This window comes from Arachis hypogaea, chromosome 3 (genome assembly GCF_003086295.3).
Source record: "Arachis hypogaea cultivar Tifrunner chromosome 3, arahy.Tifrunner.gnm2.J5K5, whole genome shotgun sequence".
Classification (NCBI taxonomy): Eukaryota; Viridiplantae; Streptophyta; class Magnoliopsida; order Fabales; family Fabaceae; genus Arachis; species Arachis hypogaea.
In genome coordinates this window covers 22,890,554-22,962,642 of record NC_092038.1, presented here as the reverse complement: position 1 = coordinate 22,962,642, position 72,089 = coordinate 22,890,554, and the positions used below count along the sequence as shown (strand labels likewise).

The following is a 72,089-nucleotide window of genomic DNA, read 5'->3' as shown; positions in this document are numbered from 1 at the left end:
GCAATTACTAGCCGTCCAGGAAGTGCCATGGTTTGCAGACATTGCGAACTACAAGGCAGTGAGATTCATACCCAAAGAGTACAGTAAAGTGCAATCAAAGAAATTAATCACAGATGCAAAATACTATCTCTGGGATGAACCATATCTCTTTAAGAGATGTGCAGACGGAGTAATCCGTAGATGTGTGCCTAAAGAAGAAGCACAGAAGATCCTTTGGCATTGCCATGGATCACAGTATGGAGGACATTTTGGAAGTGAACGAACAGCCACAAGAGTCCTCCAGAGTGGCTTCTACTGGCCTACTCTCTATAAAGATTCCCGAGCATTTGTGCTTAATTATGATAGTTGCCAGAGATCAGGCAACCTGCCTCACAGCTATGCTATGCCTCAACAAGGAATCTTGGAGATTGAGTTGTTTGATGTATGGGGCATTGATTTCATGGGACCTTTCCCACCATCATACTCAAACACCTATATTCTGGTGGCAGTGGATTATGTATCCAAATGGGTGGAGGCTATTGCAACACCCACTAATGACACTAAAACAGTGTTAAAATTCCTCCAGAAACATATCTTCAGCAGATTTGGTATCCCTAGAGTGTTAATCAGTGATGGAGGTACTCATTTCTGTAATAAACAGCTCTACTCTGCCCTAGTATGTTATGGAGTCAACCACAGGGTGGCTACTCCATATCACCCACAAACTAATGGGCAGGCTGAAGTCTCAAATAGAGAACTTAAAAGAATCCTGGAACGGACTGTAATTAACCGTAGAAAGGATTGGGCAAGAAGCTTGGATGATGCTCTGTGGGCATACAGAACAGCATTTAAGACCCCTATAGGGACCTCTCCATACCAGCTTGTGTATGGAAAGGCATGTCACTTGCCAGTGGAACTGGAACACAAGGCCTACTGGGCAACCAGATTCCTGAATCTTGATGCCAAATTGGCTGGAGAAAAACGATTGCTCCAGTTAAATGAGCTAGAGGAATTTAGACTCGATGCTTTCGAAAATGCAAAAATTTACAAAGAGAAAGCAAAAAGATGGCATGATAAGAAATTGTCATCCAGAGTGTTTGAACCAGGACAGAAAGTTCTGCTATTTAATTCAAGGCTCAAATTATTCCCTGGGAAATTAAAATCCCAGTGGAGAGGTCCATATGTGATCACAAGTGTATCACCATATGGATACATAGAACTTCAGGATAGTGACTCTAACAAAAAGTTCATTGTCAATGGACAAAGAGTTAAACACTATCTTGAAGATAATTTCGAGCAAGAATGCTCAAGACTGAGATTACATTGAATATCAGTGTCAGTCCAGCTAATGACATTAAAGAAGCGCTTGCTGGGAGGCAACCCAGCCATTTACAAAGTTTATTTACTGATTAAATAAATTTTCTTTTCTTTACAGGTTTAAGTCCAAGTATCTTCAAAGGTGAATTAGTAATTAATTGAAGTCCCAAGAGTTACAGAGAAATTTGGAAGCTCACTGGCATGAAAAAGCCAGTAAGAAATACTTTGGGCGTTAAACGCCCAAAAGAAGCACCCACTGGGCGTTTAACGCCAGTAAGGGTAGCCTTCTGGGCGTTAAACGCCAAGAAGAAGCATCTTCTGGGCGTTAAACGCCAGAAAGATGCACCTTCTGGGCGTTTAACGCCAATCTGCTAGCATTCTGGGCGTTTAGAAAAACGCCCAGTAAAGAAGGACCTCCTGGCGTTCAACGCCAGGAAGAAGCACCACATGGGCGTTGAACGCCCAGGAGAAGCAACATGTGGGCGTTAAACGCCCAAACCATGCACCATGTGGGCGTTTAACGCCAGGATGGTGGGAGGAGGTACAATTTCGTTTTTCTTTGCAATTTTTCAAAATTTTTATGTTTCAATTCATGATTTCTTGCATAAACATATTTTAAATTATCACTTTCAATTCCAAAAGTTTTTATCCTAATTTCTAAAATCCAATGATTGCAAATTTTTTAGATTTATCTTAACCCAAAAGCCAAATGGCTTTCCAATTCAAGCCATCAGCTTTTCAAATTTGTTTCCAACACATCTTTAACTCCTTTTAAAAATCCTTTTTAAAATTAAATTTCAAAATTATCTTTTAAATCATGATTCATATCTTTTCCTTTTTAAAATTATATCTTTTTCTGATCATATCTTTTAAATTATATCTTTTATCTTATCTCTTTCTTAATTTTTTTTCGAAAATTACCCACCCCCTCCCTATATCTTGTGTTTGGCGCCCTCCTCATCATCACCATTCCACATTGCTCTCCTCCTATCCCTCTTCTTTCCTTTCTTTTGCTTGGGGACAAGCAAAGCTCTAAGTTTGGTGTGTTTTTCCCGTGATCACAAAAACTATTGTGTCTCTTGATCATGGCTCCTAAAGGGAAACAAACCGCCCCAAGAGGAAAGAAAGAAAGCGTTCCAAAGCCACTTTGGAACCAAGGGAAGTTCTTAACTAAAGAACACTCAGACCATTACTACAAGATAATGAGTCACAGATCAGTGATCCCGGAAGTCAGATTTGATCTGAAAGAAGATGAATATCCGGAGATCCAAGAGCAAATTCGAAACAGGAATTGGGAAATTCTGGCCAATTCTGAAACGAAAGTGGGGAAGAATATGGTTCAGGAATTCTATGCTAATCTATGGCAGACAGAAAGGCAAAGAATCATTGGAGCTGCTGTCTTTGACCATAAGACAGTGGTCAGAGGAAAAATCATTCATACCAATGCTGACAGGATTAGGGAGATATTCAAGATCCCTCAACTGAAAGATGACCCAGACTCCTTTAATAGGAGAATGATGAGGGTCAATAAAGGGATGGACAAGATTCTGGAGGACATATGCATCCCTGGAGCCAAGTGGACTACCAGTACAACTGGCATCCCAGTCCAACTCAAAAGAGAAGATCTAAAACCAGTAGCCAGAGGCTGGCTGGACTTTATTTGTCGTTCCATCTTGCCCACCAGCAACCATTCTGAAGTTACCATCAAAAGAGCTGTCATGATTCACTGCATCATGTTGGGAAAAGAAGTGGAAGTCCATCAGCTGATCTCCTGTGAGCTATATAAAATAGCAAACAGGAATTCTAAGGATGCCAAATTGGCTTATCCAAGCCTAGTTTCTATGCTTTGCAAAGAGGCTGGAGTAAAGATGGGAATAACTGAATATATCCCAATTGAAAAGCCCATTACTGGAATATCAATGGTCAGGCAACAGCAACACGAGGATCCTGTCAGAAGGAGAGCACAAGAAGCCCTCCCAGAACTGCCCCAATATGAATATTGGGAACAACTTGAGGCTTCTGTTTCCAGATTGCAAGAAGCTATGGATCAAATAAAGGAAGAACAGAATAATCAAGGTAGCATGATTTGCAAACTGCTCAAGGAACAAGAGGAGCAAGGGCGTGATCTAAGGGAGCTGAAGCGCCAAAAATTAATCCTTGAACCACACCCCAAAGAGCCAGAGGAGCATCCACTCCTCAAAACAACAGGTTGCTGAGTTCCAATTTCTCTGTTCCAACTTAGTAGAGATTATTCCTTTTAGAAATTAACCTTAGAAGATATTTAGTAGTAATTAGGATGTCTATTTTGATTTTATTTCCAATTAAGTTATAATTTATTTTTCTCATCATCATTAGGCATGAATAAAGTAGTAGATTTTCTTTTAGAATAAAGAAGTAATTTATGTTTTTCGAGTTCTTAATAAATAAAATTTTAATTAATTATATGTGGTGGCAATACTTTTTGTTCTCTGAATGAATGCTTGAACAGTGCATAATATGTACTTTGAATTTGATGGATATTGGCTCCTGAAAGGACAAAGAACACGAAAAATATTGTTGAGGATCTGAAAAATCATGAAATTGATTCTTGAAGCAAGAAAAAGCAGTTCAAAAAAAAAAAAAAAGAAAGTGGCGAAAATTTTAGCAAAGATCCAAGGCTTTGAGCATTAATGGATAGGAGGGCCCAAGGAAATTAAAATCCAGGCCTAAGCGGCTAAATCAAGCTGTCCCTAACCATGTGCTTGTGTCATGAAGGTCCAAGTGAAAAGCTTGAGACTGAATGGTTAAAGTCGTGATCCAAAGCTAAAGAGTGTGCTTAAGAGCTCTGGACACCACTAACTGGGGACTTTAGCAAAGCTAAGTCACAATCTGAAAAGGTTCACCCAGTTATGTGTTTGTGGCATTTGTGTATCCGGTGGTAATACTGGAAGACAAAGTGCTTAGGGCCACAGCCAAGACTCATAAAATGACTGTGTTCAAGAATCAACATACTACACTAGGAGAATCAACAATACTATCTGAATTCCGAGTTCCTAAGGATGCCAATCATTCTGAAAATTTAAAGATACAGGGAGATGCCAAAACTGTTCAGAGACAAAAAGCTACAAGCCCCGCTCATCTAATAAGAATCTGAGCCTCATTTAGAACTCGAGAATATTATTATTTCTTTATCTCTATTAGAACCTACTTTATTCATCTAGTTGCTTGAGGACAAGCAACAGTTTAAGTTTGGTGTTGTGATGAGCGGATATTTTGTACGCTTTTTGGGGGTAATTTCATGTAGATTTTAGCATGTTTTAGTTAGTTTTTAGTAGAATAATATTAGTTTTTAGGCAAAAATCATATTTCTGGACTTTACTATGAGTTTGTGTGTTTTTCTGTGATTTCAGGTATTTTCTGGCTGAAATTGAGGGAGCTGAGCAAAAATCTGACTTAGGCTGAAAAAGGACTGCTGATGCTGTTGGATCCTGACCTCCCTGCACTCGAAATGGATTTTCTGGAGCTACAGGAGTCCAATTGGCGCGCTCTCAACGGCGTTGGAAAGTAGACATCCAGGGCTTTCCAGCAATATATAATAGTCCATACTTTGCGCGAGGATAGACGACGTAACTTGGCGTTAAACGCCACGTTCATGCTGCTGTCTGGAGTTAAACGCCAGAAAAACGTCATTATCCGGAGTTGAACGCCCAAAACACGTCATAACCTGAAGTTTGACGCCAAGAAAGGCCTTTGCACGTGGAAAGCTTTAGTCTCAGCCCCAGCACACATCAAGTGGGCCCCAGAAGTGGATTTCTGCACCAATTATCTTAGTCTATTCATTTTTTGTAAACCTAGGTTATTAGTTTACTATTTAAACAACTTTTACAGACATTTCTTGTACCTCATGACATTTTCAGATCTGAATTACATACTCTTTGACGGCATGAGTCTCTAAACCCCATTGTTGGGGGTGAGGAGCTCTGCAGCGTCTCGATGATTTAATACAATTCCTTTGTTTTCCATTCAAACACGCTTGTTCTTATCTAAGATGTTTATTTGCGCTTAACTGTGGAGAAGGTGATGATCCGTGACACTCATCACCTTCCTCAACCCATGAACGTGTGCCTGACAACCACCTCCGTTCTACATCAGATTGAATGAATATCTCTTAGATTCCCCAACAGAATCTTCGTGGTATAAGCCGGATTGATGGCAGCATTCATGAGAATCCGGAAAGTCTAAACCTTGTCTGTGGTATTCCGAGTAGGATTCCGGGATTGAATGAATGTGACGTGCTTCAAACTTTAACCTGCTGGGCGTTAGTGACAGATGCAAAAGAGTGATTCTATTCCAGTAGGAGCGGGAACCAACCGGTGATTAGCCGTACTGTGACAGAGTGCGTGCATAGTTTTCACTGCGAGGATGGGAAGTAGCCATTGACAACGGTGACACCCTACATAGAGCTTGCCATGGAAGGAACCTGCGTGTGAGAAGAGGATTTCAAGGAAGAGTTGAAGTCAGAGGACAAAGCATCTCCTAAACTCCAACATGTTTCCCATTACTGCAAATCAAAGTAACATTGTTCCCTCTTTTATCAATTCCAATAATTTCACTTTTAATCCAAATAATCCTATTAACATCCTGACTAAGATCAATAAAATAAATATTGATTGCTTCAAACCAATAATCTCTGTGGATTCGACCCTTACTCACGTAAGGTATTACTTGGACGACCCAGTACACTTGCTGGTCAGTTGAACGGAATTGTGCCCACTCATACCAAAAATCCTAAGTTCCACAATCATACAATAAATATATTGATGCTATATTGATGTGATCACAATTTCGTCCACCAATGTCAAAGGCAATAAACTAACAACTATGAAAGCTCTTGGCAAGGTTATGAGAATTGGAAGTCATATCCTCATTATCCTCCTTAATTGTGATGAGAATTGTCCATTGCTACCACTTGGTTAACCTCTAACCATGGAAGAAAGTCAAGTAGATGAATTAACTTGATTCCACAAGTCCTAGCCAACTCCCAAGGGAAAGACTAGCTTTAGTGGTATCCAAATCAATTAGCAACTTATAAATGTCAATCAACAAAGGAATTAGATAATTCAAGAGTCACTAATTACTCAACCAAAGCCAAGAGGAGCAAAATTTATACTAAAATCCAACTAAGCATTTCATCAAACACATAGAAGGCATAAAAGAAAAGCATAGTAAATTGACAACAAGAATAGAATCTAACAACAATTATTGCAAGGAATTAATTAACAACAATCAAAAGGAACATAATTATTATGAATTACCTCAAATTGAATTAAAAGAAAATAAAAGGAACAAGAGTAGATCTACAACAAGGCATAGAAACAACATAAAGGAAATTACAACAAAAGAATAGAAGAATGATGAATGTAATAACAAAGAATTGAGAGGAAGAAGAAGATGAAAGCATGAATTGAAATCTAGATCTAAGAACTAAACCTAATCCTAATCCTAGAAAGAAGTGAGAGCTTCTCTCTCTAAAACTAACTAATCCTAATCCTAATGTGAATGAATGAGCAAAAATGATGATCAAAGATGTGTAAATGATGCATTTCCCTTCAATCCTTGGTCCTTTTATGCATTTTGGCGCTAAAGTTGGTTGTAAACTGGGCCCCACAGCTCTCAGAATTCGCTAGTCACGTTTTCTATTTAAAAATCACATGTGGCCACCGCCGCATACGCGTACAGTACGCGTGCGCGTCCCTTGCAATTTTTTGGATCCACGCGTGTGCGTCCAGTGCACGTGCGCGTGGATGGATTAAGTTTATCCTTATGCATACACAGATCTTTTAGAAACTTAGCATATTTAGGTACTTGTTGGATAGCATCAAAAAGGGGAATAGTTACCTCAACCTTTTTTAAGATTTCTACCATTTTGGGGTCTAGCTCCACCTGTTTCTTAGTCCTCCTAGCAAGGTGTGGGAAAGGGATGGGGATGGTGTCTTGCACAGCACTATCTTCCTTAGGCACTCCATTCCTTGGTTGAGCAATTCCTTCTTTACCCGCATCTTGTATCTCATTCTCTTTGTCAACCTCTTCTACCTCAACAACATCTTCAAGTTGGACATCTTCTCTTGAGCTTGGCTCTTCGAGACTCCTCTCTTAATTCCACCCTTGGGGTTGGGTAAAGGTTGAGAGAGAAGAGCACTAGAGCTTGAAGGTTAGTTGTTGGGGGGTAGATGGAGGTTTCATTCGAGATATAAGAGCTTGTAAAGTAGAAGTAAGACCGATAAGGCTAGCGGTAAGTGAATTTTGAAGCTTTTTTTGTCCTTGAAGGATAGAACGGAGTGTTTCATCTTGGTTAGAGGAAGGGGGGTAGGTGATTTGAGGGGCTTGTGGTTGGTTGAATTGAGGTGCTTGGGCTTGTCTTTAGTGAGGTGCTCTGTATGGAGGGTTCTGTTGATTCTGGTTCTGCTGATAGTTGTTGTTATTCCATCTTTGATTTCCATCGTTGTCTCTGCCTCCTTGGTTGTAGTTGTTCCTACATCCTTGGTTGGAATTATCTCTCCAAACTTGGTTGGAGTTGTCTTGCCAACCCTGATTGTAGTGACAACCTTGGTTAAAATTACCGCCTTGTTGATAGTACCCTTGATTCGGACGATTGTAGAAATTATGGGTAGCTGGTGTTGTCTTCTTGTTGGAGTTGATGACATTCATCAGTGTAGTGAGAATAGCAAGCGCATATTCCACACACTCTCTGGGGGACTAACTGTTGACATTGTTGTTGTGGAGGAGGAGGAGGTTATTATTGATTCAGTTAGAGCTGCTTTAGTATACTGGTCATCTCTCCCAAAGTCTTAGTGAGAGCAGCGGTCTTACCACTAGAAGAAGCTTCTGCAATAGCCTTGGGTCGATGAGTCCTTTGGTTTGCATTTTGGGTAGACTCAGCTAGATCGGTGATCAGTTGCCATGCTTTTGTCGCCATCTTGTACTTAGTCAGAGAGCCATTACTTGCAGCATCTAATAAGGTCTTGTCTCCAGGCTTCATGCCTTGACTGAAATAGCTAATCAACACCAACTGTTCAATCTTGTGGTGGGGACATGAGTCCAGAAGATTCCTGAAGCGTTCCCAATACTCGTAGAGGGTCTCTGATTCACCTTGAATGACACAGGAAATCTCCTTCCTCAATCTATGTGTAACTTCTGCTGGAAAGTACTTGTCCAGGAACTCCCTTCTTAGCAAGTCCCAATTAGTAACAACAGCTTTCGGTTGAGTGTAGAACCACTCCTTTGCCTTTCCCTCAAGAGAGAATGGGAAGGCGTATAGCCAGACGGCAATCTCATCAGCACCATGCCGCCTAGTAGTTGAGCAAGCTGTCTAAAAATCCCTAAGGTGCATGATAGGCTCTTGAGCAGGTAAGTCATGGAACTTGGGCAGTAAATTAATCAGAGCGGTCTTCAGTTCGAAGTCTGCACCCAAGTTCGGATGACGCGCTTGATATGGTTACAGTTTAAAATCTGGAGCTCCCGCTTCCTTAAGCGTGATTCTCCTAGGCTCTGCCATAGTAACTGCACTCAAATCAATAGAAGAGACGTCAATATAATTAACAAGAGAGGAACTAGTTTCTTCCTCGAATGATTCGTTAGACCCGTCCTCAGATAAAAATGGTGAATTGGGTAAAACCCCTTTACCACCCTCGGAGAATAACCGACACCGAGCTCGCTTAATACGTGAAATAGTTCTTTCGATCTCAGGATCAAATGCGGCTAAGCTCGGATCCGGTAATGATCGTGTCATTCAATGAAAGAAAAGTATAGCTCATGGTAATAAAATATAAAAAGAAAAAATGCAATTATGTAAATAAAATAAATATTTATACCAACCAATAATTTAGCACACTGTTGCAACTCTCCGGCAATGGCGCCAAAAATTGACGGGCGAAAAAATGCTGGTTAAGAAATTTCAGTAAAATTTAGCGTTGCAAGTACAATTCTCAACCGACGAAGATTCCGCTTATCAATTTAGAAAGGGTTGTCACAAATTAGAATTAATGAAATAGGAGTAGAATTCCTAGGTCGTCTCCCAAAGAGTTGACAAAAGAGTACAATTTATTGGTTAGGGTTTTTCTGAGAAATTTTTAGAGTTGAAAATGAAAAAATAAATAACTAAAAATTATGCAAGGAGCAATTAATAAGAGATGTTGTGTATTTAAAATAAAATGCCTTCGCTAGGAGATAATTAATTGGAGTTTCTATCCTCGTTAAATTTCTCAAGGGTATTAGTAAAAAGGTTGTTGCTCTTACTTTGTTATCCTCTGACGAATAGAGGAAAGTCAAGTAAGTAATGCCAACTTCACTTTACAAGTCCTAATCACCTTCCAAAAAGGGATTAGAGTTAGTAAAAATCCAATTGACAACAATTTCCAATTACTTGTTACACTTGAGTATTCCAACTCAAGATTTTCCTATTAATTAACTCCAAAGCCAAGTTGGGACTCTACTCCATTGACATGAATACCATTTTCACAAACATGTAAAGGGAGTAGATAGAAAACATGGTAATTGAGACTAAATTAATAAAATTAAAATTGACTCTGATGATTAATTGAAAGAAACTTAGAGTTAAACATAAGAATAATTCATTGCATTAATAAACTCAGAATTTAACAAAATACAAATATGAGTACCAATAACTAAATGGAAAACAAAAGAGATGAGTAATAGAGAAGCAAACTAAAGTGATGACTTCAACTAAAGATAGTAGCAGCTCTCCCAAAAATCCAATCCAAAAGCAAAGCTAAGAAAATACTAAAAACCCTAGGAGAAGTAATGTGTTTTTTTTCTAGAATTCAAGAACTAAAACTAAAAATTAAGTGAGAATGAAAAGTGTTTAAGTCTCAGCTACACCCCTGCCTCTAATCTGGACTTTTGGACCTGAAACTGGGTCAAAAAAGGGCCCAGAAATCGCCCCCGGCGAATTCTAATATGCAGCACGTGACGGCCTGTGATAAACCCCATTTGTAGGGTTTATCTTGTGTTGAATTTAGAGCATTTTGTTAACCTTTTCTCACATTTATTCAATGAAATATCATGGTTTTGTGATTGTCTCCGTATTTGTGCTTAAGTGTGAAAACATGTTTTTTAGGTCCTTAATTTGATAGTTTTAATCTCCCTTTGATTCCACTAGATGCCTTGATGTGTTTGTTAGTGATTTCAGATTGAAAAGGGATAGGAATGGATCAAAGGAGTGAGGGGAAAGCATACAAAGTGGAGAAATCATGAAAAGCCAGAGATTTGGAAAATGCCCATGGACGCGCGCGCGCACTGGACGCTCCCACGTGGATTGCGAAAAGCTCCATGGGCGCGTACGCGTGCTGTGCGCGTACGCACTGATACTGCACGTGACCACCACTTTAAGTGAAAACGTGTCCGGCGATTTCTGAGGAGCTTCTGGCCAAAATTGGAGTTGAATCTTGGTGCCAAAATGCTTAAAAAGAGCCAAGGATTGAAGGGGGAAGGCAATGTTGGATCATTACACACTTTAGATCTAGGTTGAGTTTAGTTTTAGAGAGAGAAGCTCTCACTTCTCTCTAGAATTAGGATTAGGTTTAGGTAGAATTTCTAGATCTAGGTCTTAATCTTTGCTTTCATCTACTTTTCCCATTCAATTCCTTGTTGTTACATCTTGCTCCTCTACTCTTTTGTTGTGATCTTTTCTATTTTGTTCTTATACTTTGTTGTGGATCTACTTTTGTTCTTCTATTTTTCTTTTAATGCAATTTGAGGTAATTCATGTTAATTGTGATTTCCTTGATTATTGTTGTTAATTCCTTGCATTCAATTGTTGTTAGAATTCATTCTTGTTGTGATTTTACTATGCTTTTCTTTTGTACCTTCCAAGTGTTTGATAGAATGCTTGGTTGGGTTTTAGAGTAGAATTTTATGTTCTTGGCTTGGGAAGGTAACTTAGGAATTCTTGAATTACTAATGTCCAAGTGATTGATAATTGGGAGCCATTGACTCTAGTTCTCATTAATTGAATTAGTGGGAAGCTAGGACTTATGGACTTGGATTGATATAGCTCACTTGACTTTCTTTTACTATTAGTTAGAGGATGACTTAGTGGGATTGATCCTTGCAATTATCATGTTGTGGTTAGTAATAAGGATAGAGATCCTTGATCACCAAATCCTTGCCAAGACCGCTTTATCATTAGAATTTCATTGTCATTTACTTTTCATGCCTCTTATCAAAACCCCAAAATATACAAGCTCATAATCAATAACAAGGACACTACCCTGCAATTCCTTTGAGAGACGACCCGAGGTTTAAATACTTCTGTTATTAGGATTATTAGGGGTTTGTACTTGTGACAAACAAATTTTTGTATGAAAGGATTATTGTTGGTTTGGAAACTATACTTTACAACGAGATTTCATTAGTGAAATTCTATACCATCAATTTTCTATTCATCAAAATTCATTTTTCTATTTTTCATGGGTGTTATGAGGAGAGATTTCTTTTACATTGGTGGGTTAGTTTGTTATGTTTGATTTCCATGAAAATGTGGTGCTCTATGATGATTGATAACGCTTTGTGGGATGCTACGTTGCTCCATTCCTTCCACTTGTTCATTGCTTAAAGAGTGCACACCAAGTGTTTGATGAAAGGCACACATGACTTTTTGAGCCTATTTTGACTTAATGCTTTCCAATTAGTGTTCTTTCTCACTCACTTGCTTATTCTTATGTGCATTGGGCATACCACTATTCATGTTTCACATTTTACATGCCCCCCTATGACTTGCTTCTTATTATTGATGTTTGGGTGTATGCTTCTCATGCCTCTTACTTGCATGCTTAAACCACCCTTGCATTACATGCTAGTGACTTGCCATTGTGTCCATTGTTGTCTTAGCCACATGTTGCAGCTGTCATGTAGTAAGGACACTTATACTCTTATGGCCCTCTTTCTCACTTGCATGCTTACCATTTATGAATGTTTTTTTGGGTTTAATGTCTCTTCGTTTCCCACTTTCATAGGATGGTCATCAAGAAGGATAAAGGAAAGGCCCCGAAGAAGCCAACCACCAATAGAGCGCACCTAGAGCCTAAGGCCAAGCCCCTCCTCAAGAAGGCAAGGAGCATCGCCAACATTGATGCATTAGAGAAGGATAACCCTCCAAGGGACCCAAACAAGTTTCCTAACCGTTACTGCGAGCTTGTCTCCCCCATGATAATTGAAAGGAATTATCACCCGGAGTCTCTTCTGGCCCCTCCGGCTCATGTTGCTCCGTTTGTGATGCCCCGCATTGAGCAGAGGCAATGGAGGTTTCTCATGAGACAACCAAAGGAGGCCAACCTATCTTCGGTGGTGGAGTTTTACTCCAACTACCACTCACCTTCTCTCACATCGATTTTTGTGCGCCGAAAGCAAGTCTTTATCATGGAGGAAGCCATCTAAAGAGTGCTCAAGACCGGGCCATTAGCGGATAGGTTTGACGCTTATCAAGAGGTTTTGTCAGCACGTTGCGAATATGAGTTTGATTGGGATGCCATTCTTCAAGTCATAGCCCTACCTGAATCATTTTGGATTCAAGGGAGAATAAGACTGAGGCCCAAAGGCATTGACGCACGTTTTCTCACTCAAGAAGCTGGGGCATGGGCCTAAATCTTAGCCCACTATGTGCTTCCGAGCACCCATGGGTCATCCATTACCGCCGAGCTTGCCTTATTGGTTTGGTGCATCCTAACCGAGAAGCCGGTCAAGATCCCATTTATCATCCAACAAGCCATGGGGCGTATTCATGCTAAAGGAAACCTACCCTACCCCGCTTTAGTAACCGAGTTAGTTGCGGCGGCCGGTGTTCACCGTGAGACTAAGGATCGGAAGGCCATAATCCCGGTTGATGGTAATGTTGTTCCAACCGAAAAATATCTCAAGCCACCGGTGGACACCGAGGACCTTGGCATGGCCATTCCCACAAGCATTCTCGCTACTTCATCTGCACCACCCAAGACATTCCACCAATGCCTTGAAGATCTTCACAAGAAGGTGGATCGTTATGAGCGGCGAAACCAACGCCGGTATGCTTATGTGAAGAAACTTCTAAGTGTTGTCACCCCACCTATAGACGAACCGGACATCACCACATCTGCCGCAACCTCAAGTGACGATGGCAATGATGAGGAAGATGATGGACATTCTGGAGCCGGTCTCCCATTGCGCATCACTCATAGCACAGAGGACCGTGCTAAGTTTTAAGTGTGGGGAGGTCGGTCAATCGATCTCCATAGGTAACATCCGAATAAATTTTGAACCTTTTTTTGTTAATTAGTATAGGTTGCATGGTTAGGTTTTTGTTCTTTTTGACACCATTTGCATGATAGTTATCTCTTGATAATTCTACTTGGTTAGAGTAATGACTTCCTTCCTAAGAAACTAGAATTTTAGGGCAACACTACCAATTTTGAAAAATTTTTAGATGCAAAGCTTGTTTGAAGATTGTAATTTGGAACATGAATTTTGAGTTGAGAACACAAGCAAGTGAGTTTTGAGCCTAATTATGTGTCTACATCTTATAGCCACTTATCTTCCTTCTTGTGTGCATTGCTCTCTCCCTATAATTGTGATCCTTACTTTGTTTGACTCTATATGTCCATTGTTGTATGTATGAAGGCATGTATATGATTGAGGCCATCAATTCACTTAGCCACTTACCCAAATGGCCTTACCTTATAAACAACCTTTGTAACCAATTTTGAGCATACGCTTAACCCACTTGTTCTTAATTTTAGCACATTACAAGACAAGAGTAGAAAATTATGAATGTCCATATTTGAATCTTTGATTAACTTAGGCCAGTGTGTATGTGTCATTCAAGTGTGGGAAAAACGGTGGGACATTGGTTGAGGTAAGAGCATTGGTGGACGAAATTGTGATCCTTAATTAATGGCCCCTTGGCATGTGCCAAGGAGAACTAATTTAACTAACTGATTACTTGCACAATTCCGTTCAACTGACCAGCAAGTGTACTGGGTCGTCCAAGTAATACCTTACGTGAGTAAGGGTCGAATCCACAGAGATTATTGGTTTGAAGCAATCAATATTTATTTTATTAATCTTAGTCAGGATATCAATAGGATTATTTGGATTAAAAGTGAAATTACTGGAATTGATAAAAGAGGGAACAATGTTACTTTGATTTGCAGCACTGGGAAATATGTTGGAGTTTTGGAGATGCTTTGTCCTCTGACTTCAACTCTTCCTTGAAATCCTCTTCTCACACGCAGGTCCCTTCCATGGCAAGCTCTATGTAGGGTGTCACCGTTGTCAGTGGCTACTTCCCATCCTCGCAGTGAAAACTATGCTCACGCACTCTGTCACAGTACGGCTAATCACCGGTTGGTTCCCGCTCCTACTGGAATAGAATCCCTCTTTTGCGTCTGTCACTAACGCCCAGCAGGTTAACGTTTGAAGCACGTCACAGTCATTCAATCCCGGAATCCTACTCGGAATACCACAGACAAGGTTTAGACTTTCCGGATTCTCATGAATGCTGCCATCAATCCGGCTTATACCACGAAGATTCTGTTGGGGAATCTAAGAGATATTCATTCAATCTGATGTAGAATAGAGGTGGTTGTCAGGCACACGTTCATGGGTTGAGGAAGGTGATGAGTGTCACGGATCATCACCTTCTCCACAGTTAAGCGCGAATAAACATCTTAGATGAGAACAAGCGTGTTTGAATGGAAAACAAAGGAATTGTATTAAATCATCGAGACGCTGCAGAGCTCCTCACCCCCAACAATGGAGTTTAGAGACTCATGCCGTCACAAAGTATGTAATTCAGATCTGAAAATGTCATGAGGTACAAGAAATGTCTGTAAAAGTTGTTTAAATAGTAAACTAGTACCCTAGGTTTACAGAAAATGAATAGACTAAGATAATTGGTGCAGAAATCCACTTCTGGGGCCCACTTGGTGTGTGCTGGGACTGAGACTAAAGCTTTCCACGTGTGGGGGCCCTTCTTGGCGTCAAACTTTAGGTTATGACGTGTTTTGGGCGTTCAACTCCGGATAATGACGTTTTTCTGGCGTTTAACTCCAGACAGCAGTATGAACTTGGCGTTTAACGCCAAGTTACGTCGTCTATCCTCGCGTAAAGTATGAACTATTATATATTGCTGGAAAGCCCTGGATGTCTACTTTCCAACGCCGTTGAGAGCGCGCCAATTGGACTCCTGTAGCTCCAGAAAATCCATTTCGAGTGCAGGGAGGTCAGGATCCAACAGCATCAGCAGTCCTTTTTCAGCCTAAGTCAGATTTTTGCTCAGCTCCCTCAATTTCAGCCAGAAAATACCTGAAATCACAGAAAAACACACAAACTCATAGTAAAGTCCAGAAATATGATTTTTGCCTAAAAACTAATAATATTCTACTAAAAACTAACTGAAACATGCTAAAATCTACATGAAATTACCCCCAAAAAGCGTATAAAATATCCGCTCATCACAACACCAAACTTAAACTGTTGCTTGTCCTCAAGCAACTAGATGAATAAAATAGGTTCTAACAGAAATAAAGAAATAATAATATTTTCGAGTTCTAAATGAGGCTCAGATTCTTATTAGATGAGCGGGGCTTGTAGCTTTTTGTCTCTGAATAGTTTTGGCATCTCCCTGTATCTTTAAATTTTCAGAATGATTGGCATCCTTAGGAACTCAGAATTCAGATAGTATTGTTGACTCTCCTAGTGTAGTATGTTGATTCTTGAACACAGTCATTTTATGAGTCTTGGCTGTGGCCCTAAGCACTTTGTCTTCCAGTATTACCACCGGATACATAAATGCCACAAACACATAACTGGGTGAACCTTTTCAGATTATGACTCAGCTTTGCTAGAGTCCCCAGTCAGTGGTGTCCAGAGCTCTTAAGCACACTCTTTTGCTTTGGATCACGACTTTAACCATTCAGTCTCAAGCTTTTCACTTGGACCTTCATGGCACAAGCACATGGTTAGGGACAGCTTGGTTTAGCCGCTTAGGCCTGGATTTTATTTCCTTGGGCCCTCCTATCCATTGATGCTCAAAGCCTTGGATCCCTTTTTTACTCTTGGCTAGTGCCCATGGCTTGTGGATATTGTGTTATTTATTTATTTATTTTTTTTTGACTGCTTTTTCTTGCTTCAAGAATCAATTTCATGATTTTTCAGATCATCAACAAGATTTTTCGTGTTCCTCATTCTTTCAGGAGCCAATATTCATCAAATTCAAAGTACATATTATGCACTGTTCAAGCATTCATTCAGAGAACAAAAAGTATTGCCACCACATATAATTAATTATAATTTTATTTATTAAGAACTCGAAAAATATAAATTACTTCTTTATTCTAAAAGAAAATCTACTACTTTATTCATGCCTAATGATGATGAGAAAAATAAATTATAACTTAATTGGAAATAAAATCAAAATAGACATCCTAATTACTACTAAATATCTTCTAAGGTCAATTTCTAAAGGGAATAATCATCACTAAATTAAAACAGAGAAATTGGAACTCAGCAACCTGTTGTTTTGAGGAGTGGATGCTCCTCTAATTCTTTGGGGTGTGGTTCAAGGATTAATTTTTGGCGCTTCAGCTCCCTTAGATCACGCCCTTGCTCCTCCTATTCCTTGAGCAGTTTGCAAATCATGCTACCTTGATTATTCTGTTCTTCCTTTATTTGATCCATAGCTTCTTGCAATCTGGAAACAGAAGCCTCAAGCTGTTCCCAATATTCGAATTGGGGCAATTCTGGGAGGGCTTCTTGTGCTCTCCTTCTGGCAGGATCCTCTTGTTGCTGTTGCCTGATCATTGATGTTCCAGTAATGGGCTTTTCAATTGGGATATATTCAGTTATTCCCATCTTTACTCCAGCATCTTTGCAAAGCATAGAAACTAGGCTTGGATAAGCCAATTTGGCGTCCTTAGAATTCCTGTTTGCTATTTTATATAGCTCACAGGAGATCAGCTGATGGACTTCCACTTCTTTTCCCAACATGATGCAGTGAATCATGACAGCTCTTTTGATGGTAACTTCAGAATGGTTGCTGGTGGGCAATATGGAACGACAAATAAAGTCCAGCCAGCCTCTGGCTACTGGTTTTAGATCTTCTCTTTTGAGTTGAACTGGGATGCCAGTTGTACTGGTAGTCCACTTGGCTCCAGGGATGCATATGTCCTCCAGAACCTTATCTAGCCCTTTATTGACCCTTATCATTCTCCTATTAAAGGAGTCTGGGTCATCTTTCAGTTGAGGGATCTTGAATATCTCCCTGATCCTGTCAGAATTGGTATGAATGATTTTTCCTCTGACCACTGTCTTATGGTCAAAGATAGCAGCTCCAATGATTCTTTGCCTTTCTGTCTGCCATAGATTAGCATAAAATTCCTGAACCATGTTCTTCCCCACTTTCGTTTCAGGATTGGCCAGAACTTCCCAATTCCTGTTTCGAATTTGCTCTTGGATCTCCGGATATTCATCTTCTTTCAGATCAAATCTGACTTCCGGGATCACTGATCTGTGACTCATTATCTTGTAGTAATGGTCTGAATGTTCTTTAGTTAAGAACTTCCCTTGATTCCAAAGTGGCTTTGGAGCGCTTTCTTTCTTCCCTCTTGGGGCGGTTTGCTTTCCTTTAGGAGCCATGATCTTAGTTGAGTATGTTTATGTGATCACGGATAAGTACACCAAACTTAGAGTTTTGCTTGTCCTCAAGCAAAGGAGAAGAAAGAAGAGGGATAGAAGGAGAGCAAGTGTGGGATGAAGAGGATGAAGAGGAGGCCGAATACAATATAAAGGGATGGGGGGTGGGAAATTTTCGAAAAAGAAAATCAGAAAGAGATAAGATAAAAGATATGATTTTAAAAGGTATGATCAGAAAAAGATATAATTTTAAAAAAGAAAAGATGTGAATCAAAATTTAAAAGATAGATTTGAATTTTAATTTTGAAAAGGATTTTTAAAAGGAGTTAAAGATGTGTTGGAAACAAATTTGAAAAGATGATGGATTGAATTGGAAAGCCATTTGTTCTTTTGGGTTAAGATAAATCTAAAAAATTTGCAATCATTGAATTTAGAAATTAGGATAAACTTTTGGAATTGAAAGTGATAATTTAAAATATGTTTATGCAAGAAATCATGAATTGAAACATAAAAATTTTGAAAAAATGCAAAGAAAAACGAAATTGTACCTCCTCCCACCATCCTGGCGTTAAACGCCCACATGGTGCATGGTTTGGGCGTTTAACGCCCACATGTTGCTTCTCCTGGGCGTTCAACGCCCATGTGATGCTTCTTCCTGGCGTTGAACGCCAGGAGGTCCTTCTTTACTGGGCGTTTTTCTAAACGCCCAGAATGCTAGCAGATTGGCGTTAAACGCCCAGAAGGTGCATCTTTCTGGCGTTTAACGCCCAGAAGATGCTTCTTCTTGGCGTTTAACGCCCAGAAGGCTACCCTTACTGGCGTTGAACGCCCAGAAGGTGCTTCTTTTGGGCGTTTAACGCCCAAAGTATTTCTTACTGGCTTTTTCATGCCAGTGAGCTCCCAAATTTCTCTGTAGCTCTGTGACTTCAATCAATTGCTAATTTACTTTTGAAGATACTTGGACTTAAACCTGTAAAGAAAAGAAAATTTATTTAATCAGTAAATAAACTTTATAAATGGCTGGGTTGCCTCCCAGCAAGCGCTTCTTTAATGTCATTAGCTGGACTGTCACTGATCTTCAATGTAATCTCAGTCTTGAGCACTCTTGCTCGAAATTATCTTCAAGATAGTGTTTAACTCTTTGTCCATTGACAATGAACTTTTTGTTAGAGTCACTATCCTGAAGTTCTATGTATCCATATGGTGATACACTTGTGATCACATATGGACCTCTCCACCGGGATTTTAACTTCCCAGGGAATAATCTGAGCCTAGAGTTGAATAGCAGAACCTTTTGCCCTGGTTTAAAGACTCTGGATGACAATTTCTTATCATGCCATCTTTTTGCTTTTTCCTTGTAGATTTTCGCATTTTCAAAAGCATTGAGTCTAAACTCCTCTAGCTCATTTAACTGGAGCAATCGTTTTTCTCCAGCTAATTTGGCATCAAGATTCAGGAATCTGGTTGCCCAGTAGGCCTTGTGTTCCAGTTCCACTGGCAAGTGACATGCCTTTCCATACACAAGCTGGTATGGAGAGGTCCCTATAGGGGTCTTAAATGCTGTTCTGTATGCCCACAGAGCATCATCCAAGCTTCTTGCCCAATCCTTTCTCGGTTAATTACAGTCCGTTCCAGGATTCTTTTAAGTTCTCTATTTGAGACTTCAGCCTGCCCATTAGTTTGTGGGTGATATGGAGTAGCCACCCTGTGGTTGACTCCATAACGTACTAGAGCAGAGTAGAGCTGCTTATTACAGAAATGAGTACCCCCATCACTGATTAACACTCTAGGGATACCAAATCTGCTGAAGATATGTTTCTGGAGGAATTTTAACACTGTTTTAGTGTCATTAATGGGTGTTGCAATAGCCTCCACCCATTTGGATACATAATCCACTGCCACCAGAATATAAGTGTTTGAGTATGATGGTGGGAAAGGTCCCATGAAGTCAATGCCCCATACATCAAACAACTCAATTTCCAAGATTCCTTGTTGAGGCATAGCATAACTGTGAGGCAGGTTGCCTGATCTCTGGCAACTATCACAGTTAAGCACAAATGCTCGGGAATCTTTGTAGAGAGTAGGCCAGTAGAAGCCACTCTGGAGGACTCTTGTGGCTGTTCGTTCACTTCCAAAATGTCCTCCATACTGTGATCCATGGCAATGCCAAAGGATCTTCTGTGCTTCTTCTTTAGGCACACATCTACGGATTACTCCGTCTGCACATCTCTTAAAGAGATATGGTTCATCCCAAAGATAGTATTTTGCATCTGAGATTAATTTCTTTGATTGCACCCTACTGTACTCTTTGGGTATGAATCTCACTGCCTTGTAGTTTGCAATGTCTGCAAACCATGGCACTTCCTGGACGGCTAGTAATTGCTCATCCGGAAAGGTTTCAGAAATTTCAGTGAGAGGGAGGGACGCCCCTTCCACTGGTTCTATTCGGGACAGGTGATCTGCTACTTGATTTTCTGTCCCTTTTCTGTCTCTTATTTCTATATCAAACTCTTGCAGAAGCAGCACCCATCTGATGAGTCTGGGTTTTGAATCTTGCTTTGTGAGTAGATATTTAAGAGCAGCATGATCAGTGTACACAATCACTTTTGATCCTACTAAGTAGGATCTGAATTTGTCAATGGCGTAAACCACTGCAAGTAGCTCTTTTTCTGTAGTTGTGTAATTCTTCTGTGCATCATTTAACACACGGCTGGCATAGTAAATGACATGCAGAAGCTTGTCATGCCTTTGTCCCAACACTGCACCAATGGCATGGTCACTGGCATCACACATTAGTTCAAATGGTAATGTCCAGTCTGGTGCAGAGATGATTGGTGCTGTAACCAATTTAGCTTTCAGAGTTTCAAATGCCTGCAGACATTCTTCATTAAAGATGAATGGCATGTCTGCAGCTAGCAGGTTGCTCAGAGGTTTGGCGATTTTTGAAAAATCCTTTATAAACCTCCTATAGAACCCTGCATGTCCCAGAAAGCTTCTGATTGCCTTAACATTAGCAGGTGGTGGTAATTTTTCAATTACTTCTACCTTAGCTTGGTCCACCTCTATCCCCTTGTTCGAAATTTTGTGCCCAAGGACAATTCCTTCAGTCACCATAAAGTGACATTTTTCCCAGTTTAAAACCAGGTTAGTCTCTTGGCATCTTTTCAGAACAAGTGCTAAATGGTTAAGGCAGGAGCTGAATGAGTCTCCAAATACTGAAAAGTCATCCATGAAGACTTCCAGAAATTTCTCCACCATATCAGAGAAAATAGAGAGCATGCACCTTTGAAAGGTTGCAGGTGCATTGCACAGGCCAAATGGCATCCTTCTGTATGCAAATACTCCAGATGGACATGTGAAGGCCGTTTTCTCCTGATCCTGGGGATCCACTGCAATTTGATTATAACCTGAATATCCATCCAGGAAGCAGTAGTATTCATGACCTGCTAGTCTTTCTAGCATCTGGTCTATGAATGGTAAAGGAAAATGATCCTTTCTGGTGGCTGTATTGAGTCTTCTGTAATCAATGCACATACGCCACCCTGTAACTGTCCTTGTAGGAACCAGTTCATTTTTTTTCATTATGAACCACTGTCATGCCACCCTTCTTAGGGACAACTTGGACAGGGCTCACCCAGGGGCTGTCAGAAATAGGATAAATAATCCCAGCCTCTAGTAATTTAGTGACCTCTTTTTGCACCACTTCTTTCATAGCTGGGTTCAGCCGCCTTTGTGGTTGAACCACTGGCTTGGTGTCATCCTCCAACAAGATTTTGTGCATGCATCTGGCTGGGCTAATGCCCTTAAGATCACTAATGGACCACCCAAGAGCTGTCTTGTGCGTCCGTAGCACTTGGATTAGTGCTTCCTCTTCCTGTGGCTCTAAGGTAGAGCTTATGATTACAGGAAAGGTTTCACCTTCTCCCAGAAATGCATATTTCAGGGATGGTGGTAATGGTTTGAGCTCGGGTTTTGGAGGTTTCTCCTCTTCTTGAGGGATTTTCAGAGGTTCTATTATCTTCTCTGATTCCTCCAAATCAGGCTGAACATCTTTAAAGATGTCCTCCAGCTCTGATTCGAGACTCTCAGCCATATTGACCTCTCTTACCAGAGAGTCAATAATATCAACACTCATGCAGTCATTTGGGTTATCTGGATGTTGCATGGCTTTAGCAACATTCAACTTGAACTCCTCCTCATTGACTCTCAAGGTCACTTCCCCTTTTTGGACATCAATGAGGGTTCGGCCAGTTGCTAGGAAAGGTCTTCCTAGAATGAGAGTTGCACTCTTGTGCTCCTCCATTTCCAGCACCACAAAGTCAGTAGGAAAGGCAAATGGCCCAACCTTGACAATCATGTCTTCAATCACGCCTGATGGGTATTTAATGGAGCCATCAGCAAGTTGAAGACATATCCTGGTTGGTTTGATTTCTTCAGTCAAACCAAGCTTTCTGATAGTAGATGCAGGTATTAGGTTGATACTTGCCCCAAGATCGCATAAAGCTTGCTTGGTACAAACACCTTCTAATGTGCATGGTATCATAAAGCTCCCAGGATCTTTAAGCTTCTCAGGTAAGCTTTTCAGAATGACTGCACTGCATTCTTCAGTGAGGTAAACTTTTTCAGTTTCCCTCCAATCCTTCTTATGACTTAAGATCTCTTTCATGAACTTAGCATAAGAAGGTATTTGCTCAAGTGCTTCTGCAAACGGAATCTTTATTTCAAGAGTCCTGAGATAGTCTGCAAAGCGGGCAAATTGCTTATCCTGTTCCGCTTGGCGGAGTTTTTGAGGATAAGGCATTTTGGCTTTGTATTCCTCAACCTTAATTGCTGCCGGTTTATTACCTACAGAAGTGGGTTGGGAAGCCTTTTTAGAAGGGTTGTTATCAGCACTTGTATGTGACTGATCACCCACTGGCGTTTGAGTACCAGGGGTGGAAGCTGGGGTGGCGTTAAATGCCACCTCCTTGCTTGTTTCTGGCGTTTGAACGCCAGAACCATGTTCCTTTTGGGCGTTCAGCGCCAGATCCATGCTTGTTTCTGGCGTTGAACGCCAGGAATGAGCATGGTTTGGGCGTTCAGCGCCAGCTTTATCCCTTTCTGGGCTCTGCTTGTCCTCAGAGGGATTTTGAGTAGCCATTTGTTCATTTCCTGTCTTTTTGCTGCTTTGAAGTGAGGTATTTAATGTTTTCCCACTTCTTAATTGAACTGCTTGGCATTCTTCTGTTATTTGTTTTGACAGTTGCTTTTCTGTCTGCTTTAATTGTACTTCCATGTTCCTGTTAGCCATTCTTGTTTCCTGTAACATTTCCTTGAATTCGGTTAGCTGCTGAGTCAGAAAGTCTAATTGCTGATTAAATTCATTAGCCTGATCCATCGGACTGAGTTCTGCAGTTACTGTTTTAGCTTCTTCTTTCATGGAAGATTCACTGTTTAGATACAGATGCTGATTTCTGGCAACTGTATCAATAAGCTCTTGAGCTTCTTCAATTGTTTTTCTCATATGTATAGATCCACCAGCTGAGTGGTCTAGAGAAATCTGAGCTTTTTCTGTAAGCCCATAGTAGAAGATGTCTAATTGTACCCATTCTGAAAACATTTCAGAGGGGCATTTTCTTAGCATCTCTCCCAAGCATCATAAAGGGATTCATTATCTCCTTGTTTGAAGCCTTGGATGCTTAGCCTTAGCTGTGTCATCCATTTTGGAGGGAAATAGTGATTCAGGAATTTTTCTGACAGCTGTTTCCATGTTTTTATGCTGTTCTTAGGCTGGTTGTTTAACCACCTCTTAGCTTGATCTTTTACAGCAAATGGAAACAGTAGTAATCTATAGACATCCTGATCCACTTCCTTATCATGTACTGTATCAGTAATTTGCAGAAATTGTGCCAGAAACTCTGTAGGTTCTTCATGTGGAAGACCAGAATACTGGCAGTTTTGCTGCACCATGATAATGAGCTGAGGATTCAGCTCAAAGCTACTAACTCCAATGGAGGGTATACAGATACTACTCCCATATGAAGCAGTAGTGGGGTTAGCATATGACCCCAGAGTCCTCTTGGACTGTTCATTCCCACTTGCTTCCATGATTGAATACAAGTTGAGAATTTATATGTTGAGAATTATTTATTTTATAGTAATGGAATAAATAAAAATGGAATAAATAAAAAGAAGTTAAAAATATTTTTTTTTTCGAGAAAATGAAATTAAAATCTAGAAATTTTTTTTTAAAAAAAAATTCGAAAAAGTAGTTGGAAAATATAAAATTTTTGAAATTTGAATTTTGTGATGAAAGAGAAAAACACGCAAAAGACACAAGACTTAAAATTTTTAGATCTAATGCTCCTTATTTTCGAAAATTTTTGGAGGGAAAACACCAAGGAACACCAAACTTAAAAATTTTAAGATCAAGACCCAAGAAAAACTCAAGAACACCTTGAAGATTCACAAGAACACCAAGAACAAAAGAAAGAACACCAAACTTAAAATTTTTAGAAAACTTTTAAGAAAATTTTCGAAAATTATAAAAAAAAGATTAACAAGAAAACACCAAACTTAAAGTTTGGCACAAGATTCAATCCAAGAAAAATTATTTTTGAAAAAGGTTCCAAAGGGTATAACCAATTATCAAGAACAACTTAAAGATCAAGGAGGAACACAGAACACTCACACGAAAATTTCCAAGAAAAATATAAAAGATGCAATTGACACCAAACTTAGAACAAGACACTAAACTCACGAAAATTAACAATAAATTAAGAAAAATAATTTTTGAAAAGAAATTTTTTTTTGAAAAGAAACTATCCTATCAAAATTTAATGACTCTATAAAAACAAATTATTCCTAATCTAAGAAATAAAATAAACCTTCAATTGTCCAAACTCAATAATCCCCGGCAACGGCGCCAAAAACTTGGTGGACGAAATTGTGATCCTTAATTAATGGCCCCTTGGCATGTGCCAAGGAGAACTAATTTAACTAACTGATTACTTGCACAATTCCGTTCAACTGACCAGCAAGTGTACTGGGTCGTCCAAGTAATACTTTACGTGAGTAAGGGTCGAATCCACAGAGATTATTGGTTTGAAGCAATCAATATTTATTTTATTAATCTTAGTCAGGATATCAATAGGATTATTTGGATTAAAAGTGAAATTACTGGAATTGATAAAAGAGGGAACAATGTTACTTTGATTTGCAGCACTGGGAAATATGTTGGAGTTTTGGAGATGCTTTGTCCTCTGACTTCAACTCTTCCTTGAAATCCTCTTCTCACACGCAGGTCCCTTCCATGGCAAGCTCTATGTAGGGTGTCACCGTTGTCAGTGGCTACTTCCCATCCTCGCAGTGAAAACTATGCTCACGCACTCTGTCACAGTACGGCTAATCACCGGTTGGTTCCCGCTCCTACTGGAATAGAATCCCTCTTTTGCGTCTGTCACTAACGCCCAGCAGGTTAAAGTTTGAAGCACGTCACAGTCATTCAATCCCGGAATCCTACTCGGAATACCACAGACAAGGTTTAGACTTTCCGGATTCTCATGAATGCTGCCATCAATCCGGCTTATACCACGAAGATTCTGTTGGGGAATCTAAGAGATATTCATTCAATCTGATGTAGAACAGAGGTGGTTGTCAGGCACACGTTCATGGGTTGAGGAAGGTGATGAGTGTCACGGATCATCACCTTCTCCACAGTTAAGCGCGAATAAACATCTTAGATGAGAACAAGCGTGTTTGAATGGAAAACAAAGGAATTGTATTAAATCATCGAGACGCTGCAGAGCTCCTCACCCCCAACAATGGAGTTTAGAGACTCATGCCGTCACAAAGTATGTAATTCAGATCTGAAAATGTCATGAGGTACAAGAAATGTCTGTAAAAGTTGTTTAAATAGTAAACTAGTACCCTAGGTTTACAGAAAATGAATAGACTAAGATAATTGGTGCAGAAATCCACTTCTGGGGCCCACTTGGTGTGTGCTGGGACTGAGACTAAAGCTTTCCACGTGTGGGGGCCCTTCTTGGCGTCAAACTTTAGGTTATGACGTGTTTTGGGCGTTCAACTCCGGATAATGACGTTTTTCTGGCGTTTAACTCCAGACAGCAGTATGAACTTGGCGTTTAACGCCAAGTTACGTCGTCTATCCTCGCGTAAAGTATGAACTATTATATATTGCTGGAAAGCCCTGGATGTCTACTTTCCAACGCCGTTGAGAGCGCGCCAATTGGACTCCTGTAGCTCCAGAAAATCCATTTCGAGTGTAGGGAGGTCAGGATCCAACAGCATCAGCAGTCCTTTTTCAGCCTAAGTCAGATTTTTGCTCAGCTCCCTCAATTTCAGCCAGAAAATACCTGAAATCACAGAAAAATACACAAACTCATAGTAAAGTCCAGAAATATGATTTTTGCCTAAAAACTAATAATATTCTACTAAAAACTAACTGAAACATGCTAAAATCTACATGAAATTACCCCCATAAAGCGTATAAAATATCCGCTCATCAAGCATGTTGTTGTTTTTGTTAAAAATATTGGGAAGTGGAGACATACTCATGTGTTGACCAAATATGTAGACCATATGCGTTGATAAGAAAGACAAAAAGAAAAGAAAAAGGAATAATGAAAAAAAAGGGAGAACAAACAAGGTAGAAAGAAAAGAAAAAAAAAAGAAAAGAAAAAAAAAGGGGGACAAAAAGCCCCAAAGTGAAACTTAAAGACAAATCAATGCATATGTATGGTGATCAAAGGTGAATGCATGAGTATGCGGAAAAGTGAGGAATGGGTAGTTAGACTAGTACATAATTGTATAGGATGTTATTTAGGTTAGGTGGGGAGCTTAGGTTAATCAAAGGATTCAATTTTTAGCCCACTTAGCCAAATATATAATCCTACCTTGACCCTAACCCCATTACAACCTAAGGAAAGACCTCATGATATATGTATGCATGCATATAATAATTGTTGATTGTTAGAGGAAGAACAAATTTTGGAAAAGCATGAAGTAGAGGAGAATTGAGTGATTAACCCTATATACCAAGCGAATAGAGTGCAAATACTTCCGGTGAGGGTTCGAAGCCAACTTCCTTGTTCTCGGCTCTCACGAGCGTTCTTCATGCAAGTTGTGCATATTTCGCTTTAATGATTATAAATTGGTAGAGTTCATGCACTGCTTACCATCTTGCCCTATGTGCATATATGTATCCTAGGAAGATTGATTTGCTTTTGACCAAGTAGATAATAGCATCCATCTTAGTTGCATTCATATAGATAGATTGCATCTCATGAATCTCATTCTCTTGTGATCCTTTGGTCTTTTGCTTTTTCTTTAGCATGAGGACATGCTATAGTCTAAGTGTGGGGAGGTTGATAAACCCCGTTTTTAGGATTTATCTTGTATATATTTTGAGGGTTTTATCAATGGTCTTTCATACTTATTCATATAAAAATGCATGATTTTGTGTTCCTTTTCCAATTTTGCCTCATAGATGAAAACATGCCTCTTTTGCACTAAATTAGATATATTTTAATCCTCCTCTATTACCATTCGATGCCATGATCCGTGTGAGTGATTTCAGAGCATATAGAGCAAGGATGGCTTGGAGGAGAGGATGGAAGCATGCATAAAGGAAAGGGGCATGGAAATTTGAGCTTTGGAAGTGACGACGCGCAAGCGCACATGGCGCGTACGCGTGGATGCGCGCCGTTATGACCAGCGCAAAGGAAGCCAGAATCTCATGGACGCACCCGCGTACTTCGAGCATGCGCGTGGATCGCAAAAAACCCCAGGGACGCGTACGCGTGCTGTGCGCGTACGTGCCGATGGCTGCACGTGATTTTTAAGGAGAAAATGTGACCAGCGATTTCAGGGCAGTTACAGCCCCTGTTTGGGGTAGAGTTTTTGCGGGAAAAGCATAAGAAGGCCAAGGATTGAAGGGCTTGGGGCCATTCACTCATTTTACACATTTTCTAGATATTTTCATGAGTTAGTTACATTTTGTAGAGAGAGAAACTCCAACTTCTCTCTAGGATCTTGCTCTCTCCATTACAATTCTCTTTGATTCCTTTGGTGAGATCAATTGCTAATTCACTTCTACTTTGATGCAATTTGTAAATCTACTCTTCTCCTATTCTCAATTTGTGTTCTTTTGATTCATTTTCTTTGGATCTAGATTTGACTTTGTTACTTTGATTTGGATTAATGAATTGAGGTATTTTCATGTCCATTACTTGCAATTGTTCAGTTGTTGATGATTGTGTGACTTAGATATCTTGAATTCAACTCTTTTCTTCAATTCCATAATGTCTCTTATGAATGCTCACCAAATGTTTGATGAAATGATAACCCTAGCTATGGAGTAGAATTCTTTTACTTGGCTTAGGGGTTGAGCTATTGGAGACACTTGAATAGTGTATGTCAATTGTTGATTGAGAATTGAGAATTGCTAATTGACTTGGAAGGCACTAAAGCTAGACTTCCCTAGGGTTAGACTAGGACTTGTGACTCAAGTTAGTTACTTTCACTTGACTTTCCTCCATGATTAGAGGTTAACTAAGTGAAGCAATAATCCATTGTTATCACAATTGAAGGAAGCTATAGTGATGGAACTTCCAATGCTCACCCTTAGCCAAGGCTTTTATCTTGATTGCCTTGTTATTCACTCTTTGTTAGCTTGAACTCTTACACCAACCTCTCAAAACTGCAAAAGACTTCCTAATCAATAATGTGCATTCAAATGCAATTCCTAGGGAGAACGACTTGGGACTAATACTCTCGGTTATAGATTTTAGAATTGTTTGATGCGAGATATGCGTGTCGGTTAGAATATACTCACGATTGAATTCATTGCTAATTTCTATACCGGCATAAAAAAAAATTTCGTTCATCAAAATATTTTGATGAATAGAAAATTGATGGTATAGAATTTCACTAATGAAATCTCGTTGTAAAATATAGTTTCCAAACCAACAATAATCATTTCATACAAAAATTTGTTTGTCACAAGTACAAACCCCTAATAATCCTAATAACCGAAGTATTTAAACATCGGGTCATCTCTCAAAGGAATTGCAGGGTAGTGTCCTTGTTATTGGTTATGAGCTTGTATATTTTGGGGTTTTAATAAGAGGCATAAAAAGTAAATGACAATGAAATTCTAATGATAAAGCGGTGTTGGCAAGGATTTGGTGATCAAGGATCTCTATCCTTATTACTAACCACAACATGATAATTGCAAGGATCAATCACACTAAGTCATCCTCTAACTAATAGTAAAGGAAAGTCAAGTGAGCTATATCAATCCAAGTCCATAAGTCCTAGCTTCCCACTGATTCAATTAGTGAGAACTAGCGTTAATGGCTCCCAATTATCAATCACTTGGACATCAGTAACTCAAGAATTCCTAAGTTACCTTCCCAAGCCAAGAACATAAAATTCTACTCTAAAACCCAACCAAGCATTCTATCAAACACTTGGAAGGCACAAAAAGAAAGCATAGTAAAATCACAACAAGAATGAATTCTAACAACAATTGAATGCAAGGAATTAACAACAACAATCAAGGAAATCACAATTAACATGAATTACCTCAAATTGCATTAAAAGAAAAATAGAAGAACAAAAGTAGATCCACAACAAAGTATAAGAACAAAAGAGTAGAGGAGCAAGATGTAACAACAAGGAATTGAATGGGATAAGTAGATGAAAGCAAAGATTAAAACCTAGATCTAGAAATTCTACCTAAACCTAATCCTAATTCTAGAGAGAAGTGAGAGCTTCTCTCTCTAAAACTAAACTCAACCTAGATCTAAGGTGTGTAATGATCCAACCATGCCTTCCCCCTTCAATCCTTGGCTCTTTTGAAGCATTTTGGCGCCAAGATTCAACTCCAATTTGGGCTAGAAGCTCCTCAGAAATCGCTGGGCACGTTTTCACTTAAAGTGGTCACGTACGGTATCGGCGCGTACGCGCACAGCACGCGTACGCGTCCATGGAGCTTTTCGCAATCCACGCGGGAGCGTCCAGTGCGTGTGCGTGTCCATGGGTGTTTTCCAAATCTTTGGCTTTTCATGATTTCTCCACTTTGTATGCTTTCCCTTCACTCCTTTGATCCATTACTAGCCCTTTTCACTCTGAAATCACTAACAAATACATCAAGACATCTAGTGGAATCAAATAGAGATTAAAACTATCAAATTAAGGACCCAAAAAGCATGTTTTCACACTTAAGCACAAATACAGAGACAATCACAAAACCATACTATTTCATTGAATAAATGTGAGAAAAGGTTAACAAAATGCTCTAAATTCAACACAAGATAAACCCTACAAATGGGGTTTATCAACCTCCCCACACTTAAACCTTAGCATGTTCTCATGCTAAACCAAGAGTGAAATAAGGGGTATGACAATTATTCAATGCAACTAAACTATATGCAAACTACCTTAATGCAACTACCTATATGAATGCAAATGCTTGGTCAAGACACATCAACTTCCAAGGAAACATATGCAAGCACAAGGGCTATAGTAATAAGAACCAAATCCAACCCACAATTGTATTGAGTTATAAAAAAGGATTTACAAAACTTGCATGAATATAGATGATAGTGGTGAAAACATGTAATTGAGCAATCGAACCCTCACCGAATGTGTTTGCACTCTATTCGCTCGGTGTTTAGGGGTTGATTCACTCAATTCTCCCCTATTCAATGCATGCATACAAATATCATGAGGTCTTTCCTTTGGGTTGTAATGGGGCTAGGGTCAAGGTAAGATCATATATGGTTAAGTGGACTAGAATTTGAATCTTTGATTGACTTAAGCTTTCCCACCTAACCTATATAATGACCTATACAATTAAGTGCTAATCTAACTACCCATTCTTCACTTTTGCTACATACTCATGCATTTTCATTTCATTTCACAACACTTATGCATTGACTCTTATTGAGCTTCACTTTGGGGCATTTTGTCCCCTTTTTATTGTTTTTCTTCTTTTTCTATATTTTTTTCTCTTTTTTTTCTTCTCTTTTCCTTTTTTACATTTATATTTTTTTCTTTCTTTTTCTTTTGTTTTTCATCATTTTTTTTCTTTCTTTCAAACTTCATACAAGAATATCATTGCATAAGGTCTATACATTTAATCAGTACATGAGTATGCACCCAATTCCCAAATATAGAAATATAAAATACCCTTTTATCCCAACCAATGTTCCCAAATCTCCCCAAACTTGAATAATAAATACTCTCACTAGCCTAAGCTAATCAAAGATCCAAACAAGGGACTTTTATTATTTTCTACTTTAGGCTTGTAATGTGCTAAAATAAAGAACAATTGGGTTAAGCGAAGGCTCAAAATTGGTTAACAATTGAGGGTAAAAGGTAGGCTATTTGGGTAAGTGAGCTAATGAAATAATGGCCTCAGTCATATAAATGCATGAATACAAAGAATAATGGGACATATAGAATGGAACAAATCAAGGATTACAATCATAGAACGAGAACAATTGCACACAAGAAGGAAAATAAGTGGTTATAAGATGTAACCACATCAATAGGCTCAAAACTCACTAGCTTGTGTTCTTAGCTCAAAACATGCTTCACAAAATATATAAAATTCAAGCAAGTTCCACAAAAATTTTAAATCAATTGGGGTTGTGCCCTATAGATAAATTCTTTGAGAAATCTCATTGTTTTGACTAAGCTTATTCTAAATGCAATGTTGTGATTGAGAAATATTAAAATTCCTTAGTTAATCCCTTTTTTCAATCGAAACAAAACTTCATATGCAAAAAGGGTCAACTAGATCTCAACAATCGCAAAATGTTTTTCCAATCATAACCAAAAGCTCAAACAAGCTATAGCAACTATATAGAGCAAAAGTGCATGTATGTAAAGGAAAAGTGTAAAGTTAACAAACTAAACCAAAGTATCCGCAATCCATAATACTAATATATACAATGATCCAAACGGTGCAAAATAAGGCAAAATAACATAAACTAAGAGATAGTGTCCGAAAATGTTCACCAAATTCACCGACGGTGACAACGGTGACCTCCCCACATTTAAGATGAAGCATCATCTTCGATGCTACTGATCGGGCTCATGGTGAGGGTCAACAGTCGCATCTGGCTCCGGCTGGGACTCAGGCTGTGGCACTGGCTACGTGGGAGGCTGCTGGGTCTCCGGGGTAGCCTGCGTCTATGGGGGTGCCTCCTGCTGAGACGGCTCCTCCACGCGCTCCTCCCCCTCCAAAGCGGAAGACTCAGGGAGAGGGGGTAGCTCAACGCTCTGTGCTGCAAATGGCTGGTATAGTCTATCAAGGCGCCGCATAAGACGGCGCTCACTGCACTCCATGAATCGAAACAGGCACTGAACCAGAAGGCGGGTCGGCTCGGCTGCTGGTGGTGGTAAAGGTACTGCCGCTGCTGTAGAAGAAGAGGGTCTAGCCTCTACTGCTGCTCTAGCTCTAGAGCGGCGCCTGGATGGGGGCTTCTCGTGCACCCACGTACCCCACAGAATAGCCTCCTTGTCGTCGTCGTCTAGGGGTGGTGGTGTCGCGACATTGTCCCTCCAAGGGGCACCGGCTAACTCAATCATCCTAGTGACCAATGTGGGAAATGGTAGAAGGCCCCGGATGTGTGCTCGCCACATACATCTTCTGATCAACTTGGGGAAGTATACCTCATTCCCCTCTATAACACAGCCGATCAGTAGAAGCATATCCATCGGAATCTCAGAGAAATGGGTAGTAGGTAGGACATAGTGGGCAAATATCTGCTGCCAAGTCCTAGCCTCTCTAGATAAATAAGCAAATAACATCCCCTTGGGCCTCATGTTACCAGAATCCATCACCCAAGGGGCATCCGGGGTGGCAATCACGCACTTCAGGGCTTTATAGTCAAAGGTCATAGCAATTATCGCGATCTCTGCCTACTGATAAGCACATGTGTCACCAGTCCGAGGTAGGCACTGCAATGCATCCTCAATGGCAGCCTCAGTAACTAAGATCTGCCCGCCCCGTAGGTGGACTAATCAAGAGTCGCTCGAAAGAAGTTGTAGTAAAATTCCTGGACCCATGAAGTGTTTAAAAATAATTTTACAATTTTTTTGTAAATGGATATTGCTGGACTTTATTTTATTTTTCAACTTCTAATAAAAGATTTAATAAATTAAATTAAAAATTCAAAAATATTTTTTTATTTTTTTATTCACGGAATAATGTTGCATCTGGACGACGACGCCTAGACCCTTGACTTTTTTATTACGGAACATTTTCAAAAAAATTAGATTAAATTAAATTTAAAATTTAAATTTCTTAAAATTTTAGGTTTATTGGATATTGTTGAAACATATTATTTTTTTTATTTTTTTTGTAAAAATTGTTTGTTTTAATTTTGAAATTTAAAAATTAAAAAACTAATAATTTTACAAAATTTTTTGTTTATTGGATATTGCTGGACTTTATTTTATATTTCTATTTTTAGTAAAAAAATTTATTTTTTAATTTAAAATTTAAAAATTAAAAAAATAAGTTTTATAAAATTTTAAAAAATATTTTTTATTTTTTTCTTCACCGGATAATGTTGCATTCGGAGCATGACGCTCGGATCGTTGACTTTTTTATTGTTGAACTGCTTCATAAAATTTAGAATAAATTAGATTTAAAAATTAAAAATTTTTAAATCTTTTTTATTGGATATTGTTGAAATTTTTTATCATTATACTTTTACTAAAAAAATTATTATTTTTAATTTAGAAATTCAATAATTAAAAAATAATAATTTTAAAATTTTTTATTTAGTAAATATTTGTAGACATTATTTTATTTTTTTACTTTAAAAAAATTAATTTAAAAATAAAAAATTTAAAATTTAGTTTATAAAATTTTAAATTTTTAAATATATTCTTTTGTTTTTTATTCACCGAATAATGCTGCAGCCGAACCACGACGTCGGGACCCTTGACTTTTTTGTTATTTGACGTTTTCAAAAATTTTAAATAAATTAATTTTAAATTTTTTAAATTTTATTTTCTATTTTTTGTAAAAAAAATTATTTTTTTTAATTTTAAAATTTAAAAATTAAAAAAATAATAATTTTACAAATTTTTTGTAAATGGATATTGCTGGACTTTATTTTATTTTTCTACTTCTAATAAAAGATTTAATAAATTAATATAAAAGTTCAAAAATATTTTTTTATTTTTTATTCACGGAATAATGTTGCACCCGGATTACGACGCCTAGACCCTTGACTTTTTTACTACGGAACATTTTCAAGAAAATTAGATTAAATTAAATTTAAAATTTAAATTTCTTAAAATTTTAGGTTTATTGGATATTGTGGAAACTTTTTATTTTTCTATTTTTTTGTAAAAATTGTTTGTTTTAATTTTGAAATTTAAAAATTAAAAAACTAATAATTTTACAAAATTTTTTGTTTATTGGATATTGCTGGACTTTATTTATATTTCTACCTTTAGTAAAAAAATTTATTTTTTAATTTAAAAGTTAAAAAAATAAAAAATAAGTTTTATAAAATTTTAAAAAATATTTTTTATTTTTTTATTCACCGGATAATGTTACATCCGGAGCATGACCCTCGGACCCTTGACTTTTTTATTGTTGAACTTCTTCATAAAATTTAGAATAAATTAGATTTAAAAATTTAAATTTTTAAATATTTTTTATTGGATATTGTTGGAATTTTTTTCTACTTTTACTAAAATATTATTATTTTTAATTTAGAAATTCAATAATTAAAAAATAATAATTTTAAAATTTTTTATTTACTAAATATTGCTAGACTTTATTTTATTTTTGTACTTTTAAAAAAAATTAATTTTAAAACAAAAAATTTAAAATTTAGTTTATAAAATTTTAAATTTTTAAATATATTTTTTTGTTTTTTATTCACCGAAGAATGCTGCAGCCGAACCACGACGTCGGGACCCTTGACTTTTTTGTTATTTGATGTTTTCAAAAATTTAAAATAAATTAATTTTAAATTTTTGAAATTTTGTTTTCTATTTTTATAAAAGAAAATTATTTTTTTTAAATTTAGAAATTTAAAAATTAAAAAAATAATAATTTTACAATTTTTTTGTAAATGGATACTGCTGGACTTTATTTTATTTTTCTACTTTTAATAAAGATTTAATAAATTAATTTAAAATTCAAAATATTTTTTATTTTTTTATTCATGGAATAATGTTGCACCTGGACGACGACGCCTAGACCCTTGAGTTTTTTATTACGGAACATTTTCAAAAAAAATTAGATTAAATTAAATTTAAAATTTAAATTTCTTAAAATTTTAGGTTTATTGGATATTGTTGAAACTTTTTATTTTTCTATTTTTTTGTAAAAAATGTTTGTTTTAATTTTGAAATTTAAAAATTAAAAAGCTAATAATCTTACAAAATTTTTTGTTTATTGGATATTGTTGGACTTTATTTTATATTTCTACTCTTAGTAAAAAAATTTATTTTTTAATTTAAAAGTTAAAAAAATAAAAAATAAGTTTTATAAAATTTTAAAAAATATTTTTTATTTTTTTATTCACCGGATAATGCTGCATCCGGAGCATGACGCTCGGATCATTGACTTTTTTTATTGTTGAACTGCTTCATAAAATTTAGAATAAATTAGATTTAAAAATTAAAAATTTTTAAATATTTTTTATTGGATATTGTTGGAATTTTTTATCATTCTACTTTTACTAAAAATTATTATTTTTAATTTAGAAATTCGATAATTAAAAAATAATAATTTTAAAATTTTTTATTTACTAAATATTTGTAGACTTTATTTTATTTTTTTACTTAAAAAAATTAATTTAAAAATAAAAATTTTAAAATTTAGTTTATAAAATTTTAAATTTTTAAATATATTCTTTTGTTTTTTATTCACCGAATAATGCTGCAGCCTTAAAATTCTACCTTCAGCAAAAAAACTCCTCACAGCCCGAAACACATCTTCTCCCACTATATCTCAGTAGAATTGAAAGAATTTAGCCGTTATACCGCTTCTCCTGATGTACTCTGAAGGTGGATACTAAAAGTAGCTCTTTTTTATCTTCTTCATAGATATAGATCTTCTGAGTTTACGGTTCATGTCAACTGTAACTTTAGGCTCGAAGTCTATGAAGTTAAATTACTAGTAGAAAATAAATAAATAAAATATATATAAAGAAAAATAAATTAATATTTAAAAATATAAATGAATTAAATATTAATCTAAAAGCAGTATTTTAAGAAAAGAATTTGAATTTTTTAAATATTAAATTTTTATTTTGTACAAGATGTCTCTCGTACGGGTTGAGAGATGGATTTTGAACTTGCGGGTCGAGGCGGATGCCGGATTATCTGACTAGAGCAATGGGGGATGATACCTGCAAAGACACTCCGACGCTCAAGTCAGAATGGATCTGAGAGGTATAAGGTGTGTGAGGTGAATGACATACCTAAGGGGGCCTGGGGATCCCCTTTATATATGTGATGGTAATTATCTTATCTTATCTTATTTGGTTAAGATAAGGGAGGTATTTGAATTTGATTGTTGGTTAGAAGCTCTAGTGGGCCGGTTCCGGACCTTCTAGAAGGACGAAATGGGTCGGACCTGGGTAACCGGGTTCGAAGACATTTCCGGGTGTAGAATTCATGGGCCGGATCCGTAACAGTTGCTCCCTGAGCGAGAGAGTGAGGGTGCTTGGTCTCATCGTTGGAGGAACCTTTTCCTTGCCGTTGTGGTTTGCCAAGGAGATCGTTGTTTGGTTTTCCCGATCGAGGTCGGGGATTTGGGGAATTCCTGGCCATTTCATGTTTAGGCGAGGAGCGCGTTGTTTGGGCGACTCATCACATGCCGGGTTTGATGACCGTTCCGAGGAAGGGACCGGATATCAGGTTTGGAACAGTTGCCATCGGAGCATGAGAGCATGCTTGCTTGATCTCAATGCTATGTTGTTGGAAAGTCCGATTCTCTTTAATTCGGGAGATTGTGAGGGGCCTGGAAAGGGCGTGACGTTATCCTGCACCGATTGGCAGGATGTTGGTCAGTCCGGCTTTTCACGAGTTGGAAGACCGTCAGCTCATGCTTGTTTTGTGTGGCCTTTTTTGGGCCGTTATTGTGAACTTATTTTAGGCCTCTTGGTGAGCCAATTTCAAGACTTTGTTTATTTAGCTTATTTGGATTTCTATTTTGTTGGCTTTGCGGGTGATCGATTCACGAGTCACTATTTTTGTTATTTGGATATTCGTTTTGTTGGCCTCGCGGTGATCGATCCCCGAGCCGCCATTTTTTTGTTTGGATACCTGTTTTGTTATTTGGATATCCATTTTGTTAGCCTCGGGGTGATCGATTCCCGGGTGGTCATTCACATATTTGGATATCCATTTTGTTGGCCTCTGGGTGATCGATCCCCGGGTAGCCCTTTACCTATTTGGATATCCGTTTTGTTGGCCTCGATGTGATCGATCCTCAGGCCGCCATTTTTTGTTGTTTGGATATCTGTTTTGTTGGCATCGGGATGATCAATTCCCGGGTAGCCGTTTACCTATTTGGATATCCGTTTTATTATTTGGATATTCATTTTGTTGGCCTCGGGGTGATCGATCCCCCGGGGTAGCCGCGTTTAGTTCGTGTCATCGGACGGGGCAAATGCTTTTGAAAAAATGAATTTCATTTGTGGTTTGGGCCTCGTTAAAACCTCCCGATGTGGGTAGGAAAGAGTGCCCAGTAAGAAAATATATGATTAAATAACTTAAGCAATAAATGAAAGTGAAAAAGGCAAAATATAAAAGGTAAAGATAATCTTGAGTGACCTCGTTCTTGTTGCTTTGGGAGGATGTTTCTACGTCTAGTAGCGTCATAAGTTAGAGGAATTTCAGGATCTTGGGAGCTTGGTCCCATCTAGTCTTTCGAGCCTGTAAGCTCCTTTTTCCGATTACCGTCTTGATTTTGTAGGGACCCTCCCAGTTGGGCGTGAGCTTCCCTTCTCCGGGAGTGGGTGGACCGATGTCATTTTGTCGTAAGATGAGGTTTCCTAGTCCGAAGTCTCGTCGTACCGTGCTACCATTGTACCTTAGGCTTATTCTCTGTTTTAGGGCTAGCTCCCATAGGTGTGTTGTGCTCCTGACCTTGTCTGCAAGGTCCCACTCTGCTTCTTTGTTGTTTCCTCCCACGGTTCTGCGTGAACTTTGGTCGTGGCATGCATCGAGGTCGGTGAGGAAGATGCCTGCCGCGTCTCAGAATCTCTTGTAGAGGGCCGAGCTGGTGTTCTCACACTCTATCGTGACTTCCCGATCTCCGTGTATTGTGCCGATAGTGCAGTCGTCAGCTTGGAACTTCATGAGTAAGAATTTGGTGAAGATGACCGCCAAGAGTTCGTTAATGGTCTTTCTTTCGAGGATGATGTTGTAGGCGGTAGAGTCCTTGAGGATGACAAATTCGGAGAGGATGGTCTTTCTTTGGTTCCCGGCTCCGATGGTGAGGGGAAGTGTGATGGAGCTGTCCGGTTGAGGGAAGTTATCCTCGAACCCGGTTACCTCATTACGGTGGGTTTGTAGGTTTTCGTTTCGGAGCCTGAGTTTGTCGAAGGCTCCCCTGAAGAGGATGTTAGAATCCGCTCCAGTGTCAACCAGTATCCTTTTGACCAGCCCTCTCCCGACCTTTGCCGAGATGACGAACGGGGCGTCTTCTGCTGAGGTGTCATGTTGGCAATCTTCGGGGGAAAACGTGATTACTTCTGCAGTGGAGGGGGTCGAGGCTTGGTTCCTAGCGGACAAGATTTTTAGGTCCTTTTTCAACGCTGATTTTGATTTTCCTAGCGCGTCTTTTTCGGTGATAACATTTACGACTATGGTAGGATCCGTTTCTGGACTCTCCTGGGGTGTTTGTCATGCCGTCCTTGGGTTACGTCCTTCGCGTTCTGGTGATCTGTCCCTTTCTATACGTTTAGGCTCTCTGATGATTTTGGCGAACTCGGAGAGTTTGCCGTCTCGGATGTCTTCTTCGAGGGCGTCCTTTGGGTCGAAACAGTCTTGGGTTTTATGTCCTTATCCTCGGTGGTAGTCGTAGTACAGGCTCCTGTTGCCGCCCGTTCGCTCCTTTAGTTGTCGAGCCTTTTAGTGGATGCCCCGCTCCGCTATTTGGTGGTAGATTTCTGTAATGGGGGCTGGCAGAGGGGTGTAGTTCAAGAATATTTCGACCCTTGGTGGTCGGTTGGTGTTTGCCGGCTTGGGTGTTCTTTTAGAGTTTCCCTTGGCGGCGGGTTATGTCGTGCTGCCGTATTGCCGTGCTGCCGTTTGTTGGCGGCCACGACTTGGCTCACTTCCTCGTCGTTTATATACTCTCTTGCTACACTCTGGATCTCATGCATTGTCCATACTGGCTTTGTGGTGAGGTATTTTCGGAAGTCTTCATTCATGAGGCTGTTGATGTGTGTTTTTGGAAAATGAATTCCAAACACAAAACTCACCGGCAAGTGTACCGGGTCGCATCAAGTAGTAATAACTCACAAGAGTGAGGTCGATCCCACAGGGATTGATGGATCAAGCAATATTAGTGGGTGATTAGTTTAGTCAAGCTAACATTGATGAGTTGAAGTGAAATTGAAGCAACAGAAAGTAAATTGCAATGAATTGTAAATTGCAGTAAGAAAAGTGGACAGAAATTTAAAGAGCAAGAAATGTAAATTGCATCAAATGTATAGGGACTTGGGTGCAGGGAATTAAAGAAAGCAATAAAGCTGAACTTAGAGAACAAGCAACTGGAAATCTAAATTGTAGGAAAAATAAAGGGGTGTGGGTGCTGGGAATTAAAACAGAACTGAAAGATGTAAAGTGCAATGAATTAAAGAGCTCTCAGATGAGGAAATTCAGCAACAAGTCAATTCAATACCAAAATAGAGATGTAGAAGTGCAGAAGAATAAAAACTCAAGACAATTGCAGGAATTGTAAATCAAGATCACAACAACCTCAAATGGAAAATTTCAGAAAAAGAAATTGGAGTAGAGGATTGTAGAAATTGAAATTGAAATTGCAGAAGAAGAAATGAAACTGAAAGCAGGACTCAGATTTTTGATCTTTCAATTCTCAAATTCAAAAACTAAAACTAAAAGAGAGAGCTCTCTACTCCTAATGCTCCCTAGTGGAGCCAGCCTCCTTTCTAAAATGAAAATGATGCCTTATATAAGCTTTACAAAATGAAAATAAAAAATCAAATTAAAATTGAAAACAAATTACAATTTAAATAAAATTCCTAATCTAGCTTGTTCTTGTGCTTTGAAGTGATGTCAATGGTTTTTTAAGTTGGTGTGAAGAATTGGATCCAAATTTGTTTTTGAGTAAAAAAAAATGGAAATTGGACCAAGACCACCTTCCAGGGGCATGCTCGGTTAAAAAAGAGAGCGCAGCGCTCCCTTTGCCTAGTGTGCCTTCAATTTTGTTCGTGCCAGGCCCATTTCCTTTTGATGCATTGCGCTCGGTTAAAAGAACCAATGCAGCGCTCCTTTTGCCTTGTGAGGAAGCCTTGGCCTTGCCAAATTGGTGCTCATTTCCTTGGCAAAACAAAAGGGTAGCGCTCAGTGAATTGAAAGAGCGCAACATCCCTTTGTGTTGGTGGAGCTCCCGTGTTCGAATCTTGGTGGTTGCACTCTTGCCTTGTTTTTGTTTTGGTGAGAGCCCGATAAAGTTAACTAAGTTAACTTAGCGCTCTCTCTTTGAGCGCTGATGCCTTGGCCTTACTTGAGCCTTGCCCCCTCTTTGAGCCTTGGTGTGAGCACTTGCTTGGTTGGTTTTTGGTCCTTAAAGATACCTTTCACTTGTGCTTCAATTTTATGCCAAATATAGATTGCTATATATCTTTGGAAAGCTCTGAATGTCAGATTTCCAACGCAACTAGAAGCGCATCAATTGGACATCTGTAGCTCAAGTTATGGCCCTTTGAAGGAGGCATGGTCGTGCTGTTTGGAGACCGCTGAAAGCGTAGCGCTCAAAGCGTAGCGCTTGTTAAAAAATGTAGCGCTTAGAGAAGGAGCGCTGCACTCACTAAGTTAACGCAGCGCTATGGGCACTGGTTGGAGGCCAAACTTTGCGTCAGCTTTTGAGGCCCATCCTTGAGGTTCACCCCATACTATTATATATTCTTGGAAAGTTCTGGATGTCTACTTTCCAATGCAATTGAGAGCACATCATTCCAAGCTCTACAGATCAAGTTATTCTCCTTGGAAGGTGAAGAGGTTAGCTAGCCTTACTGCAGGTTGATACCATGTTCATCTATGCACTATCGGGGCAGTTTTCTCCCTCAGATTTAGTGTCCACCATGTAGTGTCATATATGCTTGAAAAGCTCTAGATGTCTACTTTTCAATGCTACTAGAATCACCTCATTTGGAGTTCTGTAGCTCAAATTATTCTTGTTGGAATGTGAAGAGGTCAGGGTTGTAAATCCTCTTTGCTTAACTCATAGGCCTCTTTGAGTTTGTTTCCAACTCTTTTGCCACCATGGGAGTATGATTCTTCTTTTTAGTGCTTTTATTGCTTCTTCTTCTATTATTTCCTACAAAGTTTATAAAATCAAAAGATCAAAGAAGTATACCATTTAAGCACAAAAGCATGCAATATTTAAGCACTAATTATCAATTTCTTGTATGAAAAAGCATAGAAAAACATGACATGATGACATGTCATCAGCCGTTAGTCAAATAGAGACTCACGACTGAATCCATGAGTCCGTCGACCGTTAGACACTCGTTATTGAACTTGTCGAGGTATTTCCTTGTGGATTCGTCCTGCCTTTGGGTGATGACAAGTAAGCTGATGGGGGTGTTTGGATTTGGTGAGTCGGGTGGTGAATTGGGCCATAAATTTTCTCGAGATACCGTGAAAGTTGGCTATGGAGTCATGCGGGAGGGCGTTAAACCACTTGATTGCAGGTCCAGCCAGAGTTACCGGGAAGGCCCTGCATCGGACCGCGTCGGCGGCCCCTTCCAAGTTCATCCTGGCCTCGAAGGTCGTTAGTTGTTCCTAGGGATTCTTGGTTCCATCGTATTTCATGTCCGTGGGCTTGTCGAAGCCCTTCGGGAGTTTGGCTATCAGGATTCTTTCTGTGAAAGGGGTGGCTCCCATTATCACGTGTTCGCTCTTCGTGCGTTTGGCTTCCCGGTGATGTCGTCGGTCGTCCTCTTCGCGCCGGTGCTCTGGGTCTCGGGAGACGCTATGATCGTGTTTTTTGCTGCGTCGCCGTTCAGGTGACCTGTTGTGTCTAGCTTCGTGGCGGGATCGGGTTTTAGAGGTCGCGTGGCTTCCATGTTCCGGGTGACACTGTTCTTTGGTCGCTACGCGGCCCTCGAGGTTTTGCATCCAGAGGCAGAGGTCTTGAATTATCTGGATCACTTTTTTCCCCCAAGCCGTCAGGGGCTCGGGGTTCATGCTGTGGACGACCGTCCCCCTTTGATTGTTGCTGGGGCTGTGTTGGCTGGCGCATAGCACTTGTTACTCTTTGGTGAGTGGGAGGAATGGTTTCCCAACCTTGGGGGTTGGGGTTCCTGTGTGTGAGTGGTGAGAGACTGGGGATTGCTCTTCGGGAATATCCGCCATGTCGTCACGACGTTGCAAGTTCCCCACAGACGGCGCCAATGTACAAGATGTCTCTGGTACGGGTTGAGAGATGGATCGGGAACTTGCGAGTCGAGGCGGATGCCGGATTATCTGACTGGAGCAGTGGGGGTGATACCTGCAAAGACACTCCGACGCTCAAGTCAGAATGGATCAAAGAGGTATAAGGTGTGTGAGGTGAATGACATACCTGAGGGGGCCTGGGGCTCCCCTTTATATAAGTGATGGTAATTATCTTATCTTATCTTATTTGGTTAAGATAAGAGAGGTATTTGAATTTGATTGTTGGTTAGAAGTTCTAGTGGGCCTGTTCCGGACCTTCTAGAAGGACGAAATGGGTCGGACCCGGATTACCGGGTTCGGAGACCGTTTCGGGTGTAGAATCCATAGGCCGGATCCGTAACAGTTGCCCCCTGAGCTAGAGAGTGAGGGTGCTCGGCCTCATCGCTGGAGGAACCTTTTTCTCGCCGTTGTGGTTTGCCAAGGAGATCGTTGTTTGGTTTTCCCGGTCGAAGTCGGAGATTTGGGGAGTTCCTGGCCGTTTCATGGTCAGACGAAGAGCACGTTGTTTGGGCGACTCATCACATGCGGGGTTTGATGACCGTTTCGAGGAAGGGACTGGAGATCAGGTTTAAAACATATTTAAAAAGATAAAATATAAACTTTTATTTTTAAATAGTTACCTTTTTAATTTTTTTGGTCTCATTTATAAAATAAATAATAAAAAATTATACTTATTTTTTAAAATGAAATTCAAATTTAAAAAAATAAATAGTAAAAAAAATTAGAAAATTGCAAGAGATGTTCCCATACTCGCACGTGACGCGCTGATGGTGTTTTTGCGGAAAACGAATTTCCAACACACAAATCCAACCGGCAAGTGTACCGGGTCGCATCAAGTAGTAATAACTCACTTAGAGTGAGGTCGATCCCACAGGGATTGATGGATCAAGCAACTTTAGTGGGTGATTAGTTTAGTCAAGCTAACATTGAAGGGATATTGGATGAAATGTAGCCAACAGAATTGTAAATGACAGGAAATTTAAAGTTGTAGAAAGTAAAATTGCATAAAACTTAAAGTGCAAGAAAGTAAAGTAGCTGAAACTTAAATTGCACGAAATGTAAATTGCATTAAATGTAAAAGGGATTGGGTGCAGGGAATTTAAAATTCAACAAGAAAATATAAAGAGCAATCAAACAGAGGAGTAAAAGATGAAATAAGTGCAGCAGATTTAAACAGAAATGGAAAATTGCTTGAAGAAGCAACACAAAATGTAATTAAGCTCAATTGTGAAATTTAAAGAGACAAGTGAGGATCTCAGGGAATTAATGAGACTAGAAAACAAGTCTAGATCTCAATTCCTTCCTTGATCCAACAGAGAAGCAATTTGAAAAAGAAAATGAGATGGAAGCAGTAAAGAGAGCCTTGATTCAAATCACAATTCCTTGAATTATGCAGCAAAATAAAAACAAAGAGATCTCAGATAGAAATTGAAACAGAATTTCTCCAATTTCAATCCAAGATTTAAAACAGGAAGGAAAACTAAGAGAGAGAGCTCTCAAATCTTAATGCTCCCTAGTGGAGCTAGCCTTTTTTAATTCAGCTCTCATTGATGCCTTTATATAGGCTTTACAAAATGAAAAATGAAAATGAAATTAAAAAAATTACAAAAATGAAAATCCTAATTTAATTGATCCATGTGCCTTTGAGTGATGATGTGGGCTTTGCTTGCTTTGGATTTGAGAAGAAATGGGTTTGGTTGGCCTTGATTCAATTTGGTGAGGAATTGAATTAAATTGAATTTTGGTTGATTTTGGCCCATATGTTGCTCCCAGGAGGCTGCCCTACTCTTATGGAGGGCAGAGCAGGAAAACTTTGTGTGGGTATCCAATTTGCGTGCCAAGGCTTGGAAGCATCAGGATGCTGCCCTGCCCTTGTGGAGGGCAGGGCAGAGTTGCCATGGTGCGCGTTTGTTGCTGGCCGAAACTCCTTTGGTGCGCGACAATTGTGCAAGCTGGCCGTGCCAGTTTTTGTGCCATGCACCAAGAATTGCTGCCCTGCCCTTGCAGAGGGCAGGGCAATGTTGCCAAAAGGTGAGGTTCCAAGTTCGAAACTTGGTGGAGGCACACACTGCTCCTTTTCCTTGGTTTCCTTGGCACCTAATTCACGCATAAGGCTTGGCTTCCTTGGAGGTCTTGTGTTCGAACCTTGGTGAAAGCAATTGGGGGAGCAATTTTCCTTGATTTTTCATGAAGAGCACAACATTGCCCTGCTCTCCAAGAGGGCAGAGCAGAAAAATGAGCGCCACTTTGCTTTGGGGTGAGGCTCCAGCTTCGAACCTTGGTGGAAGCACATTGGTTTATTTTCGCTTATTTTTTGCCCTTAAAGATGCCTTTCATTCCTGCCTCAATTGTACGCCAAATATGGATTGCTATATATCGTTGGAAAGCTCTGAATGTCAGCTTTCTAACGCAACTGGAAGCACATCAATTGGACGTCTGTAGCTCAAGTTATAGCCCTTTGAAGGAGGCATGGTCATGCTGTGAGCGCCCAGATTTTACCTTAGCGAAAATTCTTGCTTCCAACCTCACTTTGCATCACGATTCTGCCCTTGCCCTTGGCAAGGGCAGGGCAGTGTGTGCTGATTGCCTATTCTCCTTTAATTTGGTCATGGGCCACGCTTTTGAAAGCATGGCCTAAGGTTCCAAAGTATGCTCCAACTTCAAAGTGTGTCCCAAAGCTCTTTTTTTCTCCTTTTTTTGTGCTTTTTTGCTTCTTTTTCTTCTTATTTTCTACAAGATTTATAAAATTAAAAGATCAAGGAAATATACCAAGTATAAAAGCATTCAATATTTAAACATAAATAATCAATTTCTTGTATGAAAAAGCATAGAAAAATAGGTATATGATGACATGTCATCACGCGCCTTCCCTGGTTTGTTTTCTTTTAAAACCCCATTTATCGCACATTCCCATTCTCTCTTTCTCCTTCGTGTCAACCACCGTTTCTTCTTCTTTTTCGGCGCCATGTCTTACGATTATCTCTTCAAGTACATCATCATCGGCGACACAGGTTCTATTCTCTCTCTCTCTCTCAAATTCCTTTTTCCCTTCTCTTTTATCCATTTCCGTGTTTGATTTTCTCTTATTCATTGTTTTTATCCGGTGCGGCGCAGGTGTAGGGAAATCGTGCCTGCTCCTGCAGTTCACTGACAAGAGGTTTCAACCCGTCCATGATCTCACCATTGGCGTTGAGTTTGGTGCTCGCATGGTCACCATCGATTCCCGACCCATCAAGCTTCAGATATGGGACACTGTTAGTTCTCTCTCTCTCTTATTTTTGTGGTTATTTCTGTAAGTTAATTAATAATTATGCTTTTCTTTATTCCTTTTTTGTTCTTGTCGTACTTGAAATTACTAGTTGAGAACTGATGTTACATATTTTGCAGTAGGACACTGGAATTGATTTTAATCGTTTCTGGAACTTATGATTAGGAACAAGGGTCTGTATTTGTTCATATCTTTTGAGGTATTGAATTTGTTTAGGTTAAAAATGCTATTAGGGTTTGTTTGGTTACTGTCTTTGTTTTCGATGTTTCTGATTTTGTGAAGGAAACGGCAAAAACATAGAAGATGAGTACATGATTTTATTGTTTTTATGTTTTTTCACAAAATACATAAAATGGGAAACATGGAAAAAGAAAATGAAAATAATATAATATAAACTAAAGAGTGATTCAGAATGAAGTTACCTTAAAGTTGTAGTTAGTTCTTGATACTTTTTTTTTCTTTGTATATTTCTTTTAGCATGAATGGATATGATTAGAAGTATCATTAATGCATTTCAGCAAGATATTCCTTAATTTTTTTTTGATTTAGCCTAGGAAAACTAGATACATAAATAATATTTGACCTGTTTGGTATAGCATCAAACATTTGATCCACAGTCTGGCATTGTCAGGTATGATTGAATCAATATAGTAAGAATGTATTAATTGCTCTGCCTGATCGTGACATTAATTCATATTTGCAGAATCCAAATACACAATATAAGGTGGCACAGTTGTTTTTTTAGCTTTGGGGGTATATAGAATTCTTAGTCATAACTTGTTTCCAAGTCTCTTCTTTTATGTTATGGTATTCAACAATAGTACATGAACATTGATGCATAATACATTGTTTAACCGTAGGCTGGGCAAGAGTCATTTAGATCCATTACTAGATCTTACTACAGAGGAGCAGCGGGAGCACTTCTAGTTTATGACATTACTAGGTGGGTGATGCTTTATGAATTGTCTCAGCATGACTAATGCCAAATGTTATATGATATGACTCTTCAAAATGAACATAAGTTTCTTCTTGTTTTCCATTTTTGTGAATGCTAACTCATAACTTTCAAGTGATCTGAGAATTGAGATGTTGGTAATGAATGTGACAAATGCGAAATGCTGTCCAGTTACTTCTTATACCTTTTCTGGCAGCTGTTGTTATTGTCTTACTCTCGAGTGTTGATCATTTGAGTTTAATATAGTTTTGATTTTTAAGCCACCTTATGTAATTTTTTGTTTTTAGATAGCTCATGCAAGGGGCTCTAATCCTGCTTTACAACATGTTTTCATGGTCAGTACGGTTTTCCTCCATTTATGCATTTATGCAGTGCAATTTTCTTCAATACAAAGTAATGTGTCCCAACCTCTTCCGTGTATTTTTCTGGATTGCAGTGGTCTGATGTGTTACCTAAATATGAGGTTGATCCTTTTCATAAATCTTTCCTTCAACTGACAACAAGAAGGGTTTGTTTGTTGATTAGGAGAGAGACTTTTAATCATTTAGCAAGTTGGCTGGAAGATGCTCGGCAGCATGCCAATCCTAACATGACAATCATGCTGATAGGCAACAAGTGTGATCTTTCTCACCGAAGGGCAGTGAGCAAAGAGGAGGGTGAGCAATTTGCAAAGGAAAATGGACTTCTGTTCTTGGAAGCTTCTGCCAGGACAGCTCAAAATGTGGAAGAGGTGATTTATCCCAATTAATAGCACGACAAGACCCTAAATTCACAACATATCCTGTATGCTACGTTGCCCCATGGATAATGTGATTTTTTCATTGTTCTATATTCTGCAGGCCTTCATAAAGACTGCTACAAAGATTCTCCAGAATATTCAAGAAGGTGTCGTTGATGTGTCCAATGAGGTAACTGTCCTGTAAAAAGCTGTTGCACTATCTCAAGTGCCAAATTTTTGGTCCACATACACAAACACATGTATTTAAGTGAACCAAAAAATTATTTAAACCTGTTTTATTCCCCAAATGTGAAAAGGAAAATTTTCTGCTGCCATGTGTGGTCCGTTGACTAAAATTAGCAATGAATGTGTATTGTTATTGCAGTCATTTGGTATAAAGCAAGCGAATGTACGTCCCCAAGGTCAACCCGGTGGAAGAGATGGAAGTGTTAGTACTGGAGGTGGCTGTTGCAGCTGATTATGAGAAACTCAAACTCTATGTGTAATTAGGGGTGTGCTCTATGTGTAATTACGGGTGTGCATGACCCGGCCCGACTTCGAACACTTTAGGAGCTAATTTGGTGTGATTTCACCGGGTCTAGGGTCGGGTAAGGGTCTCAAAAATAGACTCGGTCATTATTTCGGGTTGGATTCGGGCCATGGCTCAGGTCATCCGAACTCAGTCCAGTGGCCCGATCATATACACAATTAATATTGTGTTATTAGCGATGGATGATGGCTATTCTTACGTGGAATTTAAGTATTGTAAACTTTAATATTTTGTGTTATTAGTTATTATAAGACTATAAGTTAATGTTTTATGTTTAAAATGTATAAGATTTTAGACTAATACATAATAGGTGTATTCTATGGTGGCCACAAGTTTTGGTGCCTATGGTGGTTATGGACTTCACAAAATGATATTTTCAATCAAATAAAATAAAAAATTGAAGCACGTTTCAGCTCTATTAATAAATAATGACATGTTTATGAGTGTAAATAAAAGAAAAAATTAGACCATTTATCATATTTCTTCGACAAAAAAAATGATCTATCGTTTTCTCTTGTCGTCTGAAATGAAGTCGCTACCAATGCCCAAAATTTAAAAAATGATAGTATGTAAAAATACTTACATTGCATTAATATTTTCATTATCTATTTATACTTTTCTTTTTTGTAATTAATAATTTTAAATTTTACTTTACTAATATTAAAATTTAATTAATAACAGTAATTTTAGACTTCAAAATTTTTATTGCAGAATAAAATGATTATTTTAATTAAAAATAAAAGATATAAATAATTATTTATTAACGTGAGAAAAAAATTAATGCAATGTAAGTATTTTTAGATACTATCATTTTTTAAATTTTGGGCATTGGTAGCGACTCCATTTCCGATGACGAGAGAAAACGATAGATCATTTTTTTTGTCAAAAAATATGATAAATGGTCTAATTTTTTTCTTTTATTTACACTCATAAACATGTCATTATTTATTAATAGAGCTGAAATGTGCTTCAATTTTTTATTTTATTTGGTTGAAAATATCATTTTGTGAAGTCCATAGCCACCATAGGCACCAAAATTTGTGGCCACCATAGACTACACCTACATAATATTGTGTTATTTGTATTAATTTAAATATTTGGTGTTATTAGAAAATATTAGTATTGATTATGGTTATGCTTTATTTTAGAGAAGAGTTGGTTATTGTTATATTTTTTTAAATGAATTTTACCATGTCAAATAATGGTTGGAGTCTTGGAAATTTGGATATTTTCACATGCTAGCTTATAAGAAGGTATCAAGGTAATATAATGTTAACGGCTCGGTTTTTCTTCGGTATAATCGTGGTTCGAAAGTGTATAAGTTTTATCGAGTTTAGGACCGGATTTGGGTCTAATAAATAAGTCTGGTATATATTTTGGGTCGGGTCTGGATCACATCGAACCTAATTTTACCCGGTCCATACACATCCTTATGTGTAATCTTTTTGTGAATTTATATCTGGAATTCTCTGTGATAAGAGGAGTAAATATACTTCTAAACTGGTCATACTTTTGGATAATACCGCAATCTCATGTATAGATTATTATATAGCACATCCATTGATCCACTGAATGAATGTTTGGAAATGCCGTCTGTGGTGTTATTTAATGTCAAATGCCATTGTGAAATTCTTTCACTCAGGCTTTTATATTGGAATGGATTTTTTCAATTTTTTTTATCAGTTGATGTTGTGAAGTGTGATTCACACCATATAAGACTTTTAAGTGGAACCAAAGAAAAGCATATGACAACAAATCTTGTATTATTGTATATCCACCCTCACTCTAATTCACTTCCTTTACAGAAAGAAGTCAATTTTTTGCATGCTGAGGGTATTGGAAAATTCATCAATCAGGGTCTTGTTGCAAGGAACTTCAATTATAATTTATAAGCGAAGTGAAATAATAACTTGTTGGAGAAAAAAAAAATCTAGATGGTCAACAGTTTTTTAGCTAACATGTAACAACTAACAAGATTTTATTTTTTACTCTCCTTTAAGAAAAACAAAGGAAGTAATATTTGATTTCTTTATTTTTTCTTACGTTCGCTTCAAAACTGTTAGCCATGTAATATGCGTTTTATCCTCTTTTGCTAGTGGGGTTGTGCACCAAGAGTTTTTAACCAGCATAAAATTTTAGAGTTTGACACATTAATACATGAAATGCTTATGCAAATGCAACCTTGAATAATACTTATCGATTTTGTAGATATAAGCACCTCTCTCACATGGAAGCAAAAAAAAAAAAAAAGAAAGATGAAGAAGAAGAAGAAGAATTAGGATTAAGAATACTTTGTAGAAGTTTACAATTTTCTTATTACCACAAAACATTTGCAATTTTTCTACAACAAAGAAACCATTAAGAACAAATACGTGTACTATCAAATTGAGAGCAAAAAGGTATTACAACCTAGCAGCTATCTTTAAGAGCTTAGCTCAACTTTCTCTTGAGAAGAATCACAATCATGAGTGAATCTTCCATAGGAACCAATACCAACTTATCCATGAATTGGAGAAGGAAAAAAACAAAACAAAAACCACGGCGGATTAAGCATTCTTCCTTCAAAATAATAAATCCTTTAACAGCTAAAGGCTTTAAGGATAATATATGAAGACCTTAAACCTCTACAATTCAGTTCCTGTTCCCAAATCTCGAGCTAAGGTTATCGTAAGTTTGAGAAACCAGTAAGAGTCTTGGATTGTTTTCAGGTATCTCACGATCCTGCAGTACCAAATAAATGAAAATCTTAACCAATCAAATAAAAGGACGGAAAACTTCATCAGCACCAGCTCCAAACATAATCATATATTGACTGAAACAACTCCATTTGGATTTCATTGAGTAGAAAATAAGAAGCTTATAGTACTCAACTTTAGTTTTGTGGTATCATACAAAAGTTTGATTATGTGAGTACCTGACAATTAGTATTTAACTTTCAGAGATCTTAACCGTATAATAGAAAACTTAAAACTCCACTCCCTTCAACTTTTTGACATACTGTGCATTATTTTATTGGAGAACTATATTCAAGACCATGAGTACTTTACCATACCGGGAATTTAAATTTTCTCTCCAAAATAAAGAGAGAAGATTATGAAGAGGGAAAATTTTACTTCTCTAGTTGGTACAAAGAAATCCCTAACATGAAGTAACATGATAAATCAACCATACGCGACAGATATTTAAGGGGTAATGAGTTTTGAGAATAGAATTACTTTGCATCTATGAATTTAATTTGATACACTATAAGTGTAAAGTAGTTTTACACCTTACCCAATTACATAATGACATATGAATAAAAATAACTACCTTTTACATTAATCACGTGAATGGTCATCCAAAAGAACAAATGTGATTGCATGACTGTGTAAAACTACTTTACACTATCAATGCATCAAAATTAAACTCTTGCATCTATATGGTGATATCCTCATGATTGGTTCCATGTGTTCCTTTATCTTTAGCTGCTGATATACAATATACAAAGGGATTACCATGCTTCTTTGTGTCTGTTTGAAGATGTCTAATCTCCTTTTGAATTCTTTTCTTATTTTCTAATGAAATCTTGTTTTCTTTACAAAAAATTAAAATGATACTCATTGTTATTCTCAACTGACATAAGAAAAATTTGCAATTTTCATGCATTGTACAACTTCTAAAAACTTTACAACACTATAAGGTTTTGGTTTATTTGTGGCAGTTTTTTCTCTTATTTGTGGAGGTTTCTAAAACCCCAAAAATTTGAGGTGCCACGAGACCTTTTGTGGAGATTTTTAAAAACCTCCACAATCTATTCAGTGGAGGGTTTTATATTAGACTTTTGTGGGAGTTTTAAATCACTTTTGTGACAATTTAAAATTCCCACAAATTAATTTTTTAATTTAACAAAAATTAACTTTTTTGTGAGATTTTCAAACTTCCACAAATCTTATAATTATTTATTTTTTTAATTTCAAATCATTCTTAATCTCATCTCATTTACATACTCTCAAATTAAAACTTTAATTTTTAATATCAAAATTTAATAAATATAGATGCCATGGAGTATAGCACTGAAAAGTGTTCCTCCTGGATTTTCATTAATAATTGGTCCTTTCTGATATTGGAAAGTAGACATCAAGAACTTTCCAACCATATATCATAGTATGGGGTTGGCATTCATTTGAAGTTTCAAAAGCTGGCTTCATTTAGAGCCTCAGAAACTAAGGGCGTTGTCACGGGCATTGTCACGGGCGTTATCACGGGCGTGTTCACCTAAAACGCCCAGGCAGCCTGACCATGTCTTCTTCAATGGAACATAACTTGAGCTACAAAGATCCAATTGAGGTACTTCCAGTTGCGTTGGAAAGCTGACATTCAGAGCTTTCCAACCATGTATAATAGTCTATAGTGAAGAACAAAATTGAAGCTCAAACCAGAGGCAACTTTGGGCATCAAAACTGAGTCAAGTGTTTGGCAATAACTTAGGCCAACAACGCCCGAGCCTGGTGCCCAGGAAATTCAATAGCACGTTGCCAACGTGTTGTGAACTGGCGTGTTTGCAAGTAACGCCCAGTTGGGCCAGGATTGATGAGGACTTGCTCTTGCTCTCTATACTCTCTTCAAAGGGGAATACTTCCTCCATTGGACTAGGAATTTAACAAAGGAAAAGCCCACATTGCTAATCCAATTGAAGACCTCCAAATGAGTTTTAGGAGTAGTATAAATAGAGTAGAGTTTTGTACTTGAAGGGGGCTTCGGAACTTTGCACACTTAGATTTTTATTTTTTTTACACTTTTTAGTTTTTTTATTTTTTTAGAAACTTTTAGATAGATTTTGTAAAAGTTACTTTCGGAAGCAATTTGGAATTTGAGTTTTCTAAGAACTTCTTCTTCTTCATTCTTCATTTTCTTTACTACTCACTTTTTAATGTCTACTTTTATACTTGTTGTTGAATTTAGAGCTATGATTCACTAAATCCCATCTTCATTAGGGGGAGGAGCTCTGTTTATTTGAATGGGTTGACAACTATTCTTTTCCTTCTCAATTCAAGTGGTTCATCTAAGAGGAGACTCTTGTTCTTCATAGATTCAATTACATTCGAGAGAAGGATTGAATCTACATGAATTGTATGGTGAACTTGAGAAAGAATCCATATAATTCAGTTTAGAGTTATCCTTTCATGATTTCTTTGATCAATACACTTTGGGTTGGTATGTGAGATGTAACCTCCCTTAGTTGAGATTCTGGAAGTTGTGTGGCTTGGATTAGAAATTGAACTTCACCTCTTCTCATGACCAATTAGATCACGAGAGTGGCAATTGATTGTGTTGAGAGAAATTGAATTGCCAAGAGATTGGGATTTAATTATTCACAATCCGCTATGGATCTATACCCATGATTGAGAAGGAGTTGAGTAACGTCAATTCATGATAATTTACATCTCTGATCCCTAATGATCTCTCCATCATTAATTCTCATCTCTTGTGTTCTTTAGTTATCTTGAATACCCACTACCCAATTCCCTTCTATATTCTTGCAATTTAGTATTCTTGCCATTTACATTATGTTTTCTATTCCTTGCAATTTACCTTTCTACTCTCTACAATTCTGCAATCTTTCTATTCCTTGCAATTTATCTTTAATGTCATTTAAGTTTCTTGCACTTTAAGTTTCAGTTATTACTTTTATTTTTCTTCTTTATTCTAGTTCTTTAAATTCCTTGTCATTTAACTTTTCGCAATTACATTCAAAAATCAAATCTCATGAATTCAAAACCATGTTTGCTTGACTAAAGATTACCATTTAACTAAAATTGATTAATCTACCAATCTCCGTGGGATCGACCTCACTCTTAGTGAGTTTTATTACTTGATACGACCCGGTATACTTGCCGGTTGTGCGTGAAATTATAAATTTTTGCGTATCAAGTTTTTGGCACCGTTGTCGGGGATTAATTGTGATTAACAATATACCGGTGGTTGATTACCTAGATTAGACATTTTTTTCTCTCTGTTTTAGTTATTTCTCTGTTTTTAATACTCTCTTTTATTATCCCCAACTGTTTGTGTTAATGCCTCACCAAGAAAACCTTACTCGTGACAATCTTTTCTCTTGGTGATTGTGTTATTAACATACAACAGTTTCTTTTGCTTAGTTTTATTCCAAATAAATGGGCATACGATTGCATTCTAAGTTTGGTGTTGCCTTGCAACAAATTGATTTTAAATCTTCACTGGGTACTTGCATTATTCTCAATTGAAAGTGGCATCCTAAGTTTGGTGTTGTCACTTATTTTTTTGATGCTATGTACCATACACACCACTTATTAATACAATCACATTGTCTCTGTTTTACTTCTTGTGTCTTTATTGTATCCTTAATTTTGCTTGCTTAAGCACATACATTACTCACATTTCATTGTGCAAGACACTCGTGATCCATCATAGACCCCATCACCACTATTTTAATTGTTGCTTGAGGACAAGAAATCATTCTAAGTTTGGTGTGGGAAGGGGAAGAAAAGGAGGAAAAGGACAATAATAATGAAGATGAACTATAAGGTGGTAAAGTTCCTTTCTCCTCTTACTTATTTCCAGCACCTTAAATTGCATGACTGTCTTCTTATTTTCTTTGTATGCATGTGTGTTGTGAATAAGCATAGCTTGAATTTTGAATTGTAACATGTTGCTGTGGTATATTATGACTACCATCTTGAATTTTGTGAGTCAAAAGTAATCAAGTGATCATGATCATAAACAAACAAGGTAATTAAAGAAGAAGTTAGCATGAGCTTATAAGTACTGGGAGGCTAGAATGATTAATTGTTATTGCTCAATTGCATTTGAATTTGTTTAATTGAAGTTTTCATCTAGGACATTTTATGAAACTTTTGAAATCATCAAAACCTTGAAGAAGCAAATGTAATTAAGGCAAGAAAAGAAAAAGGGAAAGAATGAGAAAGTTGAAGGCTCTGAGTACCAATGACAATTCATTAGTCAAGTACTTGTGGTGTTTATGTATCAAGCAAAAAGCTTGAAAACAAAACATTTAGAGTCAAGACTAGGCTCAAGTGCAAAGCACTCCCTCAAAGCTCAAGGCTCTGAGCATCAATGATTAGAGAATAAAGAAAAGAAACAAATAAGCTTAAAGAGTCCTCTAATTAAATGCTTGTGGTGCTTATGTATCAAGTGGTAATACTTGAAAACAAAGCATTTAGAGTCAAAGCTTTTAACTCATGGTGCAAAGCACCCAAGAAGCTATGCTAAGAAAAAGATGAAAAGCTTGTTTCAAGGAAGGAACATAAGGAAAAGATTTCATAGAATGAGCTAGATAGAAACATCAATCATTTAAATATCTTTTGTGATTGTTGCATGCATAGAAAACTAGCTAACCATGAACATCAACTTGTTACTCTTCTCATCTTGGTTTGTCAAACTTTATTGCATGATCCTTTATTTGCTTGAGGACAAGCAAAGCTTAAGTTTGGTGTTGTGATGACTGCGCATCATGTTATGTTTTTCTATGCTTTTTCACACAAGAAATTAATGTTTAGTGCTTAATTATTGAGTATTTTTGTGTTTAAGTCATATATTGCTTTGATCTCTTTGAATTGATTTGTTTTGTAGAAAATGGTAGAGAAAGAAGCAAAAACCACAAAATAAGCTCAAAGGCAAAAAAAGAGCAAGTTGGCAACTCAAGTTAGCAACTCCAATGCAAGATTCTTGGCTCTAGGAAGAAGAAGAGCACGTTGGCAACTTTAAATCCAAGTTAACAATGCCCTCTTGCAAAAATCTTTGGCTCCAGGAAGAATAACAAACACGTTGCTAACTTGGAAAATCAAGTTAGCAACGCCACTTTATGGGCTTCTTGGCAGCTTGACCATGTCCTCTTCAAGGGAGCATAACTTGCGCTACAGAGATCCAATTTGAGTGCTTTCAGTTGCGTTGGAAATCTGACATTCAGAGTTTTCCAACCATATATAATAGTCTATAGTGGATCATGAAATGGAAGCTCAAATCAGAGTCATCTTTAGACCCTAAAAACAAGGAAATGGAGTTGAGAGTTAAGGAGGAATGAATGAGCCAAAAAGAGGGGAGTCTAGCGTTGTTCTAGCGTGTTTGGCAGCAACTCCAGCAACAACTCCCATGTAGAAACTTGGCTAAGGGAATCTGGCGTTGGAGCTGGTGTTTTTGAGGATAACTCCACCAACAACTTCAGCAAAATTGACAGCTTGACCTTGCCCTCTTCAATGGAGCATAACTTGAGCTAGAAAGCTCCAAATGAGATGATTTCAGTGGCATTGGAAAGTAGACATCAAGAGCTTTCCAACCATATATCATAGTATGAGATTGGAGTTCATTTGAAGCTTCAAAAGCTGGCTTCATTTAGAGCCCCAGAAACTGAGCACGTTGGCACAGGCGTGTTTGCCAAAAACGCCTGCAATTCTGGCAGGCTGACCATATCTTCTTCAATGGAACATAACTTGAGCTATAGAGATCCAATTGAGGTTCTTCTAGTTGCATTGGAAAGCTGACATCTAGAGCTTTCCAACCATATATAATAGTCGATAGTGGAGCAAAAAATTGAAGCTCAAACCAGTGGCCACTTTCGGCATCAAAACTGAGTTCAAGAGGGAGGAGACCACGCTTATGGCAACAACTTGGGCTTGTGAAGGCGTTAACGCCCATGTGACTCTCTGGAGCCTGGTTTTGGTTCAATCAAATTACTTCAAGATCCATCCAACCTCAAGCAAGCAAAGCCCATAAATCTCAATCAATCAAAGCCACAAGAATCATTTAGAATAGTTAATTTTTATTTAATTATAATTTGCTTTTAATTTCATTTCAATGTGTAATTTAGGAAAGCCTATATAAAGGCCATAGTTTCATAGAAAAAAAAAGGTTGGACACGGAGGAGACCAATTTGGAATTCTGTGAATTGGCACACTCCATTGGGAGTGGGTCTTCGGACCCCTCCCCTTACACACTCTTCTTCTCTTCTCTTCTTTTCTTCCTTAGTAGTAGTTCAATTTTAGTTTGTACTTTTCAATTATAAATTTTGAAGTTCCAATTTCAGTTTTGAATTCTAAATCTTCATCTTTATTTTTCTGCACTTTAGTTTTCTGCGATTTGGTTTTTACTTGAGAGCAATGACCACTTAATTCCCTCTGCATTTAGGAAAGGAGCTCTGTTTCAATTTTGAGTGAATTGATATTTTATTTCTTTTTCTCTTCTTCACTCTAATTTCATACTTGGATATCTTTTAGAATCCTTGCAAGAGAGTTTTGTTCTTCAAAGATCCTTGGATCTATTAGAATCCTATTGTGAGCCTCGAGAGAGGGATAATAGGATTCAACTTAAGCTCTCTTGGCATAATGAAGTTGATTATTGATTTAGAGTTGTACGTGACATATAACCACTCTAATATTGGGGTCTTTGGATTTATGTAGTATGAGATTAGAAATCATGTTTGTTTATCTAAGAGAGAGTCTTTGTGCTTCATAGATCCAATTACTACCGAGAGGGGGATTGGATCTACGTGAATTACATGTGAGCCTTGAGAAAGGGATCATGGAATTCAGTTTGAGGCTCTTCTCTCATAATTCTCTTGATCAATACACTCTTAGTTGGTACGTGACATATAACCTCTTTGAGTTAAGGTCTTGAGGGTTGTGTGGCTCTAAGATTAGAAATTGAACTTCACATCTTCTCATGACCAATTAGATCACGAGAGTGGCAATTGATTATGTTAAGAGAAATTAAATCACCAAGAGATTGGGGTTTAATTACTCATAATCCGCCATGGATCTATCTTACATGATTGAGAAGGAGTGAGACCCATTGATTCAAGAGGAATCAACATCTCCAATCCCTCACGTCTGCCATCTTTACTTTCCGTCATTTACTTTCTTCCAATTTATTGCTTTCCTTTACTTTCATGTCATTTACATTTATTGTTTGCTCATCACTCCAATATGAACCGTCTAACTAGATTAATCAACTAACTATTGATTGCTTAATCCTTTAATCCTCGTGGGATCGACCTCACTCTTAGTGAGTTTTATTACTTGATGTGACCCGGTATACTTGCTGGTAGTTATACGTGAAAATAATTCTATTAATTTTTACGTATCAAGTTTTTGAGGGAAGTGGGAGAATGGGAGGACAATGACAACAATAGAGAAGATGAATTACAAGGTTGTAAAGTTCTTTTTTCTCTCATTTGTTTCCAGCACTTTAAATTGCATGATTGTCTTATTACCTTCTCTGTATACATGAGTGGTATGAATAGGCATAGTTTGATTTCTAAATTACAACATGCTACTGTGACATTATGACTACCAACTTGAGTTTTGTGAATTCAAAAGAAATAAAGTATCATAATCTTAAACAAACAAGGAATTAAAGAAAAATTTAGTATGTGCATACAAGTATTGGAAAGCTAGTATGATTGATTGTTGCTCAATTGCATTAGATTTTATTTAATTGAAGTTTTCATCTAGGACATTTTGTGAAATCTTTTGAAAATCATTAAAACCTTGAAGAAGCAAATGCAATTAAGACAAAAAAGGGGAAAGAATGAGAAAGCTGAAGGCTCTGAGTACCAATGACAATTCCATTGTTAAGTACTTGTGGTGTTTATGTATCAGGCCAAATGCTTGAAAATAAAACACTTAGAAGTCAAGGCTAGGCTCAAGTGCAAAAGCACTCCCTCAAAGCTCAAGGTTCTGAGCATCAATGATTAGAAAGTCAAGAAAAGAAAAAAAAGAGCTTAATGAAGTCCTCTAATTCAAATGCTTGTGGTGCTTATGTATCAAGTGGTAATACTTGAAAACAAAGCATTTAGAATCGTAGCTTTGTTATTAACTCATGGGGCAAAGCACCCAAAAGGAGAAGCTAATAAGAAAATCAAAAGCTTATTTCAAGGAAGAATTATAAGAAAAAGATTTCATAAAGTGAGCTAGATAGAAGCATCAATCATTTACATTTCTTTTGTGATTGTAGCATGCATAGAAAACTAGCTTGCCATGAACATTAACTTGCTATTCTTCTAACCTTGGATTGTCAATCTCTATTGCATGATTCTTTTCTTGCTTGAGGACAAGCAAGGTTTAAGTTTGGTGTTGTGATGCATTCGCATATTTGCCATTTTAACTAGTTAGTTTAGTTAGTTTTGGCTTAGTTTCATTCACTTTCTTTGAAATAAATGAGGAATTTTGTGAGTTTTTTCTCCATGCATTCATGAACCAAGAACTAAGTGAAATCTGGCATAATCTATGAAAATGATTCAAGAAGATTATATGCAAGTTGATGTGAATGATTCCCTTGAAAATTAATGCATAAGATGGCAAAACTTTGAGGAAAATTCTTTGGTTTATGTTAGGTGATGAAGCAAGAAGACAATGGAGCAAGAAAATCTTGGAGCAAGGAGGAACAGCAAGTTGGCAACTTGGAGACCAAGTTGGCAATGCCCATTTAGGTGCAGCCAGGAGAAGCAGCACGTTGGCAACTTGGAAACCAAGTTGGCAACGTGCTAGTGTGTATTCAGCAGAGTTGACAGCTTGACCTTACCTTCTTCAAGGATGCATAACTTGATCCACAGAGATCCAATCGACATGCTTCCAGTTGTGTTGGAAAGCTGACATCCAGAGATTTCCAACGATATATAATAGTCCATAATGTAGCATAAAATGGAAGCTCCAATCAGAGTCATCTTTAAGCCCCAAAAACAAGGAAATGAAGTTGATAGTAGAGGTTGGGCGTTGTCACTGGCGTGTTTGCCAACAACGTGGGCAACAATGCCCAACAAGACCAAGTTTCCAAGGAAGGACATTGTTGCTAGCGTGTTTGCCAACAACTTAGGCAACAACGCCCATACAAAATGGAGGAGAAGGCATGCACGTTGTTGCTGGCGTATTTGCCAGCAACTTCAACAACAACGCTCAGGCAGCCTGACCTTGCCCTCTTCAATGGAGTATATCTTAAGCTACAACACTCCAAATGAGGTGATTCTAGTGGCATTGGAAAGTAGAAATCAAGAGCTTTCCAAGCATATATGGCACTACATGGTGGACACTAAATTTGATGGAGAAAACTTGCCCTGAAAGTACATAGATGAACATGGTATCAACCTGTAGTAAGGCCAGCTGACCTCTTCACCTTCCATGGAGTATATCTTGAGCTTTAGAGCTTCAAATGGTGCACTCTCAATGACATTCGAAAGTAGACATCCAGAAATTTCCAACCATATATCATAGTATGGGGTTGGCATTCATTTGAAGCTTCAAAAGCTGGCTTCATTTAGAGCCTCAGAAACTAAGGGCGTTGTCACGGGCGTTGTCACAGGCGTTATCACGGGCGTGTTCATAAAAAAGGCCCAGGCAGCCTGACCATGTCTTCTTCAATGGAACATAACTTGAGCTACAAAAATCCGATTGAGGTGCTTCCAGTTGCGTTGGAAATCTGACATTCAGAGCTTTCCAACCATGTATAATAGTCTATAGTGAAGCACAAAATTGAAGCTCAAACCAGAGGCAACTTTGGGCATCAAAACTGAGTCAAGTGTTTGGCAATAACTTAGGCCAACAACGCCCAAGCCTGGTGCCCAGGAAATTCAATAGCACATTGCCAACATGCTGTGAACTGGCGTGTTTGCAAGTAATGCCCAGTTGGGCCAGGATTGATGAGGACTTGCTCTTGCTCTCTATACTCTCTTCAAAAGAGAATACTTCCTCCATTGGACCAGGAATTTAACAAAGGAAAAGCCCACATTGCTAATCCAATTGAAGACCTCCAAATGAGTTTTAGGAGTAGTATAAATAGAGTAGAGTTTTGTACTTGAAGGGGGCTTCTGAACCTTTCACACTTAGATTTTTATTTTTTTACACTTTTTAGTTTTTCTATTTTTTTTAGAAACTTTTAGATAGATTTTGTAAAAGTTACTTTCGGAAGCAATTTTGAATTTCAGTTTTCAAGAACTTCTTCTTCATTCTTCATTACTCTTCTCTACTTAATTTGAATGTTTACTTTTGCACTTGTTGTTGAATTTAAGCTATGATTCACTAAATCCCATTTTTATTAGGGGGAGGAGCTCTGCTCATTTGAATGGGTTGATAACTTTTCTTTTCCTTCTCAATTCAAGTGGTTCATCTAAGAGGAAACTCTTGTTCTTCACAGATTCAATCACCATCGAGAGAGGGATTGAATCTATATGAATTATGTGGTGAACTTGAGAAAGGAGCTACATAATTCAGTTTAGAGTTCATCCTTTCATGATTTCCTTGATCAATACACTTTCGTTGGTATGTGAGATGTAACCTTCCTTGGTTGAGATTCTGGAAGTTGTGTGGCTTGGATTAGAAATTGAACTTTATCTCTTCTCATGAACAATTAGATCACGAGAGTGGCAATTGGTTGTGTTGAGAGAAATTTAGTTACCAAGAGATTGGGACTCAATTACCCACAATTTGCCATGGATCTATACCCATGATTGAGAAGGAATTGATCAACATCAATTCATGAGAATTTGCATATCTGATCCCTAATGATCCTTTCCATCATTAATTCTCATTTCTTTTGCTCTTTAGTTATCTTGAATATCCACTACCCAATTCCCTTCTATATTCTTGCAATTTAGTATTCTTGCCATTTACATTCTGTTTTCTATTCCTTGCAATTTACCTTTCTACTCTCTACAATTCTGCAATCTTTCTATTCCTTGCAATTTATCTTTAATGTCATTTAAGTTTCTTGCACTATAAGTTTCAGTTATTTACTTTCATTTTTCTTCTTTATTCTAGTTCTTTAAATTCCTTGTCATTTAACTTTCCGTAATTACATTCAAAAATCAAATCTCATGAATTCAAAACCATGTTTGCTTGACTAAATATACCATTTAACTAAAGTTGCTTAATCTACCAATCTCCGTGGGATCGACCTCACTCTTAGTGAGTTTTATTACTTGATACGACCCGGTATACTTGTCGGTTATACGTGAAATATAAATTTTCGCGTATCAAGTTTTTGGCGCCGTTGCCGGAGATTGGAAAAGATTGACAATGATTAAGTGAATGGTAGTTTAGATTAAGCATTTTCTTTGTTTTTGCTTTGTACAGTTCTTTTAATTTTTTGTTTTCTTTTTGACACTAAGGTGTTTGTGTTATTGCCTCACTAAGAAATCTTCATCTGAGACATGCATTTCAATTGCTTTGGTGATTATGTTTTACAAAACTTAAATGGAATTTATCTCATCTTTTGATCAAACAAACTTTCTGGGATATCACCCACCACCACCGATCTCTAATGGTGGCTGGAAATATCACCAAGAAAATATAAATTCTGAGCACTCCAATTCATGGAGATTTGCTTCAGAGACACAAGATGAGCAAGAGAATCATATGGGATACCAACTAGGACCACAAAATGACTTATATCATTATCCTCATGGTGGATGAGAATATCAACAAGAAATGATGGATCATGAGCAATCAACCCAAATGGGATATGCCCCAAGGTCACATAATAATCAAGCAAGTTACATGGGGTATTTTCCACCACCACAAAATGATTCAAGTTACTATACTAATTGTGGTTGGGGATATCAAGAACAAGGAATGATGGAGTTTGAGCAATCAAACCAAATGGGATACTTTCCAAGAACACAAGATGATTCATAAACTCCTATGAATGGGACAACTATCTGAATTGTGATTGGAAAGGACAAAACCAAGGAAAATTCAATGTTTCCTATCCCATCCATCAAGAGCCATCACCTCTTAATTATCCAACCTCACCTCCAAATTTTTCATATCAAAATTCTTCACCAACTGAGTTTGCCTCAACACAAAATTCCTTCCAAAATCCATACAATTCAATTCATCAACCAAAAAATACATTTGATTACCCACACAATTCATTCCATATCCCTCAACAACACTTCACCACAACATCCACAATTCTACAAAATCCACCCCAACCTAAGAAACTTAAGAGAGAACTAGAGAATTCTTGGAAAGACAAGAACAATATTGGAAGGAATGAGAGAGCCTTTTTGAGAAGATGGATGGACACTTAGAACTTAGCAAGGATGATGAAGACCAATTTGTTGGTGAAGAAGTGGAAAAAGAAGAACAAAAGGTCCCTGTGTCAAGTGAAAGTGCAATGAAGGATGAGGAACATGAGCCAAGGATTCCATGTCCACAGAGGCTAATTAAAGTGACAATGGAACATGAAGATTCCCTCCCAAAGGACTTAACGGAAAATCATAAAGAAGAAATGGAGGAAGAAAATCAAGGAGATTCACATTCAATTAAAGCAGAGAAGTGCATGGAGGAAAGGCTCATGGAACCACCAATTCAAGAGGCTCTTCATGAAGATAAAACTCCAATAATCACACAGCAACCATGTCTTGACATCCAAGAAGTGAAGGCAATTAACAAAAGCACCAAGAAGAGGATTGTGACCAAGATACCAAGGACAAAATTCAAGAGAAGGTCAACTGCAACACATCCTTCCCCTGAACCAGCAAGCAAGCTCAATCAAGCTATGTACAAAAGGAGGCTTGCTGAGAGGAGACCAAGAAAGGGGACAACAGCTGAAACTTCTCCCCCCTTGAAGTCATTCCTCTTAACCAACTGGAAGAAGAGGAAGAAAGTGAGGAACAACATGTCAAGCTAATGACACTAAAAGAGCGCTTGTTGGGAGGCAACCCAACCTTGGGTAACGTTTTATTTCTTTGTCTAGTTCATTTTTTTCTGTCTATTTAGTTTAAATTTCAATAAATTGGCATATGATCACATTCTAAGTTTGGTGTTGCCCTGCAACAATTTATTTTCAATCCCCTTGGATGATTGCATCAATTCTACATGGAAGTGTCACACTAAGATTCTAAGTTTGGTGTGCCACTTAATTTTTATGCAAATCCTCCAGCAACACCACTTGTCTGTATAATCATAATGCCGCTGTAGTGTTATATTTTTTTCTAGTTAGACAATTTTAGTTTTCTTGATTGTTTTAGTCATTTCCTTGTTTTTAATGCTTTCTTTTATTAATTGTGTTTGTTAATACATCACCCAGACATCCTTATTCATGACAGATTCTTCACTTGGTGATTGTATTTAACATATAATAGCTCCCTGTGTTTAGTTTTAGTTCAAATAAATTGACATATGGTTGTATTCTAAGTTTGGTGTTGCTATGCAACAAAATTTGTTTCAAATCCTTGCTGGATACTTGCATCAATTCCAAGTGAGAGTGTCACACTAAGTTTAGTGGGCCACTTATATCTTTATGCAATGTATCATGCACACAATCTTATTTTTGCAATCATAATGTCTTTATTTCTCTGTGCCTTGATAGTTATTCTTAATTCTGCTCGCTTCAACACATGTATCACTAACATTTTATTGTGTAAGACATTCATGATCTATCTTAGCCCCACAGCCACGGTTCTAATTGTTGCTTGAGGACAAGCAATCATTCTAAGTTTGGTGTGGGAAGTGGGAGAATGGAAGGAAAATGACAACAATAGAGAAGATGAATTACAAGGTTGTAAAGTTCTTTTTCCTCTCATTTGTTTTCAGCAGTTTAAATTGCATGATTGTCTTATTACCTTCTCTGTATACATGAGTGGTATGAATAGGCATAGTTTGATTTCTAAATTGCAACATGCTACTGTGACATTATGACTACCAACTTGAGTTTGGTGAATTCAAAAGCAATAAAGTATCATGATCTTAAAGAAACAAGGAATTAAAGAAGAATTTAGTATGTGCATACAAGTATTGGAAAGCTAGTATGATTGATTGTTGCTCAATTGCATTAGATTTTATTTAATTGAAGTTTTCATCTAGGACATTTTGTGAAATCTTTTGAAAATCATGAAAACCTTGAAGAAGCAAATGCAATTAAGGCAAAAAAAAGGTGAAAGAATGAGAAAGCTGAAGGCTCTGAGTACCAATGACAATTCCATTGTTAAGTACTTGTGGTGTTTATGTATCAGGCCAAATGCTTGAAAACAAAACAATTAGAAGTCAAGGCTAGGCTCAAGTGCAAAAGCACTCCCTCAAAGCTCAAGGTTTTGAGCATCAATGATTAGAAAGTCAAGAAAAGAAAAAAAAGAGCTTAATGAAGTCCTCTAATTCAAATGCTTGTGGTGCTTATGTATCAAGTGGTAATACTTGAAAACAAAGCATTTAGAATCGTAGCTTTGTTATTAACTCATGGGGCAAAGCACCTAAAAGGAGAAGCTAATAAGAAAATCAAAAGCTTGTTTCAAGGAAGAATTATAAGAAAAAGATTTCATAAAGTGAGTTAGATAGAAGCATCAATCATTTACATTTCTTTTGTGATTGTAGCATGCATAGAAAACTAGCTTGCCACGAACATTAACTTGCTATTCTTCTAACCTTGGATTGTCAATCTCTATTGCATGATTCTTTTCTTGCTTGAGGACAAGCAAGGTTTAAGTTTGGTGTTGTGATGCGTTCGCATATTTGCCATTTTAACTAGTTAGTTTAGTTAGTTTTGGCTTAGTTTCATTCACTTTCTTTGAAATAAATGAGCAATTTTGTGAGTTTTTCCTCCATGCATTCATGAACCAAGAACTAAGTGAAATCTGGCATAATCTATGCAAATGATTCAAGAAGATTATATGCAAGTTGATGTGAATGATTCCCTTGAAAATTAATGCATAAGATGGAAAAACTTTGAGGAAAATTCTTTGGTTTATGTTAGGTGATGAAGCAAGAAGACAATGGAGCAAGGAAATCTTGGAGCATAGTCTTTCTCTGCCGCGCCCCACAACCACCGCGCGCCACCGCCCTCACCACCAATCACACCTCCACCCTTCTTCTCTCTTCCCCTGTGCCCTTTGCTGCCACCCTGTACTCACATCCCTTTGCCCTTGCTTCCACCCTGGACTTACAGCTCTGCCCCTGCCCCCTGCTGTGCCGCCGTGAGCCACTGCCGCCACCACTCTTGGCGACAACTCTGTACCCCCTCTGATTAAGTCTTACCACCCCTCCTTTCAATTTTCCAAATTCCTAACTCTGCCCTGCCTCTAGGTTACCAGCCTCTGCTCTAACTCTGTTTCTCTTGTTTTCTATTTTTTCATTAGTTCACTTTTAGTTAGCTAGTTAGAATTTGATTTTGATTGTTAGGTTAGATAGAAATTTCTGCTGTTAGGTAGCTAGGATGTGGTTAGAGGACTCTAGGCCTGATAACTGCGCCGTATTTGTTTACCTATTTGTGCTCATATTGATTGATTGCTGAGTGTTATGATCATGTGTTGCCATGATGTGCTTTGCATATTCTGCCATGCTTGTTGTTGCCTATTGCATTCCTTGCTCCGTAATTGTATTGCTGCTGCCTGGTTATGTGATTATTGCTTGGTCATTACTTTGTGGATTCATATGACTCCCCTGTTGTTTTTTGCCTATCCGGGAACGTCCAATATTATGCCGGAATGCTGCCCGATTTTCCCAAAACTGTTTTTAACTTCACATTTCCACTTCGGATTGAACTTGGCATTTTCAAATTGATTTTTGCCTAACCAATACCAAGTTCAAATCCCGGGACACTTGGGCCAGCTTTCTATTCTCATCTTAGTTCCCATGATCAGTAGTGACTAAAGGAACTTCAGGAAGTGCTTAAATGTTTCATTGAACCACAATTTGCAATTTCCTTTTACAATGTGCATTCTTTCAACATAATTGGTGTACCACCACTGTGTAATTTCTTTTTACTCAAGTTAATCTTCAACCTTCTCATAAGTTACACACATGCATCCCTTGCTTATAACACCGATTATTGTGAATCTCTTATCATAAGCTTTGGTATTCTCATATTCTCATGATTGTGAACACGATTGTTGTACACATTCTGTGATTCTTGTTTAATTAGTCCATTCTCCATCATACCACTAATTGTCAACCCCATTTTCTAACTCCCTAACTTGTCTAACCTACTCATTTCACTCCTCATTTTACTTAACTCTTTAACCGTTCTTTTGAGGTATGATGATGAATATGCCTAATACATGAGCATTGTGTTACATTGTTTGAAATGTTTGAACTCTTGGTTTATGGTTATGTTTTCTGTGCTTACTTGCATTCCAAGTTTTTAGTTTTAGTTCACATCATGATTACTTGCCTTCCATCTTATATTCTGAACATGCTCTTCCTTGCTTCGTGCTATTTGCATACTTTCTTATATTCTATCATATTCTATTTTCAGGATGTCGGATAAGGGTAAAGGCAAGGCCACTTCCAAAAAGAGGAAAAGGGCACCCGACTCTACTTTCTCTCCCTATGTGGATTATTCCAAAAACCCAATTAATGATGAGGAAAGGGCTAATCAATCATTACCTCCCTTGGACATGGTCAAGTTCCCTAATCTCTATTGTGAACTTCGATTCCCGAGCTACAACAAGAAGAACTTAAACATTTTAAAGAAGTTGGTTATCCCATCTGATCTAAGGCAAATGATTAACTACCGCATTGAGAGGATAGGTTTAGACTTTGTGGATCGGAAACTTAGCCAGGGGAACCGGTCCTGGGTGCAAGAATTCTATTGCAACTCCTTCCGCCACACCCTCGACTCGGTACTGGTTAGAGGTATCCAGGTGCCCATCACTGAGCAAGCTATTGAGGACACCCTCATCTGTAGGCCTAAGGCGGGTGACACTGATGCCTTCGAGCAGGCCGAGGTAGAGCTCCAGTGCATGACCTTTGATTTTGATGCCTTGAGGGAAGTGGTAGCTACCCTGGAGGCTCCCTGGGTGATGGACGCAGACAACAGAGCACCCAAGGGAATGCGCTTCACTTATCTAAGCTGGGAGGCCAAGACATGGCAGCAGATCTTTGCCCACTACCTTATGCCGACTACCCATTTCTCAGAGATCCCAGTCGCCATGTTGATCCTGATCAGCTGTGTGCTAGAGGAGAAGGAGCTCTATTTCCCCCGGCTGATCAGGCGGTTCATGTGGTAGGCCCACATCCGAGGCACCTTTCCATTTCCAGTCCTAGTGACTCAGATGATACAGCGGGCCGGTGTCCAGTGGCTACAGGAGGACGTGTCGCCACCTCCACCGCTCCCTGAGAAGGAGCCGGTGACCATTCCATGGGGAACCTGGGTGACCGAGAAGCCTCCTTCCCGGCGCCGATCTCGGACTAGGGCAGCAGTTGATGGAGCTGGACCTTCTTCCTCAGCAGCCCCTGCAGGAGCATCTACATCAGCAGCCACAGCAGCAACAGTTCCATTACCACCACCACCAGTACCTCAGCCGACTTACTTCCTGGTCCAACATCTTTTCCAATTCATGGAGCGTAGCAAGCGCCAGCTCATGCGTCGCCTGGACCAGATTCACCAGATATTTGTTGCCTAGGGCCTTGAGCTACCCCTCTACCAGAGTCCTCCGGTTCGGATGATGAGACCCATGAGGAAGAGCATGAGGATATACATGAGGAGGAGCCAGTTCACATGGAGGCACCACCACAGACCCATGCTACCCAGGAGACCCAGCAGCCTCTTGCGGAGCCTCAGCCTCAGTCACATCCCCAGCCAGAGCCAAAGCCGACCGGTGTACCTCTCCCCGATCCTGAGGATTAGCATCGAGGACTATGCTTGATCTTAAGTGTGGGGAGGTTGCCGTTGGCACCATTGGTGGATCGGTGAACATTTCGGCTATTTCCTAGTTATATTTACTAGTTATATTTTCTAGTTATCTTATTTTGCACACTATTATATATATTAGTCGTTTTGGATTATTTTGAATACTTTTGCCTTAGTTGTTGCATACTCTTTCATTTTGGATGTTAGATATTTTGGATGTTGGATTTCATACTTTAGTTGGATTTTTTCTTTATATAGTTATCTTATTAGCTTCCAATTGTGATTAGAAACTATTTTGGAATTGTTAAGACTTAGTTAACCCTTTTGCATATGAAACTTGTTTTGATTGGGAATAGAAAAGGGTAAACTAGGGAACTTTTGGAACTTTGTCAATCACAACAATGCTTAGTCAAAATGATGAAACTTTTCAACGAATCCATCTATAGAGCACAACCCAATTGACTGAAAAAATTTTTGTATCTTGCTTGAACTCATACTTTGTGAAGCATGTATTGAGCTAAGAACACAAGCTTGTGAGACTTGAGCCTATTGATGTGGTTACATTTTATAATCACCTATTTTCCATTCTTGTGTGTGATTGTTCTCTTTCTATGATTGTGATCCTTGGTTTGCTTGATTCTATATGTCCATGTATTCCTTGTATTCATGCATTTATATGATTGAGGCCATTAATTCATTAGCTCACTTACCCAAATAGCCTTCCTTTTACTCTCCATTGTTAGCCAACTTTGAGCCTACGCTTAACCCACTTATTCTCTATTTTAGCACATTGCAAGCCTAAGGCGGAAAACAATAAAAGTCCCTTGTTTGGATCTTTGATTAGCTTAGGCTAGTGAGTGTGAGTATCATTCAAGTGTGGGAAAACTTGGGACATTGGTTAGGATAAAAGGGTGTTTTGTATTTCTATATTTGGGAATCGGTTACATACTCATGTGTTGATTAAATGTATAGACCTTACGCATTGATGTTCCTGTATATAGTTTGAAAGGAAGAGAAAGAAAAATGAGAAAAACAAAAGAAAAAGGAATAAAAGCGAAAACGAAAAGAAAAGAAAGAAATATATATAGAAAAAGAAAAAAAAGAGAGAAAAGCAATAAAAAGGGGACAAAATGCCCCAAAGTGAAGGTCAATAAGAATCAATGCATAAGTGTTATGAAATGAAAAAAATGCATGAGTATGTGAAAAAAAAAAAGTGAAGAATGGGTAGTTAGATTAGCCTTGAATTTGTATAGGTCATCACGTAGGTTAGGTGGGAAAGGCTAGACTAATCAAAGATTCAAACTCTAGTCCACTTAACCATATATGATCATACCTTGACCCTAGCCCCATTACAACCTACGAAAAGAACTCATGATGAATGTATGCATGCATTGAATAAGTGTTGATTGTTAGAAGAAGAACAAATTTTGGAAAGCATGATTAGAGGAGAATTGAGTGAATTAACCCCTAAACACTTGAGTGAATAGAGCGGATACACGTCCGGTGAGGGTTCAACAGCTCAATTACATATGTTCACCACTAGCATCTATATTCTTGCAAGTTGTAATTCTTTTGATAATTCAATACAATTGTGGTTTGGACTTGATTCCTATTGCTCTAGCTCTATTGCTTATACATGTTCTCTTGGAAGTTGAATTATTTTAACGAAGCATTTACATTCACCCTAGGTAGTTGCATTTAGATAGGATTCATATAGTTTAGTTGCATCAAATATAGATCATACCCCTTGTTTCCTTCTTAATTTAGCATGAGGACATGCTAAGGGTTAAGTGTGGGGAGGTTGATAAACCCCGTTTTTAGGGTTTATCTTGTGTTGGATTTAGAGTATTTTGCTAACATTTTCTCACATTTAGCCAAGGAATTAGCATGATTTTGTGATCTCTCCCGTAATTGTGTCCAACTGTAAAAACATGCTTTCTAGGCCTTTAATTTGATAATTTTTAATTCCTCCTTGATTCCATAAGATGCCTTGATGTGTTTGCTAGTAATCTCATGTTGAAATAGGCTTGGAATGGATCAAAGGAGCAAGGAAGGAGGCATGCAAGTGGATAGAAGCATGAAAAGCCAAAGAATTGATCTCGGCCAAGGACGCGCGTGCGCACCAGGCGCCTGCACGCACCTCGCGAAATAGGCCAGGGACGCGTACGTGTGCTGTGCGCGTACGCGTCACAATTCGCACGTGATTCCTTTAATGCAACTCGTGCCTGGTGATTTTGGAGGGTTTCTGGACCCATTTGGAGCTGGATTTTTGGCGGGAAAAGATTAAAAGGACCAAGGATTGAAGGGGAAGGAATGATCTCTTAGTCATAGTTAGTTTTAGTTTTAGTGAGGATTAGTGTCTAGAGAGAGAAGCTATACCTTCTCTCTAGAATTAGGATTAGGTTTAGGTTAGGATCTCATAATTCTAGGTTTGATTCAAGTCTCCTTCTACTTCTACCTTCAATTGATGATTGATACACTTTGGTTGTTCTTTCTACTTCCCTTCTCTTGTTGTAATTTCTCTTATTTTATTTCTAGGTTTTGTAATTGATACACTCTTGTTCTCTTTGTTTCCTTTAATGCAATTTGAGGTAATTCATGTGTATTGTGATGTTGTTGATTGTTGTGTTGTCAATTCTTTGTATTTGCTAGTTGTTAGTTCCTTTGACTCTTGCAATTAATGATGTTTTCTTTCATTGCCCTCCAAGTGTTTGATGAAATGCTTGAGAGGATGTTAGAGTAGAATTTTATGCTCTTGGCTTGGAAAGGTAATTTAGGAACTCTTGAGTTACTAATGTCCAAGTGATTGATGATTGGAAACCATTGACTCTAGTTCTCACTAATTGAATTAGTGGATAGCTAGAACTTATGGATTTGGACTGATATAGCTCGTTTGACTTTCCTTTACTAGTCACTAGTTAGAGGATGATTTAATGAGATTGATCCTTGCAATTATTATATTGTGGTTAGTGATAAGGATAGAGATCCTTGACCACCAAACCTTGCCAAGACCGTTTTATCATTTAGATTTCCATTGCCATTTACTTTTCTTGTCTCTTATTCCAAAAACCCCAAAGATAACTCAAAACCAATAACAAGAACACTTTAGTGCAATTCTAAGGGAGAACGACCCAAGGTTTGAATACTTCGGTTTATAGATTTTAGGGGTTTGTACTTGTGATAAACAAATTTTTGTATGAAAGGATTATTGTTGGTTTAGAAACTATACTTGCAACAAGAATATATTATGAAATTCTAGACGACACAAAAATCCAATCATAAATGCCCTTTGATTCTATTATTTTCTCACTTACATGTTGTAGCTACCATGTAGTTGAGAACCTTATTATTTGGCACTAGCCCACAC

At 38.1% G+C, this 72,089-nt stretch overlaps 1 protein-coding gene across 3 annotated transcripts; it reads left to right on the top strand.

Annotated features, from left to right (window-relative positions):
- Positions 1–45,489: 45,489 nt before the first annotated feature.
- On the top strand, positions 45,490–48,410 carry LOC112789866 (ras-related protein RABB1b). Of its 3 annotated transcripts, none has more exons than XM_025831963.3 (6): positions 45,490–45,650; positions 45,754–45,893; positions 46,768–46,850; positions 47,388–47,592; positions 47,702–47,770; positions 47,966–48,410. In XM_025831963.3, exons 1-6 carry the CDS (start codon positions 45,491–45,493, stop codon positions 48,056–48,058), a joined length of 750 nt encoding a protein of 249 aa, XP_025687748.2. In that variant the 5' UTR covers position 45,490; the 3' UTR covers positions 48,059–48,410. The 3 variants fall into 3 exon arrangements, with proteins under 3 accessions (XP_025687748.2, XP_029152408.1, XP_029152409.1); XM_029296575.2 differs by lacking the exon at positions 46,768–46,850 and adding an exon at positions 47,150–47,197 and having other exon boundaries at positions 45,498–45,650; positions 47,299–47,592; XM_029296576.2 differs by lacking the exon at positions 46,768–46,850 and having other exon boundaries at positions 45,498–45,650; positions 47,299–47,592.
- The last annotated feature ends 23,679 nt before the right edge of the window (positions 48,411–72,089 follow it).

What these genes read in the sequence shown, in the direction of transcription:
- LOC112789866 (XM_025831963.3), top strand. Translation starts at nt 45,491, where the DNA reads ATGTCATCACGCGCCTTCCCTGGTTTGTTTTCTTTTAAAACCCCATTT. An exon ending in AGCTTCAGATATGGGACACT is followed by an intron (nt 45,894 to 46,767) that starts GTTAGTTCTCTC and finishes GTTTAACCGTAG; the next exon opens with GCTGGGCAAGAGTCATTTAG. An exon ending in CAGCTCAAAATGTGGAAGAG is followed by an intron (nt 47,593 to 47,701) that starts GTGATTTATCCC and finishes TATATTCTGCAG; the next exon opens with GCCTTCATAAAGACTGCTAC.